Here is a 72,089-nt window from a genome sequence, read left to right on the forward strand (position 1 = left end):
AGCGACAGGCGTTTTTTTAAGAATTACTCTCAGATGCGATTAAGGCGAATGGCGCAGATAAAGCATTTGCCAAAGCGGTACAGCATAAGGTGGGACGAGGCAGTCTGAATTATATTTTATAGATGTATTTCTCACATATCTCATAGCCTCTCGCGATATTCGTCGTCGTCGTCGTCGTCGTCGTCGTCGCCGCCGCCGCTTCTGCAGAAGTAGCAAATGGCAATCGTAGCAAATGCGGCGAGGGGCGCCCTGTCTTCGATTCCGAATGCACAAAGTGTGTGGTCTTGTTTCTCAGTCTATATTTGGTCGGTCTCGTCAGAGGTTGAATGTAACGAATGGGTGGGAAAGAGCAAGGGGCAGCGGCTGTGTAGAACGAAAACACAAATCCTCAGGGGTGTGAGCGTTTCGAGATGAGTCGTATACATGTAAATGTTGGTCGTCAGTGAACGTGTGGCCTAATGGATAAGGCGTCGGACTTCGGATCTGAAGATTACAGGTTCGAATGCTGTCATGCTTGTGTTTTTCCAGTTCTGAAAAAGAAACATAACGTTTTAATGTAGCAATTGAGCAGTACGAAACCGTCTGAATGTTGCTGTTGACCATTTTTTGCTTGGAGATGCTCTTGAGCTTGAAACACACACAACAAGACCGGTGTTAACTAGCGAAATGGTCGGCAGAGTGCCGACACAGCGAGTTTTGACTATCACTTGCACATCTAAAACAACGTCGGGAAGTAACTCGTTCGGCTTTTGAGTCACATAAAGTATGTGTGTTAATTTTGACGCCACTAGCTCTGCATGTTGTCATGCAATTTCTTTACCTCTCAGAAATGATTATGACATAAAAGTGAAGTACGTGACGAGTGTGACGTTAGGAAAACATTAGGCATCATGGAGAGATTCTGTATGGGACCACCCAACCCAAACGAGTACTGTGTGACGTGCTACCCGGCAGGTATTCACCGAGGTAGCTGGCTAGCTCAGTCGGTAGAGTGTCAGACTCTTAATCCCAGGGTCGTGGGTTTGAGCCAGACGCTGGGCGGAACGGAATTTTGTTCCGCTGCAAGTGTAAATTACCGTTTTTCTGATTAACGAGATTTAATGGAAATAGCAACTTTAAACTTTGCCTACGTCTCTGTCAGTCGCAAGGAAACTGTATTTGAAGGTGAAGGTGATTTTGTAGACATGTGTGAAAGACATGTTCTGAAATGCAAGTGTTGTTGTTTGGAGAGCACATCGGTTACGTGTCAGATGTGTAGCCAAGCAGTAATTTGTCGCCATAGCTGCAAATATTAGCCGGTAATATGAAGTGTTGTCAGCTAAAGTCTGATGATGCAGACGACCGTAAGGACGAAGTACCCAAGAGTACCGCTAGGCCGCGCCTCCTTAGCTCAGTGGTAGAGCACTAGTCTAATAAACCAGGGGTCGTAAGTACCATCCTCACAGGAGAAAGATGAATTTTCAAAATCAGTTGCGCGTCGTGGCCGTATAGCAAACAGTACCTGTGATGACGAACAATTAGCGACAGGCGTTTTTTTAAGAATTACTCTCAGATGCGATTAAGGCGAATGGCGCAGATAAAGCATTTGCCAAAGCGGTACAGCATAAGGTGGGACGAGGCAGTCTGAATTATATTTTATAGATGTATTTCTCACATATCTCAGAGCCTCTCGCGATATTCGTCGTCGTCGTCGTCGTCGTCGTCGTCGTCGTCGTCGCCGCCGCCGCCGCTTCTGCAGAAGTAGCAAATGGCAATCGTAGCAAATGCGGCGAGGGACGCCCTGCCTTCGATTCCGAATGCACAAAGTGTGTGGTCTTGTTTCTCAGTCTATATTTGGTCGGTCTCGTCAGAGGTTGAATGTAACGAATGGGTGGGAAAGAGCAAGGGGCAGCGGCTGTGTAGAACGAAAACACAAATCCTCAGGGGTGTGAGCGTTTCGAGATGAGTCGTATACATGTAAATGCTGGTCGTCAGTGACCGTGTGGCCTAATGGATAAGGCGTCGGACTTCGGATCTGAAGATTACAGGTTCGAATGCTGTCACGCTTGTGTTTTTCCAGTTCTGAAAAAGAAACATAACGTTTTAATGTAGCAATTGAGCAGTACGAAACCGTCTGAATGTTGCTGTTGACCATTCTTTGCTTGGAGATGCTCTTGAGCTTGAAACACACACAACAAGACCGGTGTTAACTAGCGAAATGGTCGGCAGAGTGCCGACACAGCGAGTTTTGACTATCACTTGCACATCTAAAACAACGTCGGGAAGTAACTCGTTCGGCTTTTGAGTCACATAAAGTATGTGTGTTAATTTTGACGCCACTAGCTCTGCATGTTGTCATGCAATTTCTTTACCTCTCAGAAATGATTATGACATAAAAGTGAAGTACGTGACGAGTGTGACGTTAGGAAAACATTAGGCATCATGGAGAGATTCTGTATGGGACCACCCAACCCAAACGAGTACTGTGTGACGTGCTACCCGGCAGGTATTCACCGAGGTAGCTGGCTAGCTCAGTCGGTAGAGTGTCAGACTCTTAATCCCAGGGTCGTGGGTTTGAGCCAGACGCTGGGCGGAACGGAATTTTGTTCCGCTGCAAGTGTAAATTACCGTTTTTCTGATTAACGAGATTTAATGGAAATAGCAACTTTAAACTTTGCCTACGTCTCTGTCAGTCGCAAGGAAACTGTATTTGAAGGTGAAGGTGATTTTGTAGACATGTGTGAAAGACATGTTCTGAAATGCAAGTGTTGTTGTTTGGAGAGCACATCGGTTACGTGTCAGATGTGTAGCCAAGCAGTAATTTGTCGCCATAGCTGCAAATATTAGCCGGTAATATGAAGTGTTGTCAGCTAAAGTCTGATGATGCAGACGACCGTAAGGACGAAGTACCCAAGAGTACCGCTAGGCCGCGCCTCTATAGCTCAGTGGTAGAGCACTGGTCTAATAAACCAGGGGTCGTAAGTTCCATCCTCACAGGAGAAAGATGAATTTTCAAAATCAGTTGCGCGTCGTGGCCGTATAGCAAACAGTACCTGTGATGACGAACAATTAGCGACAGGCGTTTTTTTAAGAATTACTCTCAGATGCGATTAAGGCGAATGGCGCAGATAAAGCATTTGCCAAAGCGGTACAGCATAAGGTGGGACGAGGCAGTCTGAATTATATTTTATAGATGTATTTCTCACATATCTCAGAGCCTCTCGCGATATTCGTCGTCGTCGTCGTCGTCGTCGCCGCCGCCGCTTCTGCAGAAGTAGCAAATGGCAATCGTAGCAAATGCGGCGAGGGACGCCCTGCCTTCGATTCCGAATGCACAAAGTGTGTGGTCTTGTTTCTCAGTCTATATTTGGTCGGTCTCGTCAGAGGTTGAATGTAACGAATGGGTGGGAAAGAGCAAGGGGCAGCGGCTGTGTAGAACGAAAACACAAATCCTCAGGGGTGTGAGCGTTTCGAGATGAGTCGTATACATGTAAATGCTGGTCGTCAGTGACCGTGTGGCCTAATGGATAAGGCGTCGGACTTCGGATCTGAAGATTACAGGTTCGAATGCTGTCACGCTTGTGTTTTTCCAGTTCTGAAAAAGAAACATAACGTTTTAATGTAGCAATTGAGCAGTACGAAACCGTCTGAATGTTGCTGTTGACCATTCTTTGCTTGGAGATGCTCTTGAGCTTGAAACACACACAACAAGACCGGTGTTAACTAGCGAAATGGTCGGCAGAGTGCCGACACAGCGAGTTTTGACTATCACTTGCACATCTAAAACAACGTCGGGAAGTAACTCGTTCGGCTTTTGAGTCACATAAAGTATGTGTGTTAATTTTGACGCCACTAGCTCTGCATGTTGTCATGCAATTTCTTTACCTCTCAGAAATGATTATGACATAAAAGTGAAGTACGTGACGAGTGTGACGTTAGGAAAACATTAGGCATCATGGAGAGATTCTGTATGGGACCACCCAACCCAAACGAGTACTGTGTGACGTGCTACCCGGCAGGTATTCACCGAGGTAGCTGGCTAGCTCAGTCGGTAGAGTGTCAGACTCTTAATCCCAGGGTCGTGGGTTTGAGCCAGACGCTGGGCGGAACGGAATTTTGTTCCGCTGCAAGTGTAAATTACCGTTTTTCTGATTAACGAGATTTAATGGAAATAGCAACTTTAAACTTTGCCTACGTCTCTGTCAGTCGCAAGGAAACTGTATTTGAAGGTGAAGGTGATTTTGTAGACATGTGTGAAAGACATGTTCTGAAATGCAAGTGTTGTTGTTTGGAGAGCACATCGGTTACGTGTCAGATGTGTAGCCAAGCAGTAATTTGTCGCCATAGCTGCAAATATTAGCCGGTAATATGAAGTGTTGTCAGCTAAAGTCTGATGATGCAGACGACCGTAAGGACGAAGTACCCAAGAGTACCGCTAGGCCGCGCCTCTATAGCTCAGTGGTAGAGCACTGGTCTAATAAACCAGGGGTCGTAAGTTCCATCCTCACAGGAGAAAGATGAATTTTCAAAATCAGTTGCGCGTCGTGGCCGTATAGCAAACAGTACCTGTGATGACGAACAATTAGCGACAGGCGTTTTTTTAAGAATTACTCTCAGATGCGATTAAGGCGAATGGCGCAGATAAAGCATTTGCCAAAGCGGTACAGCATAAGGTGGGACGAGGCAGTCTGAATTATATTTTATAGATGTATTTCTCACATATCTCAGAGCCTCTCGCGATATTCGTCGTCGTCGTCGTCGTCGTCGCCGCCGCCGCTTCTGCAGAAGTAGCAAATGGCAATCGTAGCAAATGCGGCGAGGGACGCCCTGCCTTCGATTCCGAATGCACAAAGTGTGTGGTCTTGTTTCTCAGTCTATATTTGGTCGGTCTCGTCAGAGGTTGAATGTAACGAATGGGTGGGAAAGAGCAAGGGGCAGCGGCTGTGTAGAACGAAAACACAAATCCTCAGGGGTGTGAGCGTTTCGAGATGAGTCGTATACATGTAAATGCTGGTCGTCAGTGACCGTGTGGCCTAATGGATAAGGCGTCGGACTTCGGATCTGAAGATTACAGGTTCGAATGCTGTCACGCTTGTGTTTTTCCAGTTCTGAAAAAGAAACATAACGTTTTAATGTAGCAATTGAGCAGTACGAAACAGTCTGAATGTTGCTGTTGACCATTCTTTGCTTGGAGATGCTCTTGAGCTTGAAACACACACAACAAGACCGGTGTTAACTAGCGAAATGGTCGGCAGAGTGCCGACACAGCGAGTTTTGACTATCACTTGCACATCTAAAACAACGTCGGGAAGTAACTCGTTTGGCTTTTGAGTCACATAAAGTATGTGTGTTAATTTTGACGCCACTAGCTCTGCATGTTGTCATGCAATTTCTTTACCTCTCAGAAATGATTATGACATAAAAGTGAAGTACGTGACGAGTTTGACGTTAGGAAAACATTAGGCATCATGGAGAGATTCTGTATGGTACCACCCAACCCAAACGAGTACTGCGTAACGTGCTATCCGGCAGGTATTCGCCGAGGTAGCCGGCTAGCTCAGTCGGTAGAGTGTCAGACTCTTAATCCCGGGGTAGTGGGTTCGAGCCAGACGCTGGGCGGAACGGAATTTTGTTCCGCTGCAGGTGTAAATTACCGTTTTTCTGATTAACGAGATTTAATGGAAATAGCAACTTTAAACTTTGCCTACGTCTCTGTCAGTCGCAAAGAAACTGTATTTGAAGGTGAAGGTGATTTTGTAGATATGTGTGAAAGACATGTTCTGAAATGCAAGTGTTGTTGTTTGGAGAGCACATCGGTTACGTGTCAGATGTGTAGCCAAGCAGTAATTTGTCGCCATAGCTGCAAATATTAGCTGGTAATATGAAGTGTTGTCAGCTAAAGTCTGATGATGCAGACGACCGTAAGGACGAAGTACCCAAGAGTACCGCTAGGCCGCGCCTCTTTAGCTCAGTGGTAGAGCACTGGTGTAATAAACCAGGGGTCGTATGTACCATCCTCACAGGAAAAAGATGAATTTTGGAAATCAGTTGCGCGTCGTGGCCGTATAGCAAACAGTATCTGTGATGACGAACAATTAGCGACAGGCATTTTTTTAAGAATTACTCTCAGATGCGATTAAGGCGAATGGCGCAGATAAAGCATTTGCCAAAGCGGTACAGCATAAGGTGGGACGAGGCAGTCTGAATTACATTTTATAGATGTATTTCCCACATATCTCAGAGCCTCTCGCGATATTCGTCGTCGTCGTCGTCGTCGTCGTCGTCGCCGCCGCCGCCGCTTCTGCAGAAGTAGCAAATGGCAATCGTAGCAAATGCGGCGAGGGACGCCCTGCCTTCGATTCCGAATGCACAAAGTGTGTGGTCTTGTTTCTCAGTCTATATTTGGTCGGTCTCGTCAGAGGTTGAATGTAACGAATGGGTGGGAAAGAGAAAGGGGCAGCGGCTGTGTAGAACGAAAACACAAATCCTCAGGGGTGTGAGCGTTTCGAGATGAGTCGTATACATGTAAATGCTGGTCGTCAGTGACCGTGTGGCCTAATGGATAAGGCGTCGGACTTTGGATCTGAAGATTACAGGTTCGAATGCTGTCACGCTTGTGTTTTTCCGGTTCTGAAAAAGAAACATAACGTTTTAATGTAGCAATTGAGCAGTACGAAACCGTCTGAATGTTGCTGTTGACCATTCTTTGCTTGGAGATGCTCTTGAGCTTGAAACACACACAACAAGACCGGTGTTAACTAGCGAAATGGTCGGCAGAGTGCCGACACAGCGAGTTTTGACTATCACTTGCACATCTAAAACAACGTCGGGAAGTAACTCGTTCGGCTTTTGAGTCACATAAAGTATGTGTGTTAATTTTGACGCCACTAGCTCTGCATGTTGTCATGCAATTTCTTTACCTCTCAGAAATGATTATGACATAAAAGTGAAGTACGTGACGAGTGTGACGTTAGGAAAACATTAGGCATCATGGAGAGATTCTGTATGGGACCACCCAACCCAAACGAGTACTGTGTGACGTGCTACCCGGCAGGTATTCACCGAGGTAGCTGGCTAGCTCAGTCGGTAGAGTGTCAGACTCTTAATCCCAGGGTCGTGGGTTTGAGCCAGACGCTGGGCGGAACGGAATTTTGTTCCGCTGCAAGTGTAAATTACCGTTTTTCTGATTAACGAGATTTAATGGAAATAGCAACTTTAAACTTTGCCTACGTCTCTGTCAGTCGCAAGGAAACTGTATTTGAAGGTGAAGGTGATTTTGTAGACATGTGTGAAAGACATGTTCTGAAATGCAAGTGTTGTTGTTTGGAGAGCACATCGGTTACGTGTCAGATGTGTAGCCAAGCAGTAATTTGTCGCCATAGCTGCAAATATTAGCCGGTAATATGAAGTGTTGTCAGCTAAAGTCTGATGATGCAGACGACCGTAAGGACGAAGTACCCAAGAGTACCGCTAGGCCGCGCCTCTATAGCTCAGTGGTAGAGCACTGGTCTAATAAACCAGGGGTCGTAAGTTCCATCCTCACAGGAGAAAGATGAATTTTCAAAATCAGTTGCGCGTCGTGGCCGTATAGCAAACAGTACCTGTGATGACGAACAATTAGCGACAGGCGTTTTTTTAAGAATTACTCTCAGATGCGATTAAGGCGAATGGCGCAGATAAAGCATTTGCCAAAGCGGTACAGCATAAGGTGGGACGAGGCAGTCTGAATTATATTTTATAGATGTATTTCTCACATATCTCAGAGCCTCTCGCGATATTCGTCGTCGTCGTCGTCGTCGTCGTCGTCGTCGTCGTCGCCGCCGCCGCTTCTGCAGAAGTAGCAAATGGCAATCGTAGCAAATGCGGCGAGGGACGCCCTGCCTTCGATTCCGAATGCACAAAGTGTGTGGTCTTGTTTCTCAGTCTATATTTGGTCGGTCTCGTCAGAGGTTGAATGTAACGAATGGGTGGGAAAGAGCAAGGGGCAGCGGCTGTGTAGAACGAAAACACAAATCCTCAGGGGTGTGAGCGTTTCGAGATGAGTCGTATACATGTAAATGCTGGTCGTCAGTGACCGTGTGGCCTAATGGATAAGGCGTCGGACTTCGGATCTGAAGATTACAGGTTCGAATGCTGTCACGCTTGTGTTTTTCCAGTTCTGAAAAAGAAACATAACGTTTTAATGTAGCAATTGAGCAGTACGAAACCGTCTGAATGTTGCTGTTGACCATTCTTTGCTTGGAGATGCTCTTGAGCTTGAAACACACACAACAAGACCGGTGTTAACTAGCGAAATGGTCGGCAGAGTGCCGACACAGCGAGTTTTGACTATCACTTGCACATCTGAAACAACGTCGGGAAGTAACTCGTTCGGCTTTTGAGTCACATAAAGTATGTGTGTTAATTTTGACGCCACTAGCTCTGCATGTTGTCATGCAATTTCTTTACCTCTCAGAAATGATTATGACATAAAAGTGAAGTACGTGACGAGTGTGACGTTAGGAAAACATTAGGCATCATGGAGAGATTCTGTATGGGACCACCCAACCCAAACGAGTACTGTGTGACGTGCTACCCGGCAGGTATTCACCGAGGTAGCTGGCTAGCTCAGTCGGTAGAGTGTCAGACTCTTAATCCCAGGGTCGTGGGTTTGAGCCAGACGCTGGGCGGAACGGAATTTTGTTCCGCTGCAAGTGTAAATTACCGTTTTTCTGATTAACGAGATTTAATGGAAATAGCAACTTTAAACTTTGCCTACGTCTCTGTCAGTCGCAAGGAAACTGTATTTGAAGGTGAAGGTGATTTTGTAGACATGTGTGAAAGACATGTTCTGAAATGCAAGTGTTGTTGTTTGGAGAGCACATCGGTTACGTGTCAGATGTGTAGCCAAGCAGTAATTTGTCGCCATAGCTGCAAATATTAGCCGGTAATATGAAGTGTTGTCAGCTAAAGTCTGATGATGCAGACGACCGTAAGGACGAAGTACCCAAGAGTACCGCTAGGCCGCGCCTCTATAGCTCAGTGGTAGAGCACTGGTCTAATAAACCAGGGGTCGTAAGTTCCATCCTCACAGGAGAAAGATGAATTTTCAAAATCAGTTGCGCGTCGTGGCCGTATAGCAAACAGTACCTGTGATGACGAACAATTAGCGACAGGCGTTTTTTTAAGAATTACTCTCAGATGCGATTAAGGCGAATGGCGCAGATAAAGCATTTGCCAAAGCGGTACAGCATAAGGTGGGACGAGGCAGTCTGAATTATATTTTATAGATGTATTTCTCACATATCTCAGAGCCTCTCGCTATATTCGTCGTCGTCGTCGTCGTCGTCGCCGCCGCCGCTTCTGCAGAAGTAGCAAATGGCAATCGTAGCAAATGCGGCGAGGGACGCCCTGCCTTCGATTCCGAATGCACAAAGTGTGTGGTCTTGTTTCTCAGTCTATATTTGGTCGGTCTCGTCAGAGGTTGAATGTAACGAATGGGTGGGAAAGAGCAAGGGGCAGCGGCTGTGTAGAACGAAAACACAAATCCTCAGGGGTGTGAGCGTTTCGAGATGAGTCGTATACATGTAAATGCTGGTCGTCAGTGACCGTGTGGCCTAATGGATAAGGCGTCGGACTTCGGATCTGAAGATTACAGGTTCGAATGCTGTCACGCTTGTGTTTTTCCAGTTCTGAAAAAGAAACATAACGTTTTAATGTAGCAATTGAGCAGTACGAAACCGTCTGAATGTTGCTGTTGACCATTCTTTGCTTGGAGATGCTCTTGAGCTTGAAACACACACAACAAGACCGGTGTTAACTAGCGAAATGGTCGGCAGAGTGCCGACACAGCGAGTTTTGACTATCACTTGCACATCTAAAACAACGTCGGGAAGTAACTCGTTCGGCTTTTGAGTCACATAAAGTATGTGTGTTAATTTTGACGCCACTAGCTCTGCATGTTGTCATGCAATTTCTTTACCTCTCAGAAATGATTATGACATAAAAGTGAAGTACGTGACGAGTTTGACGTTAGGAAAACATTAGGCATCATGGAGAGATTCTGTATGGTACCACCCAACCCAAACGAGTACTGCGTAACGTGCTATCCGGCAGGTATTCGCCGAGGTAGCCGGCTAGCTCTGTCGGTAGAGTGTCAGACTCTTAATCCCGGGGTAGTGGGTTCGAGCCAGACGCTGGGCGGAACGGAATTTTGTTCCGCTGCAGGTGTAAATTACCGTTTTTCTGATTAACGAGATTTAATGGAAATAGCAACTTTAAACTTTGCCTACGTCTCTGTCAGTCGCAAGGAAACTGTATTTGAAGGTGAAGGTGATTTTGTAGACATGTGTGAAAGACATGTTCTGAAATGCAAGTGTTGTTGTTTGGAGAGCACATCGGTTACGTGTCAGATGTGTAGCCAAGCAGTAATTTGTCGCCATAGCTGCAAATATTAGCCGGTAATATGAAGTGTTGTCAGCTAAAGTCTGATGATGCAGACGACCGTAAGGACGAAGTACCCAAGAGTACCGCTAGGCCGCGCCTCCTTAGCTCAGTGGTAGAGCACTGGTCTAATAAACCAGGGGTCGTAAGTTCTATCCTCACAGGAGAAAGATGAATTTTCAAAATCAGTTGCGCGTCGTGGCCGTATAGCAAACAGTACCTGTGATGACGAACAATTAGCGACAGGCGTTTTTTTAAGAATTACTCTCAGATGCGATTAAGGCGAATGGCGCAGATAAAGCATTTGCCAAAGCGGTACAGCATAAGGTGGGACGAGGCAGTCTGAATTATATTTTATAGATGTATTTCTCACATATCTCAGAGCCTCTCGCGATATTCGTCGTCGTCGTCGTCGTCGTCGTCGTCGTCGTCGCCGCCGCCGCTTCTGCAGAAGTAGCAAATGGCAATCGTAGCAAATGCGGCGAGGGACGCCCTGCCTTCGATTCCGAATGCACAAAGTGTGTGGTCTTGTTTCTCAGTCTATATTTGGTCGGTCTCGTCAGAGGTTGAATGTAACGAATGGGTGGGAAAGAGCAAGGGGCAGCGGCTGTGTAGAACGAAAACACAAATCCTCAGGGGTGTGAGCGTTTCGAGATGAGTCGTATACATGTAAATGCTGGTCGTCAGTGACCGTGTGGCCTAATGGATAAGGCGTCGGACTTCGGATCTGAAGATTACAGGTTCGAATGCTGTCACGCTTGTGTTTTTCCAGTTCTGAAAAAGAAACATAACGTTTTAATGTAGCAATTGAGCAGTACGAAACCGTCTGAATGTTGCTGTTGACCATTCTTTGCTTGGAGATGCTCTTGAGCTTGAAACACACACAACAAGACCGGTGTTAACTAGCGAAATGGTCGGCAGAGTGCCGACACAGCGAGTTTTGACTATCACTTGCACATCTAAAACAACGTCGGGAAGTAACTCGTTCGGCTTTTGAGTCACATAAAGTATGTGTGTTAATTTTGACGCCACTAGCTCTGCATGTTGTCATGCAATTTCTTTACCTCTCAGAAATGATTATGACATAAAAGTGAAGTACGTGACGAGTGTGACGTTAGGAAAACATTAGGCATCATGGAGAGATTCTGTATGGGACCACCCAACCCAAACGAGTACTGTGTGACGTGCTACCCGGCAGGTATTCACCGAGGTAGCTGGCTAGCTCAGTCGGTAGAGTGTCAGACTCTTAATCCCAGGGTCGTGGGTTTGAGCCAGACGCTGGGCGGAACGGAATTTTGTTCCGCTGCAGGTGTAAATTACCGTTTTTCTGATTAACGAGATTTAATGGAAATAGCAACTTTAAACTTTGCCTACGTCTCTGTCAGTCGCAAGGAAACTGTATTTGAAGGTGAAGGTGATTTTGTAGACATGTGTGAAAGACATGTTCTGAAATGCAAGTGTTGTTGTTTGGAGAGCACATCGGTTACGTGTCAGATGTGTAGCCAAGCAGTAATTTGTCGCCATAGCTGCAAATATTAGCCGGTAATATGAAGTGTTGTCAGCTAAAGTCTGATGATGCAGACGACCGTAAGGACGAAGTACCCAAGAGTACCGCTAGGCCGCGCCTCTATAGCTCAGTGGTAGAGCACTGGTCTAATAAACCAGGGGTCGTAAGTTCCATCCTCACAGGAGAAAGATGAATTTTCAAAATCAGTTGCGCGTCGTGGCCGTATAGCAAACAGTACCTGTGATGACGAACAATTAGCGACAGGCGTTTTTTTAAGAATTACTCTCAGATGCGATTAAGGCGAATGGCGCAGATAAAGCATTTGCCAAAGCGGTACAGCATAAGGTGGGACGAGGCAGTCTGAATTATATTTTATAGATGTATTTCTCACATATCTCAGAGCCTCTCGCTATATTCGTCGTCGTCGTCGTCGTCGTCGCCGCCGCCGCTTCTGCAGAAGTAGCAAATGGCAATCGTAGCAAATGCGGCGAGGGACGCCCTGCCTTCGATTCCGAATGCACAAAGTGTGTGGTCTTGTTTCTCAGTCTATATTCGGTCGGTCTCGTCAGAGGTTGAATGTAACGAATGGGTGGGAAAGAGCAAGGGGCAGCGGCTGTGTAGAACGAAAACACAAATCCTCATGGGTGTGAGCGTTTCGAGATGAGTCGTCTACATGTAAATGTTGGTCGTCAGTGACCGTGTGGCCTAATGGATAAGGCGTCGGACTTCGGATCTGAAGATTACAGGTTCGAATGCTGTCACGCTTGTGGTTTTCCAGTTCGTAAAAAGAAACATAACGTTTTAATGTAGCAATTGAGCAGTACGAAACCGTCTGAATGTTGCTGTTGACCATTCTTTGCTTGGAGATGCTCTTGAGCTTGAAACACACACAACAAGACCGGTGTTAACTAGCGAAATGGTCGGCAGAGTGCCGACACAGCGAGTTTTGACTATCACTTGCACATCTAAAACAACGTCGGAAAGTAACTCGTTCGGCTTTTGAGTCACATAAAGTATGTGTGTTAATTTTGACGCCACTAGCTCTGCATGTTGTCATGCAATTTCTTTACCTCTCAGAAATGATTATGACATAAAAGTGAAGTACGTGACGAGTGTGACGTTAGGAAAACATTAGGCATCATGGAGAGATTCTGTATGGGACCACCCAACCCAAACGAGTACTGTGTGACGTGCTACCCGGCAGGTATTGACCGAGGTAGCCGGCTAGCACAGTCGGTAGAGTGTCAGACTCTTAATTCCAGGGTCGTGGGTTCGAGCCAGACGCTGGGCGGAACGGAATTTTGTTCCGCTGCAGGTGTAAATTACCGTTTTTCTGATTAACGAGATTTAATCAAAATAGCACCTTTAAACTTTGCCTACATCTCTGTCAGTCGCAAGGAAACTGTATTTGAAGGTGAAGGTGATTTTCTAGACATGTGTGAAAGACATGTTCTGAAATGCAAGTCTTGTTGTTTGGAGAGCACATCGGTTACGTGTCAGATGTGTAGCCAAGCAGTAATTTGTCGAAATAGCTGCAAATATTAGCCGGTAATATGAAGTGTTGTCAGCTAAAGTCTGATGATGCAGACGACCGTAAGGACGAAGTACCCAAGAGTACCGCTCGGCCGCGCGTCTTTAGCTCAGTGGTAGAGCACTGGTCTAATAAACCAGGGGTCGTAAGTTCCATCCTCACAGGAGAAAGATGAATTTTGGAAATCAGTTGCGCGTCGTGGCCGTATAGCAAACAGTACCTGTGATGACGAACAATTAGCGACAGGCGTTTTTTTAAGAATTACTCTCAGATGCGATTAAGGCGAATGGCGCAGATAAAGCATTTGCCAAAGCGGTACAGCATAAGGTGGGACGAGGCAGTCAGAATTATATTTTATAGATGTATTTCTCACATATCTCAGGGCCTCTCGCGATATTCGTCGTCGTCGTCGTCGTCGTCGTCGTCGTCGCCGCCGCCGCTTCTGCAGAAGTAGCAAATGGCAATCGTAGCAAATGCGGCGAGGGACGCCCTGCCTTCGATTCCGAATGCACAAAGTGTGTGGTCTTGTTTCTCAGTCTATATTTGGTCGGTCTCGTCAGAGGTTGAATGTAACGAATGGGTGGGAAAGAGCAAGGGGCAGCGGCTGTGTAGAACGAAAACACAAATCCTCAGGGGTGTGAGCGTTTCGAGATGAGTCGTTTACATGTAAATGTTGGTCGTCAGTGACCGTGTGGCCTAATGGATAAGGCGTCGGACTTCGGATCTGAAGATTACAGGTTCGAATGCTGTCACGCTTGTGTTTTTCCAGTTCTGAAATAGAAACATAACGTTTTAATGTAGCAATTGAGCAGTACGAAACCGTCTGAATGTTGCTGTTGACCATTCTTTGCTTGGAGATGCTCTTGAGCTTGAAACACACACAACAAGACCGGTGTTAACTAGCGAAATGGTCGGCAGAGTGCCGACACAGCGAGTTTTGACTATCACTTGCACATCTAAAACAACGTCAGAAAGTAACTCGTTCGGCTATTGAGTCACATAAAGTATGTGTGTTAATTTTGACGCCACTAGCTCTGCATGTTGTCATGCAATTTCTTTACCTCTCAGAAATGATTATGACATAAAAGTGAAGTACGTGACGAGTGTGACGTTAGGAAAACATTAGGCATCATGGAGAAATTCTGTATGGTACCACCCAACCCAAATGAGTACTGCGTAACGTGCTACCCGGCAGGTATTCACCGAGGTAGCCGGCTAGCTCAGTCGGTAGAGTGTCAGACTCTTAATCCCGGGGTAGTGGGTTCGAGCCAGACGCTGGGCGGAACGGAATTTTGTTCCGCTGCAGGTGTAAATTACCGTTTTTCTGATTAACGAGATTTAATGGAAATAGCAACTTTAAACTTTGCCTACGTCTCTGTCAGTCGCAAGGAAACTGTATTTGAAGGTGAAGGTGATTTTGTAGACATGTGTGAAAGACATGTTCTGAAATGCAAGTGTTGTTGTTTGGAGAGCACATCGGTTACGTGTCAGATGTGTAGCCAAGCAGTAATTTGTCGCCATAGCTGCAAATATTAGCCGGTAATATGAAGTGTTGTCAGCTAAAGTCTGATGATGCAGACGACCGTAAGGACGAAGTACCCAAGAGTACCGCTAGGCCGCGCCTCTTTAGCTCAGAGGTAGAGCACTGGTCTAATAAACCAGGGTTCGTAAGTACCATCCTCACAGGAGAAAGATGAATTTTGGAAATCAGTTGCGCGTCGTGGCCGTATAGCAAACAGTATCTGTGGTGACGAACAATTAGCGACAGGCGTTTTTTTAAGAATTACTCTCAGATGCGATTAAGGCGAATGGCGCAGATAAAGCATTTGCCAAAGCGGTACAGCATAAGGTGGGACGAGGCAGTCTGAATTACATTTTATAGATGTATTTCCCACATATCTCAGAGCCTCTCGCGATATTCGTCGTCGTCGTCGTCGTCGTCGTCGTCGTCGCCGCCGCCGCTTCTGCAGAAGTAGCAAATGGCAATCGTAGCAAATGCGGCGAGGGACGCCCTGCCTTCGATTCCGAATGCACAAAGTGTGTGGTCTTGTTTCTCAGTCTATATTTGGTCGGTCTCGTCAGAGGTTGAATGTAACGAATGGGTGGGAAAGAGCAAGGGGCAGCGGCTGTGTAGAACGAAAACACAAATCCTCATGGGTGTGAGCGTTTCGAGATGAGTCGTCTACATGTAAATGTTGGTCGTCAGTGACCGTGTGGCCTAATGGATAAGGCGTCGGACTTCGGATCTGAAGATTACAGGTTCGAATGCTGTCACGCTTGTGGTTTTCCAGTTCTGAAAAAGAAACATAACGTTTTAATGTAGCAATTGAGCAGTACGAAACCGTCTGAATGTTGCTGTTGACCATTCTTTGCTTGGAGATGCTCTTGAGCTTGAAACACACACAACAAGACCGGTGTTAACTAGCGAAATGGTCGGCAGAGTGCCGACACAGCGAGTTTTGACTATCACTTGCACATCTAAAACAACGTCGGAAAGTAACTCGTTCGGCTTTTGAGTCACATAAAGTATGTGTGTTAATTTTGACGCCACTAGCTCTGCATGTTGTCATGCAATTTCTTTACCTCTCAGAAATGATTATGACATAAAAGTGAAGTACGTGACGAGTGTGACGTTAGGAAAACATTAGGCATCATGGAGAGATTCTGTATGGGACCACCCAACCCAAACGAGTACTGTGTAACGTGCTACCCGGCAGGTATTGACCGAAGTAGCCGGCTAGCTCAGTCGGTAGAGTGTCAGACTCTTAATCCCGGGGTAGTGGGTTCGAGCCAGACGCTGGGCGGAACGGAATTTTGTTCCGCTGCAGGTGTAAATTACCGTTTTTCTGATTAACGAGATTTAATGGAAATAGCAACTTTAAACTTTGCCTACGTCTCTGTCAGTCGCAAGGAAACTGTATTTGAAGGTGAAGGTGATTTTTAGACATGTGTGAAAGACATGTTCTGAAATGCAAATGTTGTTGTTTGGAGAGCACATCGGTTACGTGTCAGATGTGTAGCCAAGCAGTAATTTGTCGCCATAGCTGCAAATATTAGCCGGTAATATGAAGTGTTGTCAGCTAAAGTCTGATGATGCAGACGACTGTAAGGACGAAGTACCCAAGAGTACCGCTAGGCCGCGCCTCTTTAGCTCAGTGGTAGAGCACTGGTCTGATAAACCACGGGTTGTAAGTTCCATCCTCACAGGAAAAAGATGAATTTTGGAAATCAGTTGCGCGTCGTGGCCGTATAGCAAACAGTACCTGTGATGACGAACAATTAGCGACAGGCGTTTTTTTAAGAATTACTCTCAGATGCGATTAAGGCGAATAGCGCAGATAAAGCATTTTCCAAAGCGGTACAGCATAAGGTGGGACGAGGCAGTCTGAATTACATTTTATAGATGTATTTCCCACATATCTCAGAGCCACTCGCGATATTCGTCGTCGTCGTCGTCGTCGTCGTCGTCGTCGTCGCCGCCGCCGCTTCTGCAGAAGTAGCAAATGGCAATTGTAGCAAATGCGGCGAGGGGCGCCCTGCCTTCGATTCCGAATGCACAAAGTGTGTGGTCTTGTTTCTCAGTCTATATTTGGTCGGTCTCGTCAACGGTTGAATGTAACGAATGGGTGGGAAAGAGCAAGGGGCAGCGGCTGTGTAGAACGAAAACACAAATCCTCAGGGGTGTGAGCGTTTCGAGATGAGTCGTATGCATGTAAATGTTGGTCGTCAGTGACCGTGTGGCCTAATGGAAAAGGCGCTTCGGTCTTCGGGTCTGAAGATTACAGGTTCGAATGCTGTCACGCTTGTGTTTTTCCAGTTCTGAAAAAGAAACATAACGTTTTAATGTAGCAATTGAGCAGTACGAAACCGTCTGAATGTTGCTGTTGACCATTTTTTGCTTGGAGATGCTCTTGAGCTTGAAACACACACAACAAGACCGGTGTTAACTAGCGAAATGGTCGGCAGAGTGCCGACACAGCGAGTTTTGACTATCACTTGCACATCTAAAACAACGTCGGGAAGTAACTCGTTCGGCTTTTGAGTCACATAAAGTATGTGTGTTAATTTTGACGCCACTAGCTCTGCATGTTGTCATGCAATTTCTTTACCTCTCAGAAATGATTATGTCATAAAAGTGAAGTACGTGACGAGTGTGACGTTAGGAAAACATTAGGCATCATGGAGAGATTCTGTATGGGACCACCCAACCCAAACGAGTACTGTGTGACGTGCTACCCGGCAGGTATTCGCCGAGGTAGCCGGCTAGCTCAGTCGGTAGAGTGTTAGACTCTTAATCCCAGGGTCGTGTGTTCGAGCCAGACGCTGGGCGGAACGGAATTTTGTTCCGCTGCAAGTGTAAATTACCGTTTTTCTGATTAACGAGATTTAATGGAAATAGCAACTTTAAACTTTGCCTACGTCTCTGTCAGTCGCAAGGAAACTGTATTTGAAGGTGAAGGTGATTTTGTAGACATGTGTGAAAGACATGTTCTGAAATGCAAGTGTTGTTGTTTGGAGAGCACATCGGTTACGTGTCAGATGTGTAGCCAAGCAGTAATTTGTCGCCATAGCTGCAAATATTAGCCGGTAATATGAAGTGTTGTCAGCTAAAGTCTGATGATGCAGACGACCGTAAGGACGAAGTATCCAAGAGTACCGCTAGGCCGCGCCTCTATAGCTCAGTGGTAGAGCACTGGTCTAATAAACCAGGGGTCGTAAGTTCCATCCTCACAGAAGAAAGATGAATTTTCAAAATCAGTTGCGTGTCGTGGCCGTATAGCAAACAGTATCTGTGATGACGAACAATTAGCGACAGGCGTTTTTTTAAGAATTACTCTCAGATGCGATTAAGGCGAATGGCGCAGATAAAGCATTTGCCAAAGCGGTACAGCATAAGGTGGGACGAGGCAGTCTGAATTACATTTTATAGATGTATTTCCCACATATCTCAGAGCCTCTCGCGATATTCGTCGTCGTCGTCGTCGTCGTCGTCGTCGCCGCCGCCGCTTCTGCAGAAGTAGCAAATGGCAATCGTAGCAAATGCGGCGAGGGGCGCCCTGCCTTCGATTCCGAATGCACAAAGTGTGTGGTCTTGTTTCTCAGTCTATATTTGGTCGGTCTCATCAGCGGTTGAATGTAACGAATGGGTGGGAAAGAGCAAGGGGCAGCGGCTGTGTAGAACGAAAACACAAATCCTCAGGGGTGTGAGCGTTTCGAGATGAGTCGTATGCATGTAAATGTTGGTCGTCAGTGACCGTGTGGCCTAATGGAAAAGGCGTCGGACTTCGGATCTGAAGATTACAGGTTCGAATGCTGTCACGCTTGTGTTTTTCCAGTTCTGAAAAAGAAACATAACGTTTTAATGTAGCAATTGAGCAGTACGAAACCGTCTGAATGTTGCTGTTGACCATTTGTTGCTTGGAAATGCTCTTGAGCTTGAAACACACTCCACAAGACCGGTGTTAACTAGCGAAATGGTCGGCAGAGTGCCGACACAGCGAGTTTTGACTATCACTTGCACATCTAAAACAACGTCGGAAAGTAACTCGTTCGGCTTTTGAGTCACATAAAGTATGTGTGTTAATTTTGACGCCACTAGCTCTGCATGTTGTCATGCAATTTCTTTACCTCTCAGAAATGATTATGACATAAAAGTGAAGTACGTGACGAGTGTGACGTTAGGAAAACATTAGGCATCATGGAGAGATTAAGTATGGGACCACCCAACCCAAACGAGTACTGTGTGACGTGCTACCCGGCAGATATTCGCCGAGGTAGCCGGCTAGCTCAGTCGGTAGAGTGTCAGACTCTTAATCCCAGGGTCGTGGGTTCGAGCCAGACGCTGGGCGGAACGGAATTTTGTTCCGCTGCAAGTGTAAATTACCGTTTTTATGATTAACGAGATTTAATGGAAATAGCAACTTTAAACTTTGCCTACGTCTCTGTCAGTCGCAAGGAAACTGTATTTGAAGGTGAAGGTGATTTTGTAGACATGTGTGAAAGACATGTTCTGAAATGCAAGTGTTGTTGTTTGGAGAGCACATCGGTTACGTGTCAGATGTGTAGCCAAGCAGTAATTTGTCGCCATAGCTGCAAATATTAGCCGGTAATATGAAGTGTTGTCAGCTAAAGTCTGATGATGCAGACGACCGTAAGGACGAAGTACCCAAGAGTACCGCTAGGCCGCGCCTCTATAGCTCAGTGGTAGAGCACTGGTCTAATAAACCAGGGGTCGTAAGTTCCATCCTCACAGGAGAAAGGTGAATTTTGGAAATCAGTTGCGCGTCGTGGCCGTATAGCAAACAGTATCTGTGATGACGAACAATTAGCGACAGGCGTTTTTTTAAGAATTACTCTCAGATGCGATTAAGGCGAATGGCGCAGATAAAGCATTTGCCAAAGCGGTACAGCATAAGGTGGGACGAGGCAGTCTGAATTACATTTTATAGATGTATTTCCCACATATCTCAGAGCCACTCGCGATATTCGTCGTCGTCGTCGTCGTCGTCGTCGTCGTCGTCGTCGCCGCCGCCGCTTCTGCAGAAGTAGCAAATGGCAATCGTAGCAAATGCGGCGAGGGGCGCCCTGCCTTCGATTCCGAATGCACAAAGTGTGTGGTCTTGTTTCTCAGTCTATATTTGGTCGGTCTCGTCAGCGGTTGAATGTAACGAATGGGTGGGAAAGAGCAAGGGGCAGCGGCTGTGTAGAACGAAAACACAAATCCTCAGGGGTGTGAGCGTTTCGAGATGAGTCGTATGCATGTAAATGTTGGTCGTCAGTGACCGTGTGGCCTAATGGAAAAGGCGTCGGACTTCGGATCTGAAGATTACAGGTTCGAATGCTGTCACGCTTGTGTTTTTCCAGTTCTGAAAAAGAAACATAACGTTTTAATGTAGCAATTGAGCAGTACGAAACCGTCTGAATGTTGCTGTTGACCATTTGTTGCTTGGAAATGCTCTTGAGCTTGAAACACACTCCACAAGACCGGTGTTAACTAGCGAAATGGTCGGCAGAGTGCCGACACAGCGAGTTTTGACTATCACTTGCACATCTAAAACAACGTCGGGAAGTAACTCGTTCGGCTTTTGAGTCACATAAAGTATGTGTGTTAATTTTGACGCCACTAGCTCTGCATGTTGTCATGCAATTTCTTTACCTCTCAGAAATGATTATGACATAAAAGTGAAGTACGTGACGAGTGTGACGTTAGGAAAACATTAGGCATCATGGAGAGATTCTGTATGGGACCACCCAACCCAAACGAGTACTGTGTGACGTGCTACCCGGGAGGTATTCAACGAGGTAGCCGGCTAGCTCAGTCGGTAGAGTGTCAGACTCTTAATCCGAGGGTCGTGGGTTCGAGCCAGACGCTGGGCGGAACGGAATTTTGTTCCGCTGCAAGTGTAAATTACCGATTTTCTGATTAACGAGATTTAATGGAAATAGCAACTTTAAACTTTGCCTACGTCTCTGTCAGTCGCAAGGAAACTGTATTTGAAGGTGAAGGTGATTTTGTAGACATGTGTGAAAGACATGTTCTGAAATGCAAGTGTTGTTGTTTGGAGAGCACATCGGTTACGTGTCAGATGTGTAGCCAAGCAGTAATTTGTCGCCATAGCTGCAAATATTAGCCGGTAATATGAAGTGTTGTCAGCTAAAGTCTGATGATGCAGACGACCGTAAACACGAAGAACCAAGAGTACCGCTAGGCCGCGCCTCTATAGCTCAATGGTAGAGCACTGGACTAATAAACCAGGCGTCGTAAGTTCCATCCACACAGGTGAAAGATGAATTTAGGAAATCAGTTGCGCGTCGTGGCCGTATAGCAAACAGTATCTGTGATGACGAACAATTAGCGACAGGCGTTTTTTTAAGAATTACTCTCAGATGCGATTAAGGCGAATGGCGCAGATAAAGCATTTGCCAAAGCGGTACAGCATAAGGTGGGACGAGGCAGTCTGAATTACATTTTATAGATGTATTTCCCACATATCTCAGAGCCTCTCGCGATATTCGTCGTCGTCGTCGTCGTCGTCGTCGTCGTCGTCGCCGCCGCCGCTTCTGCAGAAGTAGCAAATGGCAATCGTAGCAAATGCGGCGAGGGACGCCCTGCCTTCGATTCCGAATGCACAAAGTGTGTGGTCTTGTTTCTCAGTCTATATTTGGTCGGTCTCGTCAGAGGTTGAATGTAACGAATGGGTGGGAAAGAGCAAGGGGCAGCGGCTGTGTAGAACGAAAACACAAATCCTCAGGGGTGTGAGCGTTTCGAGATGAGTCGTATACATGTAAATGCTGGTCGTCAGTGACCGTGTGGCCTAATGGATAAGGCGTCGGACTTCGGATCTGAAGATTACAGGTTCGAATGCTGTCACGCTTGTGTTTTTCCAGTTCTGAAAAAGAAACATAACGTTTTAATGTAGCAATTGAGCAGTACGAAACCGTCTGAATGTTGCTGTTGACCATTCTTTGCTTGGAGATGCTCTTGAGCTTGAAACACACTCCACAAGACCGGTGTTAACTAGCGAAATGGTCGGCAGAGTGCCGACACAGCGAGTTTTGACTATCACTTGCACATCTAAAACAACGTCGGGAAGTAACTCGTTCGGCTTTTGAGTCACATAAAGTATGTGTGTTAATTTTGACGCCACTAGCTCTGCATGTTGTCATGCAATTTCTTTACCTCTCAGAAATGATTATGACATAAAAGTGAAGTACGTGACGAGTGTGACGTTAGGAAAACATTAGGCATCATGGAGAGATTCTGTATGGGACCACCCAACCCAAACGAGTACTGTGTGACGTGCTACCCGGGAGGTATTCAACGAGGTAGCCGGCTAGCTCAGTCGGTAGAGTGTCAGACTCTTAATCCGAGGGTCGTGGGTTCGAGCCAGACGCTGGGCGGAACGGAATTTTGTTCCGCTGCAAGTGTAAATTACCGATTTTCTGATTAACGAGATTTAATGGAAATAGCAACTTTTAACTTTGCCTACGTCTCTGTCAGTCGCAAGGAAACTGTATTTGAAGGTGAAGGTGATTTTGTAGACATGTGTGAAAGACATGTTCTGAAATGCAAGTGTTGTTGTTTGGAGAGCACATCGGTTACGTGTCAGATGTGTAGCCAAGCAGTAATTTGTCGCCATAGCTGCAAATATTAGCCGGTAATATGAAGTGTTGTCAGCTAAAGTCTGATGATGCAGACGACCGTAAGGACGAAGTTCCCCAGAGTACCGCTAGGCCGCGCCTCTATAGCTCAGTGGTAGAGCACTGGTCTAATAAACCAGGGGTCGTAAGTTCCATCCTCACAGGAGAAAGATGAATTTTGGAAATCAGTTGCGCGTCGTGGCCGTATAGCAAACAGTATCTGTGGTGACGAACAATTAGCGACAGGCGTTTTTTTAAGAATTACTCTCAGATGCGATTAAGGCGAATGGCGCAGATAAAGCATTTGCCAAAGCGGTACAGCATAAGGTGGGACGAGGCAGTCTGAATTACATTTTATAGATGTATTTCCCACATATCTCAGAGCCTCTCGCGATATTCGTCGTCGTCGTCGTCGTCGTCGTCGTCGTCGCCGCCGCCGCTTCTGCAGAAGTAGCAAATGGCAATCGTAGCAAATGCGGCGAGGGGCGCCCTGTCTTCGATTCCGAATGCACAAAGTGTGTGGTCTTGTTTCTCAGTCTATATTTGGTCGGTCTCGTCAGAGGTTGAATGTAACGAATGGGTGGGAAAGAGCAAGGGGCAGCGGCTGTGTAGAACGAAAACACAAATCCTCAGGGGTGTGAGCGTTTCGAGATGAGTCGTATGCATGTAAATGTTGGTCGTCAGTGACCGTGTGGCCTAATGGATAAGGCGTCGGACTTCGGATCTGAAGATTACAGGTTCGAATGCTGTCACGCTTGTGTTTTTCCAGTTCTGAAAAAGAAACATAACGTTTTAATGTAGCAATTGAGCAGTACGAAACCGTCTGAATGTTGCTGTTGACCATTTTTTGCTTGGAGATGCTCTTGAGCTTGAAACACACTCCACAAGACCGGTGTTAACTAGCGAAATGGTCGGCAGAGTGCCGACACAGCGAGTTTTGACTATCACTTGCACATCTAAAACAACGTCGGGAAGTAACTCGTTCGGCTTTTGAGTCACATAAAGTATGTATGTTAATTTTGACGCCACTAGCTCTGCATGTTGTCATGCAATTTCTTTACCTCTCAGAAATGATTATGACATAAAAGTGAAGTACGTGACGAGTGTGACGTTAGGAAAACATTAGGCATCATGGAGAGATTCTGTATGGGACCACCCAACCCAAACGAGTACTGTGTGACGTGCTACCCGGCAGGTATTCGCCGAGGTAGCCGGCTAGCTCAGTCGGTAGAGTGTCAGACTCTTAATCTGAGGGTCGTGGGTTCGAGCCAGACGCTGGGCGGAACGGAATTTTGTTCCGCTGCAAGTGTAAATTACCGATTTTCTGATTAACGAGATTTAATGGAAATAGCAACTTTAAACTTTGCCTACGTCTCTGTCAGTCGCAAGGAAACTGTATTTGAAGGTGAAGGTGATTTTTAGACATGTGTGAAAGACATGTTCTGAAATGCAAGTGTTGTTGTTTGGAGAGCACATCGGTTACGTGTCAGATGTGTAGCCAAGCAGTAATTTGTCGCCATAGCTGCAAATATTACCGGTAATATGAAGTGTTGTCAGCTAAAGTCTGATGATGCAGACGACCGTAAGGACGAAGTACCCAAGAGTACCGCTAGGCCGCGCCTCTATAGCTCAGTGGTAGAGCACTGGTCTAATAAACCAGGGGTCGTAAGTTCCATCCTCACAGGAGAAAGATGAATTTTCAAAATCAGTTGCGCGTCGTGGCCGTATAGCAAACAGTATCTGTGATGACGAACAATTAGCGACAGGCGTTTTTTTAAGAATTACTCTCAGATGCGATTAAGGCGAATGGCGCAGATAAAGCATTTGCCAAAGCGGTACAGCATAAGGTGGGACGAGGCAGTCTGAATTACATTTTATAGATGTATTTCCCACATATCTCAGAGCCTCTCGCGATATTCGTCGTCGTCGTCGTCGTCGTCGCCGCCGCCGCTTCTGCAGAAGTAGCAAATGGCAATCGTAGCAAATGCGGCGAGGGACGCCCTGCCTTCGATTCCGAATGCACAAAGTGTGTGGTCTTGTTTCTCAGTCTATATTTGGTCGGTCTCGTCAGCGGTTGAATGTAACGAATGGGTGGGAAAGAGCAAGGGGCAGCGGCTGTGTAGAACGAAAACACAAATCCTCAGGGGTGTGAGCGTTTCGAGATGAGTCGTATGCATGTAAATGTTGGTCGTCAGTGACCGTGTGGCCTAATGGAAAAGGCGTCGGACTTCGGATCTGAAGATTACAGGTTCGAATGCTGTCACGCTTGTGTTTTTCCAGTTCTGAAAAAGAAACATAACGTTTTAATGTAGCAATTGAGCAGTACGAAACCGTCTGAATGTTGCTGTTGACCATTTTTTGCTTGGAGATGCTCTTGAGCTTGAAACACACACAACAAGACCGGTGTTAACTAGCGAAATGGTCGGCAGAGTGCCGACACAGCGAGTTTTGACTATCACTTGCACATCTAAAACAACGTCGGGAAGTAACTCGTTCGGCTTTTGAGTCACATAAAGTATGTGTGTTAATTTTGACGCCACTAGCTCTGCATGTTGTCATGCAATTTCTTTACCTCTCAGAAATGATTATGACATAAAAGTGAAGTACGTGACGAGTGTGACGTTAGGAAAACATTAGGCATCATGGAGAGATTCTGTATGGGACCACCCAACCCAAACGAGTACTGTGTGACGTGCTACCCGGCAGGTATTCGCCTAGGTAGCCGGCTAGCTCAGTCGGTAGAGTGTCAGACTCTTAATCCGAGGGTCGTGGGTTCGAGCCAGACGCTGGGCGGAACGGAATTTTGTTCCGCTGCAAGTGTAAATTACCGATTTTCTGATTAACGAGATTTAATGGAAATAGCAACTTTAAACTTTGCCTACGTCTCTGTCAGTCGCAAGGAAACTGTATTTGAAGGTGAAGGTGATTTTGTAGACATGTGTGAAAGACATGTTCTGAAATGCAAGTGTTGTTGTTTGGAGAGCACATCGGTTACGTGTCAGATGTGTAGCCAAGCAGTAATTTGTCGCCATAGCTGCAAATATTAGCCGGTAATATGAAGTGTTGTCAGCTAAAGTCTGATGATGCAGACGACCGTAAGGACGAAGTTCCCCAGAGTACCGCTAGGCCGCGCCTCTATAGCTCAGTGGTAGAGCACTGGTCTAATAAACCAGGGGTCGTAAGTTCCATCCTCACAGGAGAAAGATGAATTTTGGAAATCAGTTGCGCGTCGTGGCCGTATAGCAAACAGTATCTGTGGTGACGAACAATTAGCGACAGGCGTTTTTTTAAGAATTACTCTCAGATGCGATTAAGGCGAATGGCGCAGATAAAGCATTTGCCAAAGCGGTACAGCATAAGGTGGGACGAGGCAGTCTGAATTACATTTTATAGATGTATTTCCCACATATCTCAGAGCCTCTCGCGATATTCGTCGTCGTCGTCGTCGTCGTCGCCGCCGCCGCTTCTGCAGAAGTAGCAAATGGCAATCGTAGCAAATGCGGCGAGGGACGCCCTGCCTTCGATTCCGAATGCACAAAGTGTGTGGTCTTGTTTCTCAGTCTATATTTGGTCGGTCTCGTCAGAGGTTGAATGTAACGAATGGGTGGGAAAGAGCAAGGGGCAGCGGCTGTGTAGAACGAAAACACAAATCCTCAGGGGTGTGAGCGTTTCGAGATGAGTCGTATGCATGTAAATGTTGGTCGTCAGTGACCGTGTGGCCTAATGGAAAAGGCGTCGGACTTCGGATCTGAAGATTACAGGTTCGAATGCTGTTACGCTTGTGTTTTTCCAGTTCTGAAAAAGAAACATAACGTTTTAATGTAGCAATTGAGCAGTACGAAACCGTCTGAATGTTGCTGTTGACCATTTTTTGCTTGGAGATGCTCTTGAGCTTGAAACACACTCCACAAGACCGGTGTTAACTAGCGAAATGGTCGGCAGAGTGCCGACACAGCGAGTTTTGACTATCACTTGCACATCTAAAACAACGTCGGGAAGTAACTCGTTCGGCTTTTGAGTCACATAAAGTATGTGTGTTAATTTTGACGCCACTAGCTCTGCATGTTGTCATGCAATTTCTTTACCTCTCAGAAATGATTATGACATAAAAGTGAAGTACGTGACGAGTGTGACGTTAGGAAAACATTAGGCATCATGGAGAGATTCTGTATTTGACCACCCAACCCAAACGAGTACTGTGTGACGTGCTACCCGGCAGATATTCGCCGAGGTAGCCGGCTAGCTCAGTCGGTAGAGTGTCAGATTCTTAATCCCAGGGTCGTGGGTTCGAGCCAGACGCTGGGCGGAACGTAATTTTGTTCCGCTGCAAGTGTAAATTACCGTTTTTATGATTAACGAGATTTAATGGAAATAGCAACTTTAAACTTTGCCTACGTCTCTGTCAGTCGCAAGGAAACTGTATTTGAAGGTGAAGGTGATTTTGTAGACATGTGTGAAAGACATGTTCTGAAATGCAAGTGTTGTTGTTTGGAGAGCACATCGGTTACGTGTCAGATGTGTAGCCAAGCAGTAATTTGTCGCCATAGCTGCAAATATTAGCCGGTAATATGAAGTGTTGTCAGCTAAAGTCTGATGATGCAGACGACCGTAAGGACGAAGTACCCAACAGTACCGCTAGGCCGCGCCTCTATAGCTCAGTGGTAGAGCACTGGTCTAATAAACCAGGGGTCGTAAGTTCCATCCTCACAGGAGAAAGATGAATTTTCAAAATCAGTTGCGCGTCGTGGCCGTATAGCAAACAGTATCTGTGATGACGAACAATTAGCGACAGGCGTTTTTTTAAGAATTACTCTCAGATGCGATTAAGGCGAATGGCGCAGATAAAGCATTTGCCAAAGCGGTACAGCATAAGGTGGGACGAGGCAGTCTGAATTACATTTTATAGATGTATTTCCCACATATCTCAGAGCCTCTCGCGATATTCGTCGTCGTCGTCGTCGTCGTCGTCGCCGCCGCCGCCGCTTCTGCAGAAGTAGCAAATGGCAATCGTAGCAAATGCGGCGAGGGGCGCCCTGTCTTCGATTCCGAATGCACAAAGTGTGTGGTCTTGTTTCTCAGTCTATATTTGGTCGGTCTCGTCAGAGGTTGAATGTAACGAATGGGTGGGAAAGAGCAAGGGGCAGCGGCTGTGTAGAACGAAAACACAAATCCTCAGGGGTGTGAGCGTTTCGAGATGAGTCGTATACATGTAAATGTTGGTCGTCAGTGAACGTGTGGCCTAATGGATAAGGCGTCGGACTTCGGATCTGAAGATTACAGGTTCGAATGCTGTCATGCTTGTGTTTTTCCAGTTCTGAAAAAGAAACATAACGTTTTAATGTAGCAATTGAGCAGTACGAAACCGTCTGAATGTTGCTGTTGACCATTTTTTGCTTGGAGATGCTCTTGAGCTTGAAACACACACAACAAGACCGGTGTTAACTAGCGAAATGGTCGGCAGAGTGCCGACAAAGCGAGTTTTGACTATCACTTGCACATCTAAAACAACGTCGGGAAGTAACTCGTTCGGCTTTTGAGTCACATAAAGTATGTGTGTTAATTTTGACGCCACTAGCTCTGCATGTTGTCATGCAATTTCTTTACCTCTCAGAAATGATTATGACATAAAAGTGAAGTACGTGACGAGTGTGACGTTAGGAAAACATTAGGCATCATGGAGAGATTCTGTATGGGACCACCCAACCCAAACGAGTACTGTGTGACGTGCTACCCGGCAGTTATTCGCCGAGGTAGCCGGCTAGCTCAGTCGGTAGAGTGTCAGACTCTTAATCCGAGGGTCGTGGGTTCGAGCCAGACGCTGGGCGGAACGGAATTTTGTTCCGCTGCAAGTGTAAATTACCGATTTTCTGATTAACGAGATTTAATGGAAATAGCAACTTTAAACTTTGCCTACGTCTCTGTCAGTCGCAAGGAAACTGTATTTGAAGGTGAAGGTGATTTTGTAGACATGTGTGAAAGACATGTTCTGAAATGCAAGTGTTGTTGTTTGGAGAGCACATCGGTTACGTGTCAGATGTGTAGCCAAGCAGTAATTTGTCGCCATAGCTGCAAATATTAGCCGGTAATATGAAGTGTTGTCAGCTAAAGTCTGATGATGCAGACGACCGTAAGGACGAAGTTCCCCAGAGTACCGCTAGGCCGCGCCTCTATAGCTCAGTGGTAGAGCACTGGTCTAATAAACCAGGGGTCGTAAGTTCCATCCTCACAGGAGAAAGATGAATTTTGGAAATCAGTTGCGCGTCGTGGCCGTATAGCAAACAGTATCTGTGGTGACGAACAATTAGCGACAGGCGTTTTTTTAAGAATTACTCTCAGATGCGATTAAGGCGAATGGCGCAGATAAAGCATTTGCCAAAGCGGTACAGCATAAGGTGGGACGAGGCAGTCTGAATTACATTTTATAGATGTATTTCCCACATATCTCAGAGCCTCTCGCGATATTCGTCGTCGTCGTCGTCGTCGTCGTCGTCGCCGCCGCCGCTTCTGCAGAAGTAGCAAATGGCAATCGTAGCAAATGCGGCGAGGGGCGCCCTGCCTTCGATTCCGAATGCACAAAGTGTGTGGTCTTGTTTCTCAGTCTATATTTGGTCGGTCTCGTCAGCGGTTGAATGTAACGAATGGGTGGGAAAGAGCAAGGGGCAGCGGCTGTGTAGTACGAAAACACAAATCCTCAGGGGTGTGAGCGTTTCGAGATGAGTCGTATGCATGTAAATGTTGGTCGTCAGTGACCGTGTGGCCTAATGGAAAAGGCGCTTCGGTCTTCGGATCTGAAGATTACAGGTTCGAATGCTGTCACGCTTGTGTTTTTCCAGTTCTGAAAAAGAAACATAACGTTTTAATGTAGCAATTGAGCAGTACGAAACCGTCTGAATGTTGCTGTTGACCATTCTTTGCTTGGAGATGCTCTTGAGCTTGAAACACACACAACAAGACCGGTGTTAACTATCGAAATGGTCGGCAGAGTGCCGACACAGCGAGTTTTGACTATCACTTGCACATCTAAAACAACGTCGGAAAGTAACTCGTTCGGCTTTTGAGTCACATAAAGTATGTGTGTTAATTTTGACGCCACTAGCTCTGCGTGTTGTCATGCAATTTCTTTACCTCTCAGAAATGATTATGACATAAAAGTGAAGTACGTGACGAGTGTGACGTTAGGAAAACATTAGGCATCACGGAGAGATTCTGTATGGGACCACCCAACCCAAACGAGTACTGTGTAACGTGCTACCCGGCAGGTATTCACCGAGGTAGCCGGCTAGCTCAGTCGGTAGAGTGTTAGACTCTTAATCACGGGGTAGTGGGTTCGAGCCAGACGCTGGGCGGAATGGAATTTTGTTCCGCTGCAGGTGTAAATTACCGTTTTTCTGATTAACGAGATTTAATGGAAATAGCAACACACGCGAGACAGATGTCTCTGTCAGTCGCAAGGAAACTGTATTTGAAGGTGAAGGTGATTTTGTAGATATGTGTGAAAGACATGTTCTGAAATGCAAGTGTTGTTGTTTGGAGAGCACATCGGTTACGTGTCAGATGTGTAGCCAAGCAGTAATTTGTCGCCATAGCTGCAAATATTAGCCGGTAAATATGAAGTGTTGTCAGCTAAAGTCTGATGATGCAGACGACCGTAAGGACGAAGTACCCAAGAGTACCGCTGGGCCGCGCCTCTTTAGCTCAGTGGTGGAGCACTGGTCTAATAAACCAGGGGTCGTAAGTACCATCCTCACAGGAGAAAGATGAATTTTCTAAATCAGTTGCGCGTCGTGGCCGTATAGCAAACAGTATCTGTGGTGACGAACAATTAGCGACAGGCGTTTTTTTAAGAATTACTCTCAGATGCGATTAAGGCGAATGGCGCAGATAAAGCATTTGCCAAAGCGGTACAGCATAAGGTGGGACGAGGCAGTCTGAATTACATTTTATAGATGTATTTCCCACATATCTCAGAGCCTCTCGCGATATTCGTCGTCGTCGTCGTCGTCGTCGTCGTCGTCGCCGCCGCCGCTTCTGCAGAAGTAGCAAATGGCAATCGTAGCAAATGCGGCGAGGGGCGCCCTGTCTTCGATTCCGAATGCACAAAGTGTGTGGTCTTGTTTCTCAGTCTATATTTGGTCGGTCTCGTCAGAGGTTGAATGTAACGAATGGGTGGGAAAGAGCAAGGGGCAGCGGCTGTGTAGAACGAAAACACAAATCCTCAGGGGTGTGAGCGTTTCGAGATGAGTCGTATGCATGTAAATGTTGGTCGTCAGTGACCGTGTGGCCTAATGGATAAGGCGTCGGACTTCGGATCTGAAGATTACAGGTTCGAATGCTGTCACGCTTGTGTTTTTCCAGTTCTGAAAAAGAAACATAACGTTTTAATGTAGCAATTGAGCAGTACGAAACCGTCTGAATGTTGCTGTTGACCATTTTTTGCTTGGAGATGCTCTTGAGCTTGAAACACACTCCACAAGACCGGTGTTAACTAGCGAAATGGTCGGCAGAGTGCCGACACAGCGAGTTTTGACTATCACTTGCACATCTAAAACAACGTCGGGAAGTAACTCGTTCGGCTTTTGAGTCACATAAAGTATGTGTGTTAATTTTGACGCCACTAGCTCTGCATGTTGTCATGCAATTTCTTTACCTCTCAGAAATGATTATGACATAAAAGTGAAGTACGTGACGAGTGTGACGTTAGGAAAACATTAGGCATCATGGAGAGATTCTGTATGGGACCACCCAACCCAAACGAGTACTGTGTGACGTGCTACCCGGCAGGTATTCGCCGAGGTAGCCGGCTAGCTCAGTCGGTAGAGTGTCAGACTCTTAATCTGAGGGTCGTGGGTTCGAGCCAGACGCTGGGCGGAACGGAATTTTGTTCCGCTGCAAGTGTAAATTACCGATTTTCTGATTAACGAGATTTAATGGAAATAGCAACTTTAAACTTTGCCTACGTCTCTGTCAGTCGCAAGGAAACTGTATTTGAAGGTGAAGGTGATTTTTAGACATGTGTGAAAGACATGTTCTGAAATGCAAGTGTTGTTGTTTGGAGAGCACATCGGTTACGTGTCAGATGTGTAGCCAAGCAGTAATTTGTCGCCATAGCTGCAAATATTACCGGTAATATGAAGTGTTGTCAGCTAAAGTCTGATGATGCAGACGACCGTAAGGACGAAGTACCCAAGAGTACCGCTAGGCCGCGCCTCTATAGCTCAGTGGTAGAGCACTGGTCTAATAAACCAGGGGTCGTAAGTTCCATCCTCACAGGAGAAAGATGAATTTTGGAAATCAGTTGCGCGTCGTGGCCGTATAGCAAACAGTATCTGTGATGACGAACAATTAGCGACAGGCGTTTTTTTTAAGAATTACTCTCAGATGCGATTAAGGCGAATGGCGCAGATAAAGCATTTGCCAAAGCGGTACAGCATAAGGTGGGACGAGGCAGTCTGAATTACATTTTATAGATGTATTTCCCACATATCTCAGAGCCTCTCGCGATATTCGTCGTCGTCGTCGTCGTCGTCGCCGCCGCCGCTTCTGCAGAAGTAGCAAATGGCAATCGTAGCAAATGCGGCGAGGGACGCCCTGCCTTCGATTCCGAATGCACAAAGTGTGTGGTCTTGTTTCTCAGTCTATATTTGGTCGGTCTCGTCAGCGGTTGAATGTAACGAATGGGTGGGAAAGAGCAAGGGGCAGCGGCTGTGTAGAACGAAAACACAAATCCTCAGGGGTGTGAACACTAGATCGCGTGTTGTATGCATGTAAATGTTGGTCGTCAGTGACCGTGTGGCCTAATGGAAAAGGCGTCGGACTTCGGATCTGAAGATTACAGGTTCGAATGCTGTCACGCTTGTGTTTTTCCAGTTCTGAAAAAGAAACATAACGTTTTAATGTAGCAATTGAGCAGTACGAAACCGTCTGAATGTTGCTGTTGACCATTTTTTGCTTGGAGATGCTCTTGAGCTTGAAACACACACAACAAGACCGGTGTTAACTAGCGAAATGGTCGGCAGAGTGCCGACACAGCGAGTTTTGACTATCACTTGCACATCTAAAACAACGTCGGGAAGTAACTCGTTCGGCTTTTGAGTCACATAAAGTATGTGTGTTAATTTTGACGCCACTAGCTCTGCATGTTGTCATGCAATTTCTTTACCTCTCAGAAATGATTATGACATAAAAGTGAAGTACGTGACGAGTGTGACGTTAGGAAAACATTAGGCATCATGGAGAGATTCTGTATTTGACCACCCAACCCAAACGAGTACTGTGTGACGTGCTACCGGCAGATATTCGCCGAGGTAGCCGGCTAGCTCAGTCGGTAGAGTGTCAGATTCTTAATCCCAGGGTCGTGGGTTCGAGCCAGACGCTGGGCGGAACGTAATTTTGTTCCGCTGCAAGTGTAAATTACCGTTTTTATGATTAACGAGATTTAATGGAAATAGCAACTTTAAACTTTGCCTACGTCTCTGTCAGTCGCAAGGAAACTGTATTTGAAGGTGAAGGTGATTTTGTAGACATGTGTGAAAGACATGTTCTGAAATGCAAGTGTTGTTGTTTGGAGAGCACATCGGTTACGTGTCAGATGTGTAGCCAAGCAGTAATTTGTCGCCATAGCTGCAAATATTAGCCGGTAATATGAAGTGTTGTCAGCTAAAGTCTGATGATGCAGACGACCGTAAGGACGAAGTACCCAACAGTACCGCTAGGCCGCGCCTCTATAGCTCAGTGGTAGAGCACTGGTCTAATAAACCAGGGGTCGTAAGTTCCATCCTCACAGGAGAAAGATGAATTTTCAAAATCAGTTGCGCGTCGTGGCCGTATAGCAAACAGTATCTGTGATGACGAACAATTAGCGACAGGCGTTTTTTTAAGAATTACTCTCAGATGCGATTAAGGCGAATGGCGCAGATAAAGCATTTGCCAAAGCGGTACAGCATAAGGTGGGACGAGGCAGTCTGAATTACATTTTATAGATGTATTTCCCACATATCTCAGAGCCTCTCGCGATATTCGTCGTCGTCGTCGTCGTCGCCGCCGCCGCCGCTTCTGCAGAAGTAGCAAATGGCAATCGTAGCAAATGCGGCGAGGGGCGCCCTGTCTTCGATTCCGAATGCACAAAGTGTGTGGTCTTGTTTCTCAGTCTATATTTGGTCGGTCTCGTCAGAGGTTGAATGTAACGAATGGGTGGGAAAGAGCAAGGGGCAGCGGCTGTGTAGAACGAAAACACAAATCCTCAGGGGTGTGAGCGTTTCGAGATGAGTCGTATACATGTAAATGTTGGTCGTCAGTGAACGTGTGGCCTAATGGATAAGGCGTCGGACTTCGGATCTGAAGATTACAGGTTCGAATGCTGTCATGCTTGTGTTTTTCCAGTTCTGAAAAAGAAACATAACGTTTTAATGTAGCAATTGAGCAGTACGAAACCGTCTGAATGTTGCTGTTGACCATTTTTTGCTTGGAGATGCTCTTGAGCTTGAAACACACACAACAAGACCGGTGTTAACTAGCGAAATGGTCGGCAGAGTGCCGACAAAGCGAGTTTTGACTATCACTTGCACATCTAAAACAACGTCGGGAAGTAACTCGTTCGGCTTTTGAGTCACATAAAGTATGTGTGTTAATTTTGACGCCACTAGCTCTGCATGTTGTCATGCAATTTCTTTACCTCTCAGAAATGATTATGACATAAAAGTGAAGTACGTGACGAGTGTGACGTTAGGAAAACATTAGGCATCATGGAGAGATTCTGTATGGGACCACCCAACCCAAACGAGTACTGTGTGACGTGCTACCCGGCAGTTATTCGCCGAGGTAGCCGGCTAGCTCAGTCGGTAGAGTGTCAGACTCTTAATCCGAGGGTCGTGGGTTCGAGCCAGACGCTGGGCGGAACGGAATTTTGTTCCGCTGCAAGTGTAAATTACCGATTTTCTGATTAACGAGATTTAATGGAAATAGCAACTTTAAACTTTGCCTACGTCTCTGTCAGTCGCAAGGAAACTGTATTTGAAGGTGAAGGTGATTTTGTAGACATGTGTGAAAGACATGTTCTGAAATGCAAGTGTTGTTGTTTGGAGAGCACATCGGTTACGTGTCAGATGTGTAGCCAAGCAGTAATTTGTCGCCATAGCTGCAAATATTAGCCGGTAATATGAAGTGTTGTCAGCTAAAGTCTGATGATGCAGACGACCGTAAGGACGAAGTTCCCCAGAGTACCGCTAGGCCGCGCCTCTATAGCTCAGTGGTAGAGCACTGGTCTAATAAACCAGGGGTCGTAAGTTCCATCCTCACAGGAGAAAGATGAATTTTGGAAATCAGTTGCGCGTCGTGGCCGTATAGCAAACAGTATCTGTGGTGACGAACAATTAGCGACAGGCGTTTTTTTAAGAATTACTCTCAGATGCGATTAAGGCGAATGGCGCAGATAAAGCATTTGCCAAAGCGGTACAGCATAAGGTGGGACGAGGCAGTCTGAATTACATTTTATAGATGTATTTCCCACATATCTCAGAGCCTCTCGCGATATTCGTCGTCGTCGTCGTCGTCGTCGCCGCCGCCGCTTCTGCAGAAGTAGCAAATGGCAATCGTAGCAAATGCGGCGAGGGACGCCCTGCCTTCGATTCCGAATGCACAAAGTGTGTGGTCTTGTTTCTCAGTCTATATTTGGTCGGTCTCGTCAGAGGTTGAATGTAACGAATGGGTGGGAAAGAGCAAGGGGCAGCGGCTGTGTAGAACGAAAACACAAATCCTCAGGGGTGTGAGCGTTTCGAGATGAGTCGTATGCATGTAAATGTTGGTCGTCAGTGACCGTGTGGCCTAATGGAAAAGGCGTCGGACTTCGGATCTGAAGATTACAGGTTCGAATGCTGTCACGCTTGTGTTTTTCCAGTTCTGAAAAAGAAACATAACGTTTTAATGTAGCAATTGAGCAGTACGAAACCGTCTGAATGTTGCTGTTGACCATTTTTTGCTTGGAGATGCTCTTGAGCTTGAAACACACTCCACAAGACCGGTGTTAACTAGCGAAATGGTCGGCAGAGTGCCGACACAGCGAGTTTTGACTATCACTTGCACATCTAAAACAACGTCGGGAAGTAACTCGTTCGGCTTTTGAGTCACATAAAGTATGTGTGTTAATTTTGACGCCACTAGCTCTGCATGTTGTCATGCAATTTCTTTACCTCTCAGAAATGATTATGACATAAAAGTGAAGTACGTGACGAGTGTGACGTTAGGAAAACATTAGGCATCATGGAGAGATTCTGTATGGGACCACCCAACCCAAACGAGTACTGTGTGACGTGCTACCCGGCAGATATTCGCCGAGGTAGCCGGCTAGCTCAGTCGGTAGAGTGTCAGATTCTTAATCCCAGGGTCGTGGGTTCGAGCCAGACGCTGGGCGGAACGTAATTTTGTTCCGCTGCAAGTGTAAATTACCGTTTTTATGATTAACGAGATTTAATGGAAATAGCAACTTTAAACTTTGCCTACGTCTCTGTCAGTCGCAAGGAAACTGTATTTGAAGGTGAAGGTGATTTTGTAGACATGTGTGAAAGACATGTTCTGAAATGCAAGTGTTGTTGTTTGGAGAGCACATCGGTTACGTGTCAGATGTGTAGCCAAGCAGTAATTTGTCGCCATAGCTGCAAATATTAGCCGGTAATATGAAGTGTTGTCAGCTAAAGTCTGATGATGCAGACGACCGTAAGGACGAAGTACCCAACAGTACCGCTAGGCCGCGCCTCTATAGCTCAGTGGTAGAGCACTGGTCTAATAAACCAGGGGTCGTAAGTTCCATCCTCACAGGAGAAAGATGAATTTTCAAAATCAGTTGCGCGTCGTGGCCGTATAGCAAACAGTATCTGTGATGACGAACAATTAGCGACAGGCGTTTTTTTAAGAATTACTCTCAGATGCGATTAAGGCGAATGGCGCAGATAAAGCATTTGCCAAAGCGGTACAGCATAAGGTGGGACGAGGCAGTCTGAATTACATTTTATAGATGTATTTCCCACATATCTCAGAGCCTCTCGCGATATTCGTCGTCGTCGTCGTCGTCGTCGTCGCCGCCGCCGCCGCTTCTGCAGAAGTAGCAAATGGCAATCGTAGCAAATGCGGCGAGGGGCGCCCTGTCTTCGATTCCGAATGCACAAAGTGTGTGGTCTTGTTTCTCAGTCTATATTTGGTCGGTCTCGTCAGAGGTTGAATGTAACGAATGGGTGGGAAAGAGCAAGGGGCAGCGGCTGTGTAGAACGAAAACACAAATCCTCAGGGGTGTGAGCGTTTCGAGATGAGTCGTATACATGTAAATGCTGGTCGTCAGTGAACGTGTGGCCTAATGGATAAGGCGTCGGACTTCGGATCTGAAGATTACAGGTTCGAATGCTGTCATGCTTGTGTTTTTCCAGTTCTGAAAAAGAAACATAACGTTTTAATGTAGCAATTGAGCAGTACGAAACCGTCTGAATGTTGCTGTTGACCATTTTTTGCTTGGAGATGCTCTTGAGCTTGAAACACACACAACAAGACCGGTGTTAACTAGCGAAATGGTCGGCAGAGTGCCGACAAAGCGAGTTTTGACTATCACTTGCACATCTAAAACAACGTCGGGAAGTAACTCGTTCGGCTTTTGAGTCACATAAAGTATGTGTGTTAATTTTGACGCCACTAGCTCTGCATGTTGTCATGCAATTTCTTTACCTCTCAGAAATGATTATGACATAAAAGTGAAGTACGTGACGAGTGTGACGTTAGGAAAACATTAGGCATCATGGAGAGATTCTGTATGGGACCACCCAACCCAAACGAGTACTGTGTGACGTGCTACCCGGCAGGTATTCGCCGAGGTAGCCGGCTAGCTCAGTCGGTAGAGTGTCAGACTCTTAATCCGAGGGTCGTGGGTTCGAGCCAGACGCTGGGCGGAACGGAATTTTGTTCCGCTGCAAGTGTAAATTACCGATTTTCTGATTAACGAGATTTAATGGAAATAGCAACTTTAAACTTTGCCTACGTCTCTGTCAGTCGCAAGGAAACTGTATTTGAAGGTGAAGGTGATTTTGTAGACATGTGTGAAAGACATGTTCTGAAATGCAAGTGTTGTTGTTTGGAGAGCACATCGGTTACGTGTCAGATGTGTAGCCAAGCAGTAATTTGTCGCCATAGCTGCAAATATTAGCCGGTAATATGAAGTGTTGTCAGCTAAAGTCTGATGATGCAGACGACCGTAAGGACGAAGTTCCCCAGAGTACCGCTAGGCCGCGCCTCTATAGCTCAGTGGTAGAGCACTGGTCTAATAAACCAGGGGTCGTAAGTTCCATCCTCACAGGAGAAAGATGAATTTTGGAAATCAGTTGCGCGTCGTGGCCGTATAGCAAACAGTATCTGTGGTGACGAACAATTAGCGACAGGCGTTTTTTTAAGAATTACTCTCAGATGCGATTAAGGCGAATGGCGCAGATAAAGCATTTGCCAAAGCGGTACAGCATAAGGTGGGACGAGGCAGTCTGAATTACATTTTATAGATGTATTTCCCACATATCTCAGAGCCTCTCGCGATATTCGTCGTCGTCGTCGTCGTCGTTGTCGCCGCCGCCGCTTCTGCAGAAGTAGCAAATGGCAATCGTAGCAAATGCAGCGAGGGGCGCCCTGTCTTCGATTCCGAATGCACAAAGTGTGTGGTCTTGTTTCTCAGTCTATATTTGGTCGGTCTCGTCAGAGGTTGAATGTAACGAATGGGTGGGAAGAGCAAGGGGCAGCGGCTGTGTAGAACGAAAACACAAATCCTCAGGGGTGTGAGCGTTTCGAGATGAGTCGTATACATGTAAATGTTGGTCGTCAGTGAACGTGTGGCCTAATGGATAAGGCGTCGGACTTCGGATCTGAAGATTACAGGTTCGAATGCTGTCATGCTTGTGTTTTTCCAGTTCTGAAAAAGAAACATAACGTTTTAATGTAGCAATTGAGCAGTACGAAACCGTCTGAATGTTGCTGTTGACCATTTTTTGCTTGGAGATGCTCTTGAGCTTGAAACACACACAACAAGACCGGTGTTAACTAGCGAAATGGTCGGCAGAGTGCCGACAAAGCGAGTTTTGACTATCACTTGCACATCTAAAACAACGTCGGGAAGTAACTCGTTCGGCTTTTGAGTCACATAAAGTATGTGTGTTAATTTTGACGCCACTAGCTCTGCATGTTGTCATGCAATTTCTTTACCTCTCAGAAATGATTATGACATAAAAGTGAAGTACGTGACGAGTGTGACGTTAGGAAAACATTAGGCATCATGGAGAGATTCTGTATGGGACCACCCAACCCAAACGAGTACTGTGTGACGTGCTACCCGGCAGGTATTCACCGAGGTAGCTGGCTAGCTCAGTCGGTAGAGTGTCAGACTCTTAATCCCAGGGTCGTGGGTTTGAGCCAGACGCTGGGCGGAACGGAATTTTGTTCCGCTGCAAGTGTAAATTACCGTTTTTCTGATTAACGAGATTTAATGGAAATAGCAACTTTAAACTTTGCCTACGTCTCTGTCAGTCGCAAGGAAACTGTATTTGAAGGTGAAGGTGATTTTGTAGACATGTGTGAAAGACATGTTCTGAAATGCAAGTGTTGTTGTTTGGAGAGCACATCGGTTACGTGTCAGATGTGTAGCCAAGCAGTAATTTGTCGCCATAGCTGCAAATATTAGCCGGTAATATGAAGTGTTGTCAGCTAAAGTCTGATGATGCAGACGACCGTAAGGACGAAGTACCCAAGAGTACCGCTAGGCCGCGCCTCTATAGCTCAGTGGTAGAGCACTGGTCTAATAAACCAGGGGTCGTAAGTTCCATCCTCACAGGAGAAAGATGAATTTTCAAAATCAGTTGCGCGTCGTGGCCGTATAGCAAACAGTACCTGTGATGACGAACAATTAGCGACAGGCGTTTTTTTAAGAATTACTCTCAGATGCGATTAAGGCGAATGGCGCAGATAAAGTATTTGCCAAAGCGGTACAGCGTAAGGTGGGACGAGGCAGTCTGAATTATATTTTATAGATGTATTTCTCACATATCTCAGATCCTCTCGCGATATTCGTCGTCGTCGTCGTCGTCGTCGCCGCCGCCGCTTCTGCAGAAGTAGCAAATGGCAATCGTAGCAAATGCGGCGAGGGACGCCCTGCCTTCGATTCCGAATGCACAAAGTGTGTGGTCTTGTTTCTCAGTCTATATTTGGTCGGTCTCGTCAGAGGTTGAATGTAACGAATGGGTGGGAAAGAGCAAGGGGCAGCGGCTGTGTAGAACGAATACACAAATCCTCAGGGGTGTGAGCGTTTCGAGATGAGTCGTATACATGTAAATGCTGGTCGTCAGTGACCGTGTGGCCTAATGGATAAGGCGTCGGACTTCGGATCTGAAGATTACAGGTTCGAATGCTGTCACGCTTGTGTTTTTCCAGTTCTGAAAAAGAAACATAACGTTTTAATGTAGCAATTGAGCAGTACGAAACCGTCTGAATGTTGCTGTTGACCATTCTTTGCTTGGAGATGCTCTTGAGCTTGAAACACACACAACAAGACCGGTGTTAACTAGCGAAATGGTCGGCAGAGTGCCGACACAGCGAGTTTTGACTATCACTTGCACATCTAAAACAACGTCGGGAAGTAACTCGTTCGGCTTTTGAGTCACATAAAGTATGTGTGTTAATTTTGACGCCACTAGCTCTGCATGTTGTCATGCAATTTCTTTACCTCTCAGAAATGATTATGACATAAAAGTGAAGTACGTGACGAGTGTGACGTTAGGAAAACATTAGGCATCATGGAGAGATTCTGTATGGGACCACCCAACCCAAACGAGTACTGTGTGACGTGCTACCCGGCAGGTATTCGCCGAGGTAGCCGGCTAGCTCAGTCGGTAGAGTGTTAGACTCTTAATCCCAGGGTCGTGTGTTCGAGCCAGACGCTGGGCGGAACGGAATTTTGTTCCGCTGCAAGTGTAAATTACCGTTTTTCTGATTAACGAGATTTAATGGAAATAGCAACTTTAAACTTTGCCTACGTCTCTGTCAGTCGCAAGGAAACTGTATTTGAAGGTGAAGGTGATTTTGTAGACATGTGTGAAAGACATGTTCTGAAATGCAAGTGTTGTTGTTTGGAGAGCACATCGGTTACGTGTCAGATGTGTAGCCAAGCAGTAATTTGTCGCCATAGCTGCAAATATTAGCCGGTAATATGAAGTGTTGTCAGCTAAAGTCTGATGATGCAGACGACCGTAAGGACGAAGTACCCAAGAGTACCGCTAGGCCGCGCCTCTATAGCTCAGTGGTAGAGCACTGGTCTAATAAACCAGGGGTCGTAAGTTCCATCCTCACAGGAGAAAGATGAATTTTCAAAATCAGTTGCGTGTCGTGGCCGTATAGCAAACAGTATCTGTGATGACGAACAATTAGCGACAGGCGTTTTTTTAAGAATTACTCTCAGATGCGATTAAGGCGAATGGCGCAGATAAAGCATTTGCCAAAGCGGTACAGCATAAGGTGGGACGAGGCAGTCTGAATTATATTTTATAGATGTATTTCTCACATATCTCAGAGCCTCTCGCGATATTCGTCGTCGTCGTCGTCGTCGTCGTCGTCGTCGTCGCCGCCGCCGCTTCTGCAGAAGTAGCAAATGGCAATCGTAGCAAATGCGGCGAGGGACGCCCTGCCTTCGATTCCGAATGCACAAAGTGTGTGGTCTTGTTTCTCAGTCTATATTTGGTCGGTCTCGTCAGAGGTTGAATGTAACGAATGGGTAGGAAAGAGCAAGGGGCAGCGGCTGTGTAGAACGAAAACACAAATCCTCAGGGGTGTGAGCGTTTCGAGATGAGTCGTATACATGTAAATGCTGGTCGTCAGTGACCGTGTGGCCTAATGGATAAGGCGTCGGACTTCGGATCTGAAGATTACAGGTTCGAATGCTGTCACGCTTGTGTTTTTCCAGTTCTGAAAAAGAAACATAACGTTTTAATGTAGCAATTGAGCAGTACGAAACCGTCTGAATGTTGCTGTTGACCATTCTTTGCTTGGAGATGCTCTTGAGCTTGAAACACACACAACAAGACCGGTGTTAACTAGCGAAATGGTCGGCAGAGTGCCGACACAGCGAGTTTTGACTATCACTTGCACATCTAAAACAACGTCGGAAAGTAACTCGTTCGGCTTTTGAGTCACATAAAGTATGTGTGTTAATTTTGACGCCACTAGCTCTGCATGTTGTCATGCAATTTCTTTACCTCTCAGAAATGATTATGACATAAAAGTGAAGTACGTGACGAGTTTGACGTTAGGAAAACATTAGGCATCATGGAGAGATTCTGTATGGTACCACCCAACCCAAACGAGTACTGCGTAACGTGCTATCCGGCAGGTATTCACCGAGGTAGCCGGCTAGCTCAGTCGGTAGAGTGTCAGACTCTTAATCCCGGGGTAGTGGGTTCGAGCCAGACGCTGGGCGGAACGGAATTTTGTTCCGCTGCAGGTGTAAATTACCGTTTTTCTGATTAACGAGATTTAATGGAAATAGCAACTTTAAACTTTGCCTACGTCTCTGTCAGTCGCAAGGAAACTGTATTTGAAGGTGAAGGTGATTTTGTAGATATGTGTGAAAGACATGTTCTGAAATGCAAGTGTTGTTGTTTGGAGAGCACATCGGTTACGTGTCAGATGTGTAGCCAAGCAGTAATTTGTCGCCATAGCTGCAAATATTAGCTGGTAATATGAAGTGTTGTCAGCTAAAGTCTGATGATGCAGACGACCGTAAGGACGAAGTACCCAAGAGTACCGCTAGGCCGCGCCTCTTTAGCTCAGTGGTAGAGCACTGGTGTAATAAACCAGGGGTCGTAAGTACCATCCTCACAGGAAAAAGATGAATTTTCAAAATCAGTTGCGCGTCGTGGCCGTATAGCAAACAGTATCTGTGATGACGAACAATTAGCGACAGACGTTTTTTTTAAGAATTACTCTCAGATGCGATTAAGGCGAATGGCGCAGATAAAGCATTTGCCAAAGCGGTACAGCATAAGGTGGGACGAGGCAGTCTGAATTACATTTTATAGATGTATTTCCCACATATCTCAGAGCCTCTCGCGATATTCGTCGTCGTCGTCGTCGTCGTCGTCGTCGTCGCCGCCGCCGCTTCTGCAGAAGTAGCAAATGGCAATCGTAGCAAATGCGGCGAGGGACGCCCTGTCTTCGATTCCGAATGCACAAAGTGTGTGGTCTTGTTTCTCAGTCTATATTTGGTCGGTCTCGTCAGAGGTTGAATGTAACGAATGGGTGGGAAAGAGCAAGGGGCAGCGGCTGTGTAGAACGAAAACACAAATCCTCAGGGGTGTGAGCGTTTCGAGATGAGTCGTATACATGTAAATGTTGGTCGTCAGTGAACGTGTGGCCTAATGGATAAGGCGTCGGACTTCGGATCTGAAGATTACAGGTTCGAATGCTGTCATGCTTGTGTTTTTCCAGTTCTGAAAAAGAAACATAACGTTTTAATGTAGCAATTGAGCAGTACGAAACCGTCTGAATGTTGCTGTTGACCATTTTTTGCTTGGAGATGCTCTTGAGCTTGAAACACACACAACAAGACCGGTGTTAACTAGCGAAATGGTCGGCAGAGTGCCGACACAGCGAGTTTTGACTATCACTTGCACATCTAAAACAACGTCGGGAAGTAACTCGTTCGGCTTTTGAGTCACATAAAGTATGTGTGTTAATTTTGACGCCACTAGCTCTGCATGTTGTCATGCAATTTCTTTACCTCTCAGAAATGATTATGACATAACAGTGAAGTACGTGACGAGTGTGACGTTAGGAAAACATTAGGCATCATGGAGAGATTCTGTATGGGACCACCCAACCCAAACGAGTACTGTGTGACGTGCTACCCGGCAGGTATTCACCGAGGTAGCTGGCTAGCTCAGTCGGTAGAGTGTCAGACTCTTTATCCCAGGGTCGTGGGTTCGAGCCAGACGCTGGGCGGAACGGAATTTTGTTCCGCTGCAAGTGTAAATTACCGTTTTTCTGATTAACGAGATTTAATGGAAATAGCAACTTTAAACTTTGCCTACGTCTCTGTCAGTCGCAAGGAAACTGTATTTGAAGGTGAAGGTGATTTTGTAGACATGTGTGAAAGACATGTTCTGAAATGCAAGTGTTGTTGTTTGGAGAGCACATCGGTTACGTGTCAGATGTGTAGCCAAGCAGTAATTTGTCGCCATAGCTGCAAATATTAGCCGGTAATATGAAGTGTTGTCAGCTAAAGTCTGATGATGCAGACGACCGTAAGGACGAAGTACCCAAGAGTACCGCTAGGCCGCGCCTCTATAGCTCAGTGGTAGAGCACTGGTCTAATAAACCAGGGGTCGTAAGTTCCATCCTCACAGGAGAAAGATGAATTTTCAAAATCAGTTGCGCGTCGTGGCCGTATAGCAAACAGTACCTGTGATGACGAACAATTAGCGACAGGCGTTTTTTTAAGAATTACTCTCAGATGCGATTAAGGCGAATGGCGCAGATAAAGCATTTGCCAAAGCGGTACAGCATAAGGTGGGACGAGGCAGTCTGAATTATATTTTATAGATGTATTTCTCACATATCTCAGAGCCTCTCGCGATATTCGTCGTCGTCGTCGTCGTCGTCGCCGCCGCCGCTTCTGCAGAAGTAGCAAATGGCAATCGTAGCAAATGCGGCGAGGGACGCCCTGCCTTCGATTCCGAATGCACAAAGTGTGTGGTCTTGTTTCTCAGTCTATATTTGGTCGGTCTCGTCAGAGGTTGAATGTAACGAATGGGTGGGAAAGAGCAAGGGGCAGCGGCTGTGTAGAACGAAAACACAAATCCTCAGGGGTGTGAGCGTTTCGAGATGAGTCGTATACATGTAAATGCTGGTCGTCAGTGACCGTGTGGCCTAATGGATAAGGCGTCGGGCTTCGGATCTGAAGATTACAGGTTCGAATGCTGTCACGCTTGTGTTTTTCCAGTTCTGAAAAAGAAACATAACGTTTTAATGTAGCAATTGAGCAGTACGAAACCGTCTGAATGTTGCTGTTGACCATTCTTTGCTTGGAGATGCTCTTGAGCTTGAAACACACACAACAAGACCGGTGTTAACTATCGAAATGGTCGGCAGAGTGCCGACACAGCGAGTTTTGACTATCACTTGCACATCTAAACCAACGTCGGAAAGTAACTCGTTCGGCTTTTGAGTCACATAAAGTATGTGTGTTAATTTTGACGCCACTAGCTCTGCATGTTGTCATGCAATTTCTTTACCTCTCAGAAATGATTATGACATAAAAGTGAAGTGCGTGACGAGTTTGACGTTAGGAAAACATTAGGCATCATGGAGAGATTCTGTATGGTACCACCCAACCCAAACGAGTATTGCGTAACGTGCTATCCGGCAGGTATTCACCGAGGTAGCCGGCTAGCTCAGTCGGTAGAGTGTCAGACTCTTAATACCGGGGTAGTGGGTTCGAGCCAGACGCTGGGCGGAACGGAATTTTGTTCCGCTGCAGGTGTAAATTACCGTTTTTCTGATTAACGAGATTTAATGGAAATAGCACCTTTAAACTTTGCCTACGTCTCTGTCAGTCGCAAGGAAACTGTATTTGAAGGTGAAGGTGATTTTGTAGATATGTGTGAAAGACATGTTCTGAAATGCAAGTGTTGTTGTTTGGAGAGCACATCGGTTACGTGTCAGATGTGTAGCCAAGCAGTAATTTGTCGCCATAGCTGCAAATATTAGCTGGTAATATGAAGTGTTGTCAGCTAAAGTCTGATGATGCAGACGACCGTAAGGACGAAGTACCCAAGAGTACCGCTAGGCCGCGCCTCTTTAGCTCAGTGGTAGAGCACTGGTGTAAGAAACCAGGGGTCGTAAGTACCATCCTCACAGGAAAAAGATGAATTTTGGAAATCAGTTGCGCGTCGTGGCCGTATAGCAAACAGTACCTGTGATGACGAACAATTAGCGACAGGCGTTTTTTTAAGAATTACTCTCAGATGCGATTAAGGCGAATGGCGCAGATAAAGCATTTGCCAAAGCGGTACAGCATAAGGTGGGACGAGGCAGTCTGAATTACATTTTATAGATGTATTTCCCACATATCTCAGAGCCTCTCGCGATATTCGTCGTCGTCGTCGTCGTCGTCGTCGTCGTCGTCGTCGTCGTCGTCGTCGTCGTCGCCGCCGCCGCTTCTGCAGAAGTAGCAAATGGCAATCGTAGCAAATGCGGCGAGGGACGCCCTGCCTTCGATTCCGAATGCACAAAGTGTGTGGTCTTGTTTCTCAGTCTATATTTGGTCGGTCTCGTCAGAGGTTGAATGTAACGAATGGGTGGGAAAGAGCAAGGGGCAGCGGCTGTGTAGAACGAAAACACAAATCCTCATGGGTGTGAGCGTTTCGAGATGAGTCGTCTACATGTAAATGTTGGTCGTCAGTGACCGTGTGGCCTAATGGATAAGGCGTCGGACTTCGGATCTGAAGATTACAGGTTCGAATGCTGTCACGCTTGTGGTTTTCCAGTTCTGAAAAAGAAACATAACGTTTTAATGTAGCAATTGAGCAGTACGAAACCGTCTGAATGTTGCTGTTGACCATTCTTTGCTTGGAGATGCTCTTGAGCTTGAAACACACACAACAAGACCGGTGTTAACTAGCGAAATGGTCGGCAGAGTGCCGACACAGCGAGTTTTGACTATCACTTGCACATCTAAAACAACGTCGGAAAGTAACTCGTTCGGCTTTTGAGTCACATAAAGTATGTGTGTTAATTTTGACGCCACTTGCTCTGCATGTTGTCATGCAATTTCTTTACCTCTCAGAAATGATTATGACATAAAAGTGAAGTACGTGACGAGTGTGACGTTAGGAAAACATTAGGCATCATGGAGAGATTCTGTATGGGACCACCCAACCCAAACGAGTACTGTGTGACGTGCTACCCGGCAGGTATTCACCGAGGTAGCCGGCTAGCTCAGTCGGTAGAGTGTCAGACTCTTAATTCCAGGGTCGTGGGTTCGAGCCAGACGCTGGGCGGAACGGAATTTTGTTCCGCTGCAGGTGTAAATTACCGTTTTTCTTATTAACGAGATTTAATCAAAATAGCACCTTTAAACTTTGCCTACATCTCTGTCAGTCGCAAGGAAACTGTATTTGAAGGTGAAGGTGATTTTCTAGACATGTGTGAAAGACATGTTCTGAAATGCAAGTGTTGTTGTTTGGAGAGCACATCGGTTACGTGTCAGATGTGTAGCCAAGCAGTAATTTGTCGAAATAGCTGCAAATATTAGCCGGTAATATGAAGTGTTGTCAGCTAAAGTCTGATGATGCAGACGACCGTAAGGACGAAGTACCCAAGAGTACCGCTAGGCCGCGCGTCTTTAGCTCAGTGGTAGAGCACTGGTCTAATAAACCAGGGGTCGTAAGTTCCATCCTCACAGGAGAAAGATGAATTTTGGAAATCAGTTGCGCGTCGTGGCCGTATAGCAAACAGTATCTGTGATGACGAACAATTAGCGACAGGCGTTTTTTTAAGAATTACTCTCAGATGCGATTAAGGCGAATGGCGCAGATAAAGCATTTGCCAAAGCGGTACAGCATAAGGTGGGACGAGGCAGTCTGAATTATATTTTATAGATGTATTTCTCACATATCTCAGGGCCTCTCGCGATATTCGTCGTCGTCGTCGTCGTCGTCGTCGTCGTCGCCGCCGCCGCTTCTGCAGAAGTAGCAAATGGCAATCGTAGCAAATGCGGCGAGGGACGCCCTGCCTTCGATTCCGAATGCACAAAGTGTGTGGTCTTGTTTCTCAGTCTATATTTGGTCGGTCTCGTCAGAGGTTGAATGTAACGAATGGGTGGGAAAGAGCAAGGGGCAGCGGCTGTGTAGAACGAAAACACAAATCCTCATGGGTGTGAGCGTTTCGAGATGAGTCGTCTACATGTAAATGTTGGTCGTCAGTGACCGTGTGGCCTAATGGATAAGGCGTCGGACTTCGGATCTGAAGATTACAGGTTCGAATGCTGTCACGCTTGTGGTTTTCCAGTTCTGAAAAAGAAACATACCGTTTTAATGTAGCAATTGAGCAGTACGAAACCGTCTGAATGTTGCTGTTGACCATTCTTTGCTTGGAGATGCTCTTGAGCTTGAAACACACACAACAAGACCGGTGTTAACTATCGAAATGGTCGGCAGAGTGCCGACACAGCGAGTTTTGACTATCACTTGCACATCTAAAACAACGTCGGAAAGTAACTCGTTCGGCTTTTGAGTCACATAAAGTATGTGTGTTAATTTTGACGCCACTAGCTCTGCATGTTGTCATGCAATTTCTTTACCTCTCAGAAATGATTATGACATAAAAGTGAAGTACGTGACGAGTGTGACGTTAGGAAAACATTAGGCATCATGGAGAGATTCTGTATGGGACCACCCAACCCAAACGAGTACTGTGTAACGTGCTACCCGGCAGGTATTGACCGAAGTAGCCGGCTAGCTCAGTCGGTAGAGTGTCAGACTCTTAATCCCGGGGTAGTGGGTTCGAGCCAGACGCTGGGCGGAACGGAATTTTGTTCCGCTGCAGGTGTAAATTACCGTTTTTCTGATTAACGAGATTTAATGGAAATAGCAACTTTAAACTTTGCCTACGTCTCTGTCAGTCGCAAGGAAACTGTATTTGAAGGTAAAGGTGATTTTTAGACATGTGTGAAAGACATGTTCTGAAATGCAAGTGTTGTTGTTTGGAGAGCACATCGGTTACGTGTCAGATGTGTAGCCAAGCAGTAATTTGTCGCCATAGCTGCAAATATTAGCCGGTAATATGAAGTGTTGTCAGCTAAAGTCTGATGATGCAGACGACTGTAAGGACGAAGTACCCAAGAGTACCGCTAGGCCGCGCCTCTTTAGCTCAGTGGTAGAGCACTGGTCTGATAAACCAGGGGTCGTAAGTTCCATCCTCACAGGAAAAAGATGAATTTTGGAAATCAGTTGCGCGTCGTGGCCGTATAGCAAACAGTACCTGTGATGACGAACAATTAGCGACAGGCGTTTTTTTAAGAATTACTCTCAGATGCGATTAAGGCGAATGGCGCAGATAAAGCATTTGCCAAAGCGGTACAGCATAAGGTGGGACGAGGCAGTCTGAATTACATTTTATAGATGTATTTCCCACATATCTCAGAGCCTCTCGCGATATTCGTCGTCGTCGTCGTCGTCGTCGTCGTCGCCGCCGCCGCTTCTGCAGAAGTAGCAAATGGCAATCGTAGCAAATGCGGCGAGGGGCGCCCTGCCTTCGATTCCGAATGCACAAAGTGTGTGGTCTTGTTTCTCAGTCTACATTTGGTCGGTCTCGTCAGCGGTTGAATGTAACGAATGGGTGGGAAAGAGCAAGGGGCAGCGGCTGTGTAGAACGAAAACACAAATCCTCAGGGGTGTGAGCGTTTCGAGATGAGTCGTATGCATGTAAATGTTGGTCGTCAGTGACCGTGTGGCCTAATGGAAAAGGCGCTTCGGTCTTCGGATCTGAAGATTACAGGTTCGAATGCTGTCACGCTTGTGTTTTTCCAGTTCTGAAAAAGAAACATAACGTTTTAATGTAGCAATTGAGCAGTACGAAACCGTCTGAATGTTGCTGTTGACCATTTTTTGCTTGGAGATGCTCTTGAGCTTGAAACACACACAACAAGACCGGTGTTAACTAGCGAAATGGTCGGCAGAGTGCCGACACAGCGAGTTTTGACTATCACTTGCACATCTAAAACAACGTCGGGAAGTAACTCGTTCGGCTTTTGAGTCACATAAAGTATGTGTGTTAATTTTGACGCCACTAGCTCTGCATGTTGTCATGCAATTTCTTTACCTCTCAGAAATGATTATGACATAAAAGTGAAGTACGTGACGAGTGTGACGTTAGGAAAACATTAGGCATCATGGAGAGATTCTGTATGGGACCACCCAACCCAAACGAGTACTGTGTGACGTGCTACCCGGCAGGTATTCGCCGAGGTAGCCGGCTAGCTCAGTCGGTAGAGTGTTAGACTCTTAATCCCAGGGTCGTGTGTTCGAGCCAGACGCTGGGCGGAACGGAATTTTGTTCCGCTGCAAGTGTAAATTACCGTTTTTCTGATTAACGAGATTTAATGGAAATAGCAACTTTAAACTTTGCCTACGTCTCTGTCAGTCGCAAGGAAACTGTATTTGAAGGTGAAGGTGATTTTGTAGACATGTGTGAAAGACATGTTCTGAAATGCAAGTGTTGTTGTTTGGAGAGCACATCGGTTACGTGTCAGATGTGTAGCCAAGCAGTAATTTGTCGCCATAGCTGCAAATATTAGCCGGTAATATGAAGTGTTGTCAGCTAAAGTCTGATGATGCAGACGACCGTAAGGACGAAGTACCCAAGAGTACCGCTAGGCCGCGCCTCTATAGCTCAGTGGTAGAGCACTGGTCTAATAAACCAGGGGTCGTAAGTTCCATCCTCACAGGAGAAAGATGGATTTTCAAAATCAGTTGCGTGTCGTGGCCGTATAGCAAACAGTATCTGTGATGACGAACAATTAGCGACAGGCGTTTTTTTAAGAATTACTCTCAGATGCGATTAAGGCGAATGGCGCAGATAAAGCATTTGCCAAAGCGGTACAGCATAAGGTGGGACGAGGCAGTCTGAATTACATTTTATAGATGTATTTCCCACATATCTCAGAGCCTCTCGCGATATTCGTCGTCGTCGTCGTCGTCGTCGTCGTCGTCGTTGTCGCCGCCGCCGCTTCTGCAGAAGTAGCAAATGGCAATCGTAGCAAATGCGGCGAGGGGCGCCCTGCCTTCGATTCCGAATGCACAAAGTGTGTTGTCTTGTTTCTCAGTCTATATTTGGTCGGTCTCGTCAGCGGTTGAATGTAACGAATGGGTGGGAAAGAGCAAGGGGCAGCGGCTGTGTAGAACGAAAACACAAATCCTCAGGGGTGTGAGCGTTTCGAGATGAGTCGTATGCATGTAAATGTTGGTCGTCAGTGACCGTGTGGCCTAATGGAAAAGGCGTCGGACTTCGGATCTGAAGATTACAGGTTCGAATGCTGTCACGCTTGTGTTTTTCCAGTTCTGAAAAAGAAACATAACGTTTTAATGTAGCAATTGAGCAGTACGAAACCGTCTGAATGTTGCTGTTGACCATTTTTTGCTTGGAGATGCTCTTGAGCTTGAAACACACACAACAAGACCGGTGTTAACTAGCGAAATGGTCGGCAGAGTGCCGACACAGCGAGTTTTGACTATCACTTGCACATCTAAAACAACGTCGGGAAGTAACTCGTTCGGCTTTTGAGTCACATAAAGTATGTGTGTTAATTTTGACGCCACTAGCTCTGCATGTTGTCATGCAATTTCTTTACCTCTCAGAAATGATTATGACATAAAAGTGAAGTACGTGACGAGTGTGACGTTAGGAAAACATTAGGCATCATGGAGAGATTCTGTATGGGACCACCCAACCCAAACGAGTACTGTGTGACGTGCTACCCGGCAGGTATTCGCCGAGGTAGCCGGCTAGCTCAGTCGGTAGAGTGTCAGACTCTTAATCCCAGGGTCGTGTGTTCGAGCCAGACGCTGGGCGGAACGGAATTTTGTTCCGCTGCAAGTGTAAATTACCGTTTTTCTGATTAACGAGATTTAATGGAAATAGCAACTTTAAACTTTGCCTACGTCTCTGTCAGTCGCAAGGAAACTGTATTTGAAGGTGAAGGTGATTTTGTAGACATGTGTGAAAGACATGTTCTGAAATGCAAGTGTTGTTGTTTGGAGAGCACATCGGTTACGTGTCAGATGTGTAGCCAAGCAGTAATTTGTCGCCATAGCTGCAAATATTAGCCGGTAATATGAAGTGTTGTCAGCTAAAGTCTGATGATGCAGACGACCGTAAGGACGAAGTACCCAAGAGTACCGCTAGGCCGCGCCTCTATAGCTCAGTGGTAGAGCACTGGTCTAATAAACCAGGGGTCGTAAGTTCCATCCTCACAGGAGAAAGATGAATTTTCAAAATCAGTTGCGCATCGTGGCCGTATAGCAAACAGTATATGTGATGACGAACAATTAGCGACAGGCGTTTTTTTAAGAATTACTCTCAGATGCGATTAAGGCGAATGGCGCAGATAAAGCATTTGCCAAAGCGGTACAGCATAAGGTGGGACGAGGCAGTCTGAATTACATTTTATAGATGTATTTCCCACATATCTCAGAGCCTCTCGCGATATTCGTCGTCGTCGTCGTCGTCGTCGCCGTCGTCGTCGTCGTCGCCGCCGCCGCTTCTGCAGAAGTAGCAAATGGCAATCGTAGCAAATGCGGCGAGGGGCGCCCTGCCTTCGATTCCGAATGCACAAAGTGTGTGGTCTTGTTTCTCAGTCTATATTTGGTCGGTCTCGTCAGCGGTTGTATGTAACGAATGGGTGGGAAAGAGCAAGGGGCAGCGGCTGTGTAGAACGAAAACACAAATCCTCAGGGGTGTGAGCGTTTCGAGATGAGTCGTATGCATGTAAATGTTGGTCGTCAGTGACCGTGTGGCCTAATGGAAAAGGCGTCGGACTTCGGATCTGAAGATTACAGGTTCGAATGCTGTCACGCTTGTGTTATTCCAGTTCTGAAAAAGAAACATAACGTTTTAATGTAGCAATTGAGCAGTACGAAACCGTCTGAATGTTGCTGTTGACCATTTTTTGCTTGGAGATGCTCTTGAGCTTGAAACACACACAACAAGACCGGTGTTAACTAGCGAAATGGTCGGCAGAGTGCCGACACAGCGAGTTTTGACTATCACTTGCACATCTAAAACAACGTCGGGAAGTAACTCGTTCGGCTTTTGAGTCACATAAAGTATGTGTGTTAATTTTGACGCCACTAGCTCTGCATGTTGTCATGCAATTTCTTTACCTCTCAGAAATGATTATGACATAAAAGTGAAGTACGTGACGAGTGTGACGTTAGGAAAACATTAGGCATCATGGAGAGATTCTGTATGGGACCACCCAACCCAAACGAGTACTGTGTGACGTGCTACCCGGCAGGTATTCGCCGAGGTAGCCGGCTAGCTCAGTCGGTAGAGTGTCAGACTCTTAATCCCAGGGTCGTGGGTTCGAGCCAGACGCTGGGCGGAACGGAATTTTGTTCCGCTGCAAGTGTAAATTACCGTTTTTCTCATTAACGAGATTTAATGGAAATAGCAACTTTAAACTTTGCCTACGTCTCTGTCAGTCGCAAGGAAACTGTATTTGAAGGTGAAGGTGATTTTGTAGACATGTGTGAAAGACATGTTCTGAAATGCAAGTGTTGTTGTTTGGAGAGCACATCGGTTACGTGTCAGATGTGTAGCCAAGCAGTAATTTGTCGCCATAGCTGCAAATATTAGCCGGTAATATGAAGTGTTGTCAGCTAAAGTCTGATGATGCAGACGACCGTAAGGACGAAGTACCCAAGAGTACCGCTAGGCCGCGCCTCTATAGCTCAGTGGTAGAGCACTGGTCTAGTAAACCAGGGGTCATAAGTTCCATCCTCAGAGGAGGAAGACGAATTTTGGAAATCAGTTTCGCGTCGTGGCCGTATAGCAAACTGTATCTGTGATGACGAACAATTAGCGACAGGCGTTTTTTTAAGAATTACTCTCAGATGCGATTAAGGCGAATGGCGCAGATAAAGCATTTGCCAAAGCGGTACAGCATAAGGTGGGACGAGGCAGTCTGAATTACATTTTATAGATGTATTTCCCACATATCTCAGAGCCTCTCGCGTTATTCGTCGTCGTCGTCGTCGTCGTCGTCGTCGCCGCCGCCGCTTCTGCAGAAGTAGCAAATGGCAATCGTAGCAAATGCGGCGAGGGGCGCCCTGCCTTCGATTCCGAATGCACAAAGTGTGTGGTCTTGTTTCTCAGTCTATATTTGGTCGGTCTCGTCAGCGGTTGAATGTAACGAATGGGTGGGAAAGAGCAAGGGGCAGCGGCTGTGTAGTACGAAAACACAAATCCTCAGGGGTGTGAGCGTTTCGAGATGAGTCGTATGCATGTAAATGTTGGTCGTCAGTGACCGTGTGGCCTAATGGAAAAGGCGCTTCGGTCTTCGGATCTGAAGATTACAGGTTCGAATGCTGTCACGCTTGTGTTTTTCCAGTTCTGAAAAAGAAACATAACGTTTTAATGTAGCAATTGAGCAGTACGAAACCGTCTGAATGTTGCTGTTGACCATTTTTTGCTTGGAGATGCTCTTGAGCTTGAAACACACACAACAAGACCGGTGTTAACTATCGAAATGGTCGGCAGAGTGCCGACACAGCGAGTTTTGACTATCACTTGCACATCTAAAACAACGTCGGAAAGTAACTCGTTCGGCTTTTGAGTCACATAAAGTATGTGTGTTAATTTTGACGCCACTAGCTCTGCGTGTTGTCATGCAATTTCTTTACCTCTCAGAAATGATTATGACATAAAAGTGAAGTACGTGACGAGTGTGACGTTAGGAAAACATTAGGCATCACGGAGAGATTCTGTATGGGACCACCCAACCCAAACGAGTACTGTGTAACGTGCTACCCGGCAGGTATTCACCGAGGTAGCCGGCTAGCTCAGTCGGTAGAGTGTTAGACTCTTAATCCCGGGGTAGTGGGTTCGAGCCAGACGCTGGGCGGAATGGAATTTTGTTCCGCTGCAGGTGTAAATTACCGTTTTTCTGATTAACGAGATTTAATGGAAATAGCAACTTTAAACTTTGCCTACGTCTCTGTCAGTCGCAAGGAAACTGTATTTGAAGGTGAAGGTGATTTTGTAGATATGTGTGAAAGACATGTTCTGAAGTGCAAGTGTTGTTGTTTGGAGAGCACATCGGTTACGTGTCAGATGTGTAGCCAAGCAGTAATTTGTCGCCATAGCTGCAAATATTAGCCGGTAATATGAAGTGTTGTCAGCTAAAGTCTGATGATGCAGACGACCGTAAGGACGAAGTACCCAAGAGTACCGCTAGGCCGCGCCTCTTTAGCTCAGTGGTGGAGCACTGGTCTAATAAACCAGGGGTCGTAAGTACCATCCTCACAGGAGAAAGATGAATTTTCTAAATCAGTTGCGCGTCGTGGCCGTATAGCAAACAGTATCTGTGATGACGAACAATTAGCGACAGGCGTTTTTTTAAGAATTACTCTCAGATGCGATTAAGGCGAATGGCGCAGATAAAGCATTTGCCAAAGCGGTACAGCATAAGGTGGGACGAGGCAGTCTGAATTACATTTTATAGATGTATTTCCCACATATCTCAGAGCCTCTCGCGATATTCGTCGTCGTCGTCGTCGTCGTCGTCGTCGTCGTCGTCGTCGTCGTCGCCGCCGCCGCTTCTGCAGAAGTAGCAAATGGCAATCGTAGCAAATGCGGCGAGGGACGCCCTGCCTTCGATTCCGAATGCACAAAGTGTGTGGTCTTGTTTCTCAGTCTATATTTGGTCGGTCTCGTCAGAGGTTGAATGTAACGAATGGGTGGGAAAGAGCAAGGGGCAGCGGCTGTGTAGAACGAAAACACAAATCCTCAGGGGTGTGAGCGTTTCGAGATGAGTCGTATACATGTAAATGTTGGTCGTCAGTGACCGTGTGGCCTAATGGATAAGGCGTCGGACTTCGGATCTGAAGATTACAGGTTCGAATGCTGTCACGCTTGTGTTTTTCCAGTTCTGAAAAAGAAACATAACGTTTTAATGTAGCAATTGAGCAGTACGAAACCGTCTGAATGTTGCTGTTGACCATTTTTTGCTTGGAGATGCTCTTGAGCTTGAAACACACACAACAAGACCGGTGTTAACTAGCGAAATGGTCGGCAGAGTGCCGACACAGCGAGTTTTGACTATCACTTGCACATCTAAAACAACGTCGGGAAGTAACTCGTTCGGCTTTTGAGTCACATAAAGTATGTGTGTTAATTTTGACGCCACTAGCTCTGCATGTTGTCATGCAATTTCTTTACCTCTCAGAAATGATTATGACATAAAAGTGAATTACGTGACGAGTGTGACGTTAGGAAAACATTAGGCATCATGGAGAGATTCTGTATGGGACCACCCAACCCAAACGAGTACTGTGTGACGTGCTACCCGGCAAGTATTCACCGAGGTAGCCGGCTAGCTCAGTCGGTAGAGTGTCAGACTCTTAATTCCAGGGTCGTGGGTTTGAGCTAGACGCTGGGCGGAACGGAATTTTGTTCCGCTGCAAGTGTAAATTACCGTTTTTCTGATTAACGAGATTTAATGGAAATAGCAACTTTAAACTTTGCCTACGTCTCTGTCAGTCGCAAGGAAACTGTATTTGAAGGTGAAGGTGATTTTGTAGACATGTGTGAAAGACATGTTCTGAAATGCAAGTGTTGTTGTTTGGAGAGCACATCGGTTACGTGTCAGATGTGTAGCCAAGCAGTAATTTGTCGCCATAGCTGCAAATATTAGCCGGTAATATGAAGTGTTGTCAGCTAAGGTCTGATGATGCAGACGACCGTAAGGACGAAGTACCCAAGAGTACCGCTAGGCCGCGCCTCTATAGCTCAGTGGTAGAGCACTGGTCTAATAAACCAGGGGTCCTATGTTCCATCCTCACAGGAGAAAGATGAATTTTGGAAATCAGTTGCGCGTCGTGGCCGTATAGCAAACAGTACCTGTGATGACGAACAATTAGCGACAGGCGTTTTTTTAAGAATTACTCTCAGATGCGATTAAGGCGAATGGCGCAGATAAAGCATTTGCCAAAGCGGTACAGCATAAGGTGGGACGAGGCAGTCTGAATTATATTTTATAGATGTATTTCTCACATATCTCAGAGCCTCTCGCGATATTCGTCGTCGTCGTCGTCGTCGTCGTCGCCGCCGCCGCTTCTGCAGAAGTAGCAAATGGCAATCGTAGCAAATGCGGCGAGGGACGCCCTGCCTTCGATTCCGAATGCACAAAGTGTGTGGTCTTGTTTCTCAGTCTAAATTTGGTCGGTCTCGTCAGAGGTTGAATGTAACGAATGGGTGGGAAAGAGCAAGGGGCAGCGGCTGTGTAGAACGAAAACACAAATCCTCAGGGGTGTGAGCGTTTCGAGATGAGTCGTATACATGTAAATGCTGGTCGTCAGTGACCGTGTGGCCTAATGGATAAGGCGTCGGACTTCGGATCTGAAGATTACAGGTTCGAATGCTGTCACACTTGTGTTTTCCCAGTTCTGAAAAAGAAACATAACGTTTTAATGTAGCAATTGAGCAGTACGAAACCGTCTGAATGTTGCTGTTGACCATTCTTTGCTTGGAGATGCTCTTGAGCTTGAAACACACACAACAAGACCGGTGTTAACTAGCGAAATGGTCGGCAGAGTGCCGACACAGCGAGTTTTGACTATCACTTGCACATCTAAAACAACGTCGGAAAGTAACTCGTTCGGCTTTTGAGTCACATAAAGTATGTGTGTTAATTTTGACGCCACTAGCTCTGCATGTTGTCATGCAATTTCTTTACCTCTCAGAAATGATTATGACATAAAAGTGAAGTACGTGACGAGTGTGACGTTAGGAAAACATTAGGCATCATGGAGAGATTCTGTATGGGACCATCCAACCCAAACGAGTACTGTGTAACGTGCTACCCGGCAGGTATTGACCGAGGTAGCCGGCTAGCTCAGTCGGTAGAGTGTTAAACTCTTAATCCCGGTGAAGTAGGTTCGAGCCAGACGCTGGGCGGAACGGAATTTTGTTCCGCTGCAGGTGTAAATTACCGTTTTTCTGATTAACGAGATTTAATGGAAATAGCAACTTTAAACTTTGCCTACGTCTCTGTCAGTCGCAAGGAAACTGTATTTGAAGGTGAAGGTGATTTTTAGACATGTGTGAAAGACATGTTCTGAAATGCAAGTGTTGTTGTTTGGAGAGCACATCGGTTACGTGTCAGATGTGTAGCCAAGCAGTAATTTGTCGCCATAGCTGCAAATATTAGCCGGTAATATGAAGTGTTGTCAGCTAAAGTCTGATGATGCAGACGACTGTAAGGACGAAGTACCCAAGAGTACCGCTATGCCGCGCCTCTTTAGCTCAGTGGTAGAGCACTGGTCTGATAAACCAGGGGTCGTAAGTTCCATCCTCACAGGAAAAAGATGAATTTTGGAAATCAGTTGCGCGTCGTGGCCGTATAGCAAACAGTACCTGTGATGACGAACAATTAGCGACAGGCGTTTTTTTAAGAATTACTCTCAGATGCGATTAAGGCGAATGGCGCAGATAAAGCATTTGCCAAAGCGGTACAGCATAAGGTGGGACGAGGCAGTCTGAATTACATTTTATAGATGTATTTCCCACATATCTCAGAGCCTCTCGCGATATTCGTCGTCGTCGTCGTCGTCGTCGTCGTCGTCGTCGTCGTCGTCGTCGCCGCCGCCGCTTCTGCAGAAGTAGCAAATGGCAATCGTAGCAAATGCGGCGAGGGGCGCCCTGCCTTCGATTCCGAATGCACAAAGTGTGTGGTCTTGTTTCTCAGTCTATATTTGGTCGGTCTCGTCAGCGGTTGAATGTAACGAATGGGTGGGAAAGAGCAAGGGGCAGCGGCTGTGTAGTACGAAAACACAAATCCTCAGGGGTGTGAGCGTTTCGAGATGAGTCGTATGCATGTAAATGTTGGTCGTCAGTGACCGTGTGGCCTAATGGAAAAGGCGCTTCGGTCTTCGGATCTGAAGATTACAGGTTCGAATGGCTGTCACGCTTGTGTTTTTCCAGTTCTGAAAAAGAAACATAACGTTTTAATGTAGCAATTGAGCAGTACGAAACCGTCTGAATGTTGCTGTTGACCATTCTTTGCTTGGAGATGCTCTTGAGCTTGAAACAGACACAACAAGACCGGTGTTAACTATCGAAATGGTCGGCAGAGTGCCGACACAGCGAGTTTTGACTATCACTTGCACATCTAAAACAACGTCGGAAAGTAACTCGTTCGGCTTTTGAGTCACATAAAGTATGTGTGTTAATTTTGACGCCACTAGCTCTGCGTGTTGTCATGCAATTTCTTTACCTCTCAGAAATGATTATGACATAAAAGTGAAGTACGTGACGAGTGTGACGTTAGGAAAACATTAGGCATCACGGAGAGATTCTGTATGGGACCACCCAACCCAAACGAGTACTGTGTAACGTGCTACCCGGCAGGTATTCACCGAGGTAGCCGGCTAGCTCAGTCGGTAGAGTGTTAGACTCTTAATCCCGGGGTAGTGGGTTCGAGCCAGACGCTGGGCGGAATGGAATTTTGTTCCGCTGCAGGTGTAAATTACCGTTTTTCTGATTAACGAGATTTAATGGAAATAGCAACTTTAAACTTTGCCTACGTCTCTGTCAGTCGCAAGGAAACTGTATTTGAAGGTGAAGGTGATTTTGTAGATATGTGTGAAAGACATGTTCTGAAATGCAAGTGTTGTTGTTTGGAGAGCACATCGGTTACGTGTCAGATGTGTAGCCAAGCAGTAATTTGTCGCCATAGCTGCAAATATTAGCCGGTAATATGAAGTGTTGTCAGCTAAAGTCTGATGATGCAGACGACCGTAAGGACGAAGTACCCAAGAGTACCGCTGGGCCGCGCCTCTTTAGCTCAGTGGTGGAGCACTGGTCTAATAAACCAGGGGTCGTAAGTACCATCCTCACAGGAGAAAGATGAATTTTCTAAATCAGTTGCGCGTCGTGGCCGTATAGCAAACAGTATCTGTGATGACGAACAATTAGCGACAGGCGTTTTTTTAAGAATTACTCTCAGATGCGATTAAGGCGAATGGCGCAGATAAAGCATTTGCCAAAGCGGTACAGCATAAGGTGGGACGAGGCAGTCTGAATTACATTTTATAGATGTATTTCCCACATATCTCAGAGCCTCTCGCGATATTCGTCGTCGTCGTCGTCGTCGTCGTCGTCGCCGCCGCCGCTTCTGCAGAAGTAGCAAATGGCAATCGTAGCAAATGCGGCGAGGGACGCCCTGCCTTCGATTCCGAATGCACAAAGTGTGTGGTCTTGTTTCTCAGTCTATATTTGGTCGGTCTCGTCAGAGGTTGAATGTAACGAATGGGTGGGAAAGAGCAAGGGGCAGCGGCTGTGTAGAACGAAAACACAAATCCTCAGGGGTGTGAGCGTTTCGAGATGAGTCGTATACATGTAAATGTTGGTCGTCAGTGACCGTGTGTCCTAATGGATAAGGCGTCGGACTTCGGATCTGAAGATTACAGGTTCGAATGCTGTCACGCTTGTGTTTTTCCAGTTCTGAAAAAGAAACATAACGTTTTAATGTAGCAATTGAGCAGTACGAAACCGTCTGAATGTTGCTGTTGACCATTCTTTGCTTGGAGATGCTCTTGAGCTTGAAACACACACATCAAGACCGGTGTTAACTAGCGAAATGGTCGGCAGAGTGCCGACACAGCGAGTTTTGACTATCACTTGCACATCTAAAACAACGTCGGGAAGTAACTCGTTCGGCTTTTGAGTCACATAAAGTATGTGTGTTAATTTTGACGCCACTAGCTCTGCATGTTGTCATGCAATTTCTTTACCTCTCAGAAATGATTATGACATAAAAGTGAATTACGTGACGAGTGTGACGTTAGGAAAACATTAGGCATCATGGAGAGATTCTGTATGGGACCACCCAACCCAAACGAGTACTGTGTGACGTGCTACCCGGCAAGTATTCACCGAGGTAGCCGGCTAGCTCAGTCGGTAGAGTGTCAGACTCTTAATTCCAGGGTCGTGGGTTTGAGCTAGACGCTGGGCGGAACGGAATTTTGTTCCGCTGCAAGTGTAAATTACCGTTTTTCTGATTAACGAGATTTAATGGAAATAGCAACTTTAAACTTTGCCTACGTCTCTGTCAGTCGCAAGGAAACTGTATTTGAAGGTGAAGGTGATTTTGTAGACATGTGTGAAAGACATGTTCTGAAATGCAAGTGTTGTTGTTTGGAGAGCACATCGGTTACGTGTCAGATGTGTAGCCAAGCAGTAATTTGTCGCCATAGCTGCAAATATTAGCCGGTAATATGAAGTGTTGTCAGCTAAGGTCTGATGATGCAGACGACCGTAAGGACGAAATACCCAAAAGTACCGCTAGGCCGCGCCTCTATAGCTCAGTGGTAGAGCACTGGTCTAATAAACCAGGGGTCCTATGTTCCATCCTCACAGGAGAAAGATGAATTTTGGAAATCAGTTGCGCGTCGTGGCCGTATAGCAAACAGTACCTGTGATGACGAACAATTAGCGACAGGCGTTTTTTTAAGAATTACTCTCAGATGCGATTAAGGCGAATGGCGCAGATAAGGCATTTGCCAAAGCGGTACAGCATAAGGTGGGACGAGGCAGTCTGAATTACATTTTATAGATGTATTTCCCACATATCTCAAAGCCTCTCGCGATATTCGTCGTCGTCGTCGTCGTCGTCGCCGCCGCCGCTTCTGCAGAAGTAGCAAATGGCAATCGTAGCAAATGCGGCGAGGGACGCCCTGCCTTCGATTCCGAATGCACAAAGTGTGTGGTCTTGTTTCTCAGTCTATATTTGGTCGGTCTCGTCAGAGGTTGAATGTAACGAATGGGTGGGAAAGAACAAGGGGCAGCGGCTGTGTAGAACGAAAACACAAATCCTCAGGGGTGTGAGCGTTTCGAGATGAGTCGTATACATGTAAATGTTGGTCGTCAGTGACCGTGTGGCCTAATGGATAAGGCGTCGGACTTCGGATCTGAAGATTACAGGTTCGAATGCTGTCACGCTTGTGTTTTTCCAGGTCTGAAAAAGAAACATAACGTTTTAATGTAGCAATTGAGAAGTACGAAACCGTCTGAATGTTGCTGTTGACCATTCTTTGCTTGGAGATGCTCTTGAGCTTGAAACACACACAACAAGACCGGTGTTAACTAGCGAAATGGTCGGCAGAGTGCCGACACAGCGAGTTTTGACTATCACTTGCAAATCTAAAACAACGTCGGGAAGTAACTCGTTCGGCTTTTGAGTCACATAAAGTATGTGTGTTAATTTTGACGCCACTAGCTCTGCATGTTGTCATGCAATTTCTTTACCTCTCAGAAATGATTATGACATAAAAGTGAAGTACGTGACGAGTGTGACGTTAGGAAAACATTAGGCATCATGGAGAGGTTCTGTATGGGACCACCCAACCCAAACGAGTACTGTGTGACGTGCTACCCGGCAGGTATTCACCGAGGTAGCCGGCTAGCTCAGTCGGTAGAGTGTCAGACTCTTAATTCCAGGGTCGTGGGTTTGAGCCAGACGCTGGGCGGAACGGAATTTTGTTCCGCTGCAAGTGTAAATTACCGTTTTTCTGATTAACGAGATTTAATGGAAATAGCAACTTTAAACTTTGCCTACGTCTCTGTCAGTCGCAAGGAAACTGTATTTGAAGGTGAAGGTGATTTTGTAGACATGTGTGAAAGACATGTTCTGAAATGCAAGTGTTGTTGTTTGGAGAGCACATCGGTTACGTGTCAGATGTGTAGCCAAGCAGTAATTTGTCGCCATACCTGCAAATATTAGCCGGTAATATGAAGTGTTGTCAGCTAAAGTCTGATGATGCAGACGACCGTAAGGACGAAGTACCCAAGAGTACCGCTAGGCCGCGCCTCCTTAGCTCAGTGGTAGAGCACTGGTCTAATAAACCAGGGGTCGTAAGTTCCATCCTCACAGAGATCGATGAATTTTGGAAATCAGTTGCGCGTCGTGGCCGTATAGCAAACAGTACCTGTGATGACGAACAATTAGCGACAGGCGTTTTTTTAAGAATTACTCTCAGATGCGATTAAGGCGAATGGCGCAGATAAAGCATTTGCCAAAGCGGTACAGCATAAGGTGGGACGAGGCAGTCTGAATTATATTTTATAGATGTATTTCTCACATATCTCAGAGCCTCTCGCGATATTCGTCGTCGTCGTCGTCGCCGCCGCCGCTTCTGCAGAAGTAGCAAATGGCAATCGTAGCAACTGCGGCGAGGGACGCCCTGCCTTCGATTCCGAATGCACAAAGTGTGTGGTCTTGTTTCTCAGTCTAAATTTGGTCGGTCTCGTCAGAGGTTGAATGTAACGAATGGGTGGGAAAGAGCAAGGGGCAGCGGCTGTGTAGAACGAAAACACAAATCCTCAGGGGTGTGAGCGTTTCGAGATGAGTCGTATACATGTAAATGCTGGTCGTCAGTGACCGTGTGGCCTAATGGATAAGGCGTCGGACTTCGGATCTGAAGATTACAGGTTCGAATGCTGTCACACTTGTGTTTTTCCAGTTCTGAAAAAGAAACATAACGTTTTAATGTAGCAATTGAGCAGTACGAAACCGTCTGAATGTTGCTGTTGACCATTCTTTGCTTGGAGATGCTCTTGAGCTTGAAACACACACAACAAGACCGGTGTTAACTAGCGAAATGGTCGGCAGAGTGCCGACACAGCGAGTTTTGACTATCACTTGCACATCTAAAACAACGTCGGAAAGTAACTCGTTCGGCTTTTGAGTCACATAAAGTATGTGTGTTAATTTTGACGCCACTAGCTCTGCATGTTGTCATGCAATTTCTTTACCTCTCAGAAATGATTATGACATAAAAGTGAAGTACGTGACGAGTGTGACGTTAGGAAAACATTAGGCATCATGGAGAGATTCTGTATGGGACCACCCAACCGAAACGAGTACTGTGTGACGTGCTACCCGGCAGGTATTCGCCGAGGTAGCCGGCTAGCTCAGTCGGTAGAGTGTCAGACTCTTAATCCCAGGGTCGTGTGTTCGAGCCAGACGCTGGGCGGAACGGAATTTTGTTCCGCTGCAAGTGTAAATTACCGTTTTTCTGATTAACGAGATTTAATGGAAATAGCAACTTTAAACTTTGCCTACGTCTCTGTCAGTCGCAAGGAAACTGTATTTGAAGGTGAAGGTGATTTTGTAGACATGTGTGAAAGACATGTTCTGAAATGCAAGTGTTGTTGTTTGGAGAGCACATCGGTTACGTGTCAGATGTGTAGCCAAGCAGTAATTTGTCGCCATAGCTGCAAATATTAGCCGGTAATATGAAGTGTTGTCAGCTAAAGTCTGATGATGCAGACGACCGTAAGGACGAAGTACCCAAGAGTACCGCTAGGCCGCGCCTCTATAGCTCAGTGGTAGAGCACTGGTCTAATAAACCAGGGGTCGTAAGTTCCATCCTCACAGGAGAAAGATGAATTTTGGAAATCAGTTGCGCGTCGTGGCCGTATAGCAAACAATATCTGTGATGACGAACAATTAGCGACAGGCGTTTTTTTAAGAATTACTCTCAGATGCGATTAAGGCGAATGGCGCAGATAAAGCATTTGCGAAAGCGGTACAGCATAAGGTGGGACGAGGCAGTCTGAATTACATTTTATAGATGTATTTCCCACATATCTCAGAGCCTCTCGCGATATTCGTCGTCGTCGTCGTCGTCGTCGTCGTCGTCGTCGTCGCCGCCGCCGCTTCTGCAGAAGTAGCAAATGGCAATCGTAGTAAATGCGGCGAGGGGCGCCCTGCCTTCGATTCCGAATGCACAAAGTGTGTGGTCTTGTTTCTCAGTCTATATTTGGTCGGTCTCGTCAGAGGTTGAATGTAACGAATGGGTGGGAAAGAGCAAGGGGCAGCGGCTGTGTAGAACGAAAACACAAATCCTCATGGGTGTGAGCGTTTCGAGATGAGTCGTCTACATGTAAACGTTGGTCGTCAGTGACCGTGTGGCCTAATGGATAAGTCCACGGACTTCGGATCTGAAGATTACAGGTTCGAATGCTGTCACGCTTGTGTTTTTCCAGTTCTGAAAAAGAAACATAACGTTTTAATGTAGCAATTGAGCAGTACGAAACCGTCTGAATGTTGCTGTTGACCATTCTTTGCTTGGAGATGCTCTTGAGCTTGAAACACACACAACAAGACCGGTGTTAACTATCGAAATGGTCGGCAGAGTGCCGACACAGCGAGTTTTGACTATCACTTGCACATCTAAAACAACGTCGGAAAGTAACTCGTTCGGCTTTTGAGTCACATAAAGTATGTGTGTTAATTTTGACGCCACTAGCTCTGCGTGTTGTCATGCAATTTCTTTACCTCTCAGAAATGATTATGACATAAAAGTGAAGTACGTGACGAGTGTGACGTTAGGAAAACATTAGGCATCACGGAGAGATTCTGTATGGGACCACCCAACCCAAACGACTACTGTGTAACGTGCTACCCGGCAGGTATTCACCGAGGTAGCCGGCTAGCTCAGTCGGTAGAGTGTTAGACTCTTAATCCCGGGGTAGTGGGTTCGAGCCAGACGCTGGGCGGAATGGAATTTTGTTCCGCTGCAGGTGTAAATTACCGTTTTTCTGATTAACGAGATTTAATGGAAATAGCAACTTTAAACTTTGCCTACGTCTCTGTCAGTCGCAAGGAAACTGTATTTGAAGGTGAAGGTGATTTTGTAGATATGTGTGAAAGACATGTTCTGAAATGCAAGTGTTGTTGTTTGGAGAGCACATCGGTTACGTGTCAGATGTGTAGCCAAGCAGTAATTTGTCGCCATAGCTGCAAATATTAGCCGGTAATATGAAGTGTTGTCAGCTAAAGTCTGATGATGCAGACGACCGTAAGGACGAAGTACCCAAGAGTACCGCTAGGCCGCGCCTCTTTAGCTCAGTGGTAGAGCACTGGTCTGATAAACCAGGGGTCGTAAGTTCCATCCTCACAGGAAAAAGATGAATTTTGGAAATCAGTTGCGCGTCGTGGCCGTATAGCAAACAGTACCTGTGATGACGAACAATTAGCGACAGGCGTTTTTTTAAGAATTACTCTCAGATGCGATTAAGGCGAATGGCGCAGATAAAGCATTTGCCAAAGCGGTACAGCATAAGGTGGGACGAGGCAGTCTGAATTACATTTTATAGATGTATTTCCCACATATCTCAGAGCCTCTCGCGATATTCGTCGTCGTCGTCGTCGTCGTCGTCGTCGCCGCCGCCGCTTCTGCAGAAGTAGCAAATGGCAATCGTAGCAAATGCGGCGAGGGGCGCCCTGCCTTCGATTCCGAATGCACAAAGTGTGTGGTCTTGTTTCTCAGTCTATATTTGGTCGGTCTCGTCAGCGGTTGAATGTAACGAATGGGTGGGAAAGAGCAAGGGGCAGCGGCTGTGTAGTACGAAAACACAAATCCTCAGGGGTGTGAGCGTTTCGAGATGAGTCGTATGCATGTAAATGTTGGTCGTCAGTGACCGTGTGGCCTAATGGAAAAGGCGCTTCGGTCTTCGGATCTGAAGATTACAGGTTCGAATGCTGTCACGCTTGTGTTTTTCCAGTTCTGAAAAAGAAACATAACGTTTTAATGTAGCAATTGAGCAGTACGAAACCGTCTGAATGTTGCTGTTGACCATTCTTTGCTTGGAGATGCTCTTGAGCTTGAAACACACACAACAAGACCGGTGTTAACTATCGAAATGGTCGGCAGAGTGCCGACACAGCGAGTTTTGACTATCACTTGCACATCTAAAACAACGTCGGAAAGTAACTCGTTCGGCTTTTGAGTCACATAAAGTATGTGTGTTAATTTTGACGCCACTAGCTCTGCGTGTTGTCATGCAATTTCTTTACCTCTCAGAAATGATTATGACATAAAAGTGAAGTACGTGACGAGTGTGACGTTAGGAAAACATTAGGCATCACGGAGAGATTCTGTATGGGACCACCCAACCCAAACGAGTACTGTGTAACGTGCTACCCGGCAGGTATTCACCGAGGTAGCCGGCTAGCTCAGTCGGTAGAGTGTTAGACTCTTAATCACGGGGTAGTGGGTTCGAGCCAGACGCTGGGCGGAATGGAATTTTGTTCCGCTGCAGGTGTAAATTACCGTTTTTCTGATTAACGAGATTTAATGGAAATAGCAACTTTAAACTTTGCCTACGTCTCTGTCAGTCGCAAGGAAACTGTATTTGAAGGTGAAGGTGATTTTGTAGATATGTGTGAAAGACATGTTCTGAAATGCAAGTGTTGTTGTTTGGAGAGCACATCGGTTACGTGTCAGATGTGTAGCCAAGCAGTAATTTGTCGCCATAGCTGCAAATATTAGCCGGTAATATGAAGTGTTGTCAGCTAAAGTCTGATGATGCAGACGACCGTAAGGACGAAGTACCCAAGAGTACCGCTGGGCCGCGCCTCTTTAGCTCAGTGGTGGAGCACTGGTCTAATAAACCAGGGGTCGTAAGTACCATCCTCACAGGAGAAAGATGAATTTTCTAAATCAGTTGCGCGTCGTGGCCGTATAGCAAACAGTATCTGTGATGACGAACAATTAGCGACAGGCGTTTTTTTAAGAATTACTCTCAGATGCGATTAAGGCGAATGGCGCAGATAAAGCATTTGCCAAAGCGGTACAGCATAAGGTGGGACGAGGCAGTCTGAATTACATTTTATAGATGTATTTCCCACATATCTCAGAGCCTCTCGCGATATTCGTCGTCGTCGTCGTCGTCGTCGTCGTCGCCGCCGCCGCTTCTGCAGAAGTAGCAAATGGCAATCGTAGCAAATGCGGCGAGGGACGCCCTGCCTTCGATTCCGAATGCACAAAGTGTGTGGTCTTGTTTCTCAGTCTATATTTGGTCGGTCTCGTCAGAGGTTGAATGTAACGAATGGGTGGGAAAGAGCAAGGGGCAGCGGCTGTGTAGAACGAAAACACAAATCCTCAGGGGTGTGAGCGTTTCGAGATGAGTCGTATACATGTAAATGTTGGTCGTCAGTGACCGTGTGTCCTAATGGATAAGGCGTCGGACTTCGGATCTGAAGATTACAGGTTCGAATGCTGTCACGCTTGTGTTTTTCCAGTTCTGAAAAAGAAACATAACGTTTTAATGTAGCAATTGAGCAGTACGAAACCGTCTGAATGTTGCTGTTGACCATTTTTTGCTTGGAGATGCTCTTGAGCTTGAAACACACACAACAAGACCGGTGTTAACTAGCGAAATGGTCGGCAGAGTGCCGACACAGCGAGTTTTGACTATCACTTGCACATCTAAAACAACGTCGGGAAGTAACTCGTTCGGCTTTTGAGTCACATAAAGTATGTGTGTTAATTTTGACGCCACTAGCTCTGCATGTTGTCATGCAATTTCTTTACCTCTCAGAAATGATTATGACATAAAAGTGAATTACGTGACGAGTGTGACGTTAGGAAAACATTAGGCATCATGGAGAGATTCTGTATGGGACCACCCAACCGAAACGAGTACTGTGTGACGTGCTACCCGGCAGGTATTCGCCGAGGTAGCCGGCTAGCTCAGTCGGTAGAGTGTCAGACTCTTAATCCCAGGGTCGTGTGTTCGAGCCAGACGCTGGGCGGAACGGAATTTTGTTCCGCTGCAAGTGTAAATTACCGTTTTTCTGATTAACGAGATTTAATGGAAATAGCAACTTTAAACTTTGCCTACGTCTCTGTCAGTCGCAAGGAAACTGTATTTGAAGGTGAAGGTGATTTTGTAGACATGTGTGAAAGACATGTTCTGAAATGCAAGTGTTGTTGTTTGGAGAGCACATCGGTTACGTGTCAGATGTGTAGCCAAGCAGTAATTTGTCGCCATAGCTGCAAATATTAGCCGGTAATATGAAGTGTTGTCAGCTAAAGTCTGATGATGCAGACGACCGTAAGGACGAAGTACCCAAGAGTACCGCTAGGCCGCGCCTCTATAGCTCAGTGGTAGAGCACTGGTCTAATAAACCAGGGGTCGTAAGTTCCATCCTCACAGGAGAAAGATGAATTTTGGAAATCAGTTGCGCGTCGTGGCCGTATAGCAAACAATATCTGTGATGACGAACAATTAGCGACAGGCGTTTTTTTAAGAATTACTCTCAGATGCGATTAAGGCGAATGGCGCAGATAAAGCATTTGCGAAAGCGGTACAGCATAAGGTGGGACGAGGCAGTCTGAATTACATTTTATAGATGTATTTCCCACATATCTCAGAGCCTCTCGCGATATTCGTCGTCGTCGTCGTCGTCGTCGTCGTCGTCGTCGCCGCCGCCGCTTCTGCAGAAGTAGCAAATGGCAATCGTAGTAAATGCGGCGAGGGGCGCCCTGCCTTCGATTCCGAATGCACAAAGTGTGTGGTCTTGTTTCTCAGTCTATATTTGGTCGGTCTCGTCAGAGGTTGAATGTAACGAATGGGTGGGAAAGAGCAAGGGGCAGCGGCTGTGTAGAACGAAAACACAAATCCTCATGGGTGTGAGCGTTTCGAGATGAGTCGTCTACATGTAAACGTTGGTCGTCAGTGACCGTGTGGCCTAATGGATAAGTCCACGGACTTCGGATCTGAAGATTACAGGTTCGAATGCTGTCACGCTTGTGTTTTTCCAGTTCTGAAAAAGAAACATAACGTTTTAATGTAGCAATTGAGCAGTACGAAACCGTCTGAATGTTGCTGTTGACCATTCTTTGCTTGGAGATGCTCTTGAGCTTGAAACACACACAACAAGACCGGTGTTAACTATCGAAATGGTCGGCAGAGTGCCGACACAGCGAGTTTTGACTATCACTTGCACATCTAAAACAACGTCGGAAAGTAACTCGTTCGGCTTTTGAGTCACATAAAGTATGTGTGTTAATTTTGACGCCACTAGCTCTGCGTGTTGTCATGCAATTTCTTTACCTCTCAGAAATGATTATGACATAAAAGTGAAGTACGTGACGAGTGTGACGTTAGGAAAACATTAGGCATCACGGAGAGATTCTGTATGGGACCACCCAACCCAAACGACTACTGTGTAACGTGCTACCCGGCAGGTATTCACCGAGGTAGCCGGCTAGCTCAGTCGGTAGAGTGTTAGACTCTTAATCCCGGGGTAGTGGGTTCGAGCCAGACGCTGGGCGGAATGGAATTTTGTTCCGCTGCAGGTGTAAATTACCGTTTTTCTGATTAACGAGATTTAATGGAAATAGCAACTTTAAACTTTGCCTACGTCTCTGTCAGTCGCAAGGAAACTGTATTTGAAGGTGAAGGTGATTTTGTAGATATGTGTGAAAGACATGTTCTGAAATGCAAGTGTTGTTGTTTGGAGAGCACATCGGTTACGTGTCAGATGTGTAGCCAAGCAGTAATTTGTCGCCATAGCTGCAAATATTAGCCGGTAATATGAAGTGTTGTCAGCTAAAGTCTGATGATGCAGACGACCGTAAGGACGAAGTACCCAAGAGTACCGCTAGGCCGCGCCTCTTTAGCTCAGTGGTAGAGCACTGGTCTGATAAACCAGGGGTCGTAAGTTCCATCCTCACAGGAAAAAGATGAATTTTGGAAATCAGTTGCGCGTCGTGGCCGTATAGCAAACAGTACCTGTGATGACGAACAATTAGCGACAGGCGTTTTTTTAAGAATTACTCTCAGATGCGATTAAGGCGAATGGCGCAGATAAAGCATTTGCCAAAGCGGTACAGCATAAGGTGGGACGAGGCAGTCTGAATTACATTTTATAGATGTATTTCCCACATATCTCAGAGCCTCTCGCGATATTCGTCGTCGTCGTCGTCGTCGTCGTCGTCGCCGCCGCCGCTTCTGCAGAAGTAGCAAATGGCAATCGTAGCAAATGCGGCGAGGGGCGCCCTGCCTTCGATTCCGAATGCACAAAGTGTGTGGTCTTGTTTCTCAGTCTATATTTGGTCGGTCTCGTCAGCGGTTGAATGTAACGAATGGGTGGGAAAGAGCAAGGGGCAGCGGCTGTGTAGTACGAAAACACAAATCCTCAGGGGTGTGAGCGTTTCGAGATGAGTCGTATGCATGTAAATGTTGGTCGTCAGTGACCGTGTGGCCTAATGGAAAAGGCGCTTCGGTCTTCGGATCTGAAGATTACAGGTTCGAATGCTGTCACGCTTGTGTTTTTCCAGTTCTGAAAAAGAAACATAACGTTTTAATGTAGCAATTGAGCAGTACGAAACCGTCTGAATGTTGCTGTTGACCATTCTTTGCTTGGAGATGCTCTTGAGCTTGAAACACACACAACAAGACCGGTGTTAACTATCGAAATGGTCGGCAGAGTGCCGACACAGCGAGTTTTGACTATCACTTGCACATCTAAAACAACGTCGGAAAGTAACTCGTTCGGCTTTTGAGTCACATAAAGTATGTGTGTTAATTTTGACGCCACTAGCTCTGCGTGTTGTCATGCAATTTCTTTACCTCTCAGAAATGATTATGACATAAAAGTGAAGTACGTGACGAGTGTGACGTTAGGAAAACATTAGGCATCACGGAGAGATTCTGTATGGGACCACCCAACCCAAACGAGTACTGTGTAACGTGCTACCCGGCAGGTATTCACCGAGGTAGCCGGCTAGCTCAGTCGGTAGAGTGTTAGACTCTTAATCACGGGGTAGTGGGTTCGAGCCAGACGCTGGGCGGAATGGAATTTTGTTCCGCTGCAGGTGTAAATTACCGTTTTTCTGATTAACGAGATTTAATGGAAATAGCAACTTTAAACTTTGCCTACGTCTCTGTCAGTCGCAAGGAAACTGTATTTGAAGGTGAAGGTGATTTTGTAGATATGTGTGAAAGACATGTTCTGAAATGCAAGTGTTGTTGTTTGGAGAGCACATCGGTTACGTGTCAGATGTGTAGCCAAGCAGTAATTTGTCGCCATAGCTGCAAATATTAGCCGGTAATATGAAGTGTTGTCAGCTAAAGTCTGATGATGCAGACGACCGTAAGGACGAAGTACCCAAGAGTACCGCTGGGCCGCGCCTCTTTAGCTCAGTGGTGGAGCACTGGTCTAATAAACCAGGGGTCGTAAGTACCATCCTCACAGGAGAAAGATGAATTTTCTAAATCAGTTGCGCGTCGTGGCCGTATAGCAAACAGTATCTGTGATGACGAACAATTAGCGACAGGCGTTTTTTTAAGAATTACTCTCAGATGCGATTAAGGCGAATGGCGCAGATAAAGCATTTGCCAAAGCGGTACAGCATAAGGTGGGACGAGGCAGTCTGAATTACATTTTATAGATGTATTTCCCACATATCTCAGAGCCTCTCGCGATATTCGTCGTCGTCGTCGTCGTCGTCGTCGTCGCCGCCGCCGCTTCTGCAGAAGTAGCAAATGGCAATCGTAGCAAATGCGGCGAGGGACGCCCTGCCTTCGATTCCGAATGCACAAAGTGTGTGGTCTTGTTTCTCAGTCTATATTTGGTCGGTCTCGTCAGAGGTTGAATGTAACGAATGGGTGGGAAAGAGCAAGGGGCAGCGGCTGTGTAGAACGAAAACACAAATCCTCAGGGGTGTGAGCGTTTCGAGATGAGTCGTATACATGTAAATGTTGGTCGTCAGTGACCGTGTGTCCTAATGGATAAGGCGTCGGACTTCGGATCTGAAGATTACAGGTTCGAATGCTGTCACGCTTGTGTTTTTCCAGTTCTGAAAAAGAAACATAACGTTTTAATGTAGCAATTGAGCAGTACGAAACCGTCTGAATGTTGCTGTTGACCATTTT

General features: G+C 46.2%; 3 non-coding genes across 3 annotated transcripts; all 3 read left to right on the top strand.

Annotated features, from left to right (window-relative positions):
- The first annotated feature begins 10,499 nt into the window (after window positions 1-10,499).
- Window positions 10,500-10,571, top strand: Trnai-aau (transfer RNA isoleucine (anticodon AAU)). Its single transcript has one exon. It is a non-coding gene; the product is annotated as a tRNA-Ile (tRNA).
- A 13,218-nt stretch (window positions 10,572-23,789) lies between these two features.
- On the top strand, window positions 23,790-23,862 carry Trnak-cuu (transfer RNA lysine (anticodon CUU)). Its single transcript has one exon. It is a non-coding gene; the product is annotated as a tRNA-Lys (tRNA).
- Window positions 23,863-31,375: 7,513 nt separating this feature from the next.
- Window positions 31,376-31,448, top strand: Trnak-cuu (transfer RNA lysine (anticodon CUU)). Its single transcript has one exon. It is a non-coding gene; the product is annotated as a tRNA-Lys (tRNA).
- The last annotated feature ends 40,641 nt before the right edge of the window (window positions 31,449-72,089 follow it).

Source organism: Schistocerca gregaria, chromosome 3, assembly GCF_023897955.1.
Source record: "Schistocerca gregaria isolate iqSchGreg1 chromosome 3, iqSchGreg1.2, whole genome shotgun sequence".
NCBI lineage: Eukaryota > Metazoa > Arthropoda > Insecta > Orthoptera > Acrididae > Schistocerca > Schistocerca gregaria.